At 38.2% G+C, this 72,089-nt stretch overlaps 3 protein-coding genes across 3 annotated transcripts; 1 reads left to right on the forward strand and 2 right to left on the reverse strand.

Annotated features, from left to right (window-relative positions):
- The first annotated feature begins 588 nt into the window (after positions 1-588).
- lingo3 (leucine rich repeat and Ig domain containing 3) lies at positions 589-41,422 on the forward strand. The gene is made up of 2 exons (XM_023339071.1): positions 589-821; positions 37,367-41,422. Exon 2 carries the CDS (start codon positions 37,428-37,430, stop codon positions 39,252-39,254), a length of 1,827 nt encoding a protein of 608 aa, XP_023194839.1. The 5' UTR covers positions 589-821; positions 37,367-37,427; the 3' UTR covers positions 39,255-41,422.
- Positions 41,423-51,813: 10,391 nt separating this feature from the next.
- Positions 51,814-61,127, reverse strand: LOC111609769. Its single transcript, XM_023340123.1, has 3 exons — positions 61,101-61,127; positions 60,932-60,995; positions 51,814-53,252 (listed from the first exon to the last, which is right to left on the reverse strand). Exon 3 carries the CDS (start codon positions 53,219-53,221, stop codon positions 52,484-52,486), a length of 738 nt encoding a protein of 245 aa, XP_023195891.1. The 5' UTR covers positions 53,222-53,252; positions 60,932-60,995; positions 61,101-61,127; the 3' UTR covers positions 51,814-52,483.
- Positions 61,128-63,195: 2,068 nt separating this feature from the next.
- LOC111609770 lies at positions 63,196-66,182 on the reverse strand. The gene is made up of 2 exons (XM_023340124.1): positions 65,834-66,182; positions 63,196-65,292 (listed from the first exon to the last, which is right to left on the reverse strand). Exon 2 carries the CDS (start codon positions 65,286-65,288, stop codon positions 64,224-64,226), a length of 1,065 nt encoding a protein of 354 aa, XP_023195892.1. The 5' UTR covers positions 65,289-65,292; positions 65,834-66,182; the 3' UTR covers positions 63,196-64,223.
- Between the last annotated feature and the right edge of the window lie 5,907 nt (positions 66,183-72,089).

Genomic DNA, 72,089 nt, shown 5'->3' on the forward strand with positions numbered 1-72,089 from the left:
TAGACTTCTAGGAGGGAGAGACATACCGGTTTATTTACTTGTTCCTCTTGGTCCCAGATGAGGGCATATCTATCCAATCTCTGCTACTTTCTCTTCCAGAACAGAACTCTGAGTGCATCCACCCACTGGAAAACTGAAGCTGTCTGAATTTTTTTTTTTTTTTTTAACATATGCCACACATTTCACATTTATCCCACAGGAAGCGAATGCAGCATAAAGCATTTCGAGAATCAGATCCAGAGAGAGAGAGAAGGAGAGAGAGGCAACAGCGCAGATGAGCCCCAATGAGCAACAGCCGGCTCCTCTTTCAAACGCAAAGCACCACGCTCCGCATCCCTCACACACATGACAGCCGCACACTCACGCACACGCACGCAAGCAGCCCGAGAACCCGAGCGGCATCAGCCCTCTCTGCCCGTCGCTGCCGGTGGCAGCCCTCTCCGCTTCTCCGCACCGCGAAGCCGTGAGAGGAGTTCCTGCTGCCCTCACAGGCAACAGAAGAGAGCCGCGGATCTCTGTTTGAGACGGCAGACAATTAACCAGCGAAGCGGGGGGGGGGGGGGAGAGCCGAGTGAGAAAGCGGGGGAAGGCGAGTGATTACGCTCCAGTCCAGCTACTGGCTCCTGCTGCTGCTGCTGGAGGAGGAGGAGGAAGAGGAGGAGGAGGAGGAAGAGGAAAAGGAAGAAGAGGAGGAGGCTGTGGGCTTGGAGAGACTGGAGCAGCTCCGGTATCCTGCACAGGCAGCCAGAACGGCCACAAGTGATCAGAGCATCTTCAGCCTTATAGATGAACAAGCAGCACGGTGCAGCTTCCAGTCCTGGGTGAGTCAACTTTCAATAAACACACACACACACACACACACCCCTCTCATCTGCGTACTCCATGTGCTGTCTGTAACTGTCTGCATCCATCTTCACAAAAACAGATTGTACACACGTGGTGTGTGTGTACGTCCTGCTTTTTCCCTCTGCCTTGCTGCTGATGAGCAGAAGATGCAACTTATGACACTATTTTATCCCTTCAGCTCCTTTCTGATTGTGCAGCATCCACCCCCCAGTGATCGATTTGCTCCTCAACTTAGACGGACATCAGCTCTCATTATCTGTTCTTTTCTATCGTCACCGCTGAGGCAGTGTGCTTGTGCATCCGTGCACAACTCATCTCCATCGGTATGTGCGTGCCTGTGCGAGTCCTCTGGTGATCAGGTTTCAATTAGGATTTAATGATGTAAACGGTGGGCAGGAAGGGCAAGGCGGCCCATGATCGATCCTGCAGCCGTATCAGTGTGACCAGATGACACATCTAGTCCCGTGTCCTCTCCGAGCCCATTTAAAGCTCGGCTCCCTCATCTTTTATTAGTGTGTGTGCTTATAGTTCTGAGTGCAGCAACTACAAATCAAGTGATTATTCCAAGGAGTGCAGTTGTCCTTCCCTCTAATGGCTTTGGAGTTCATCTCTCCCCCAGCTGTTCATTCAGCTGGGGGAGAGAGAGAGAAGATAAAGGCATCAAACAACTCCAACCTGTGGCCCTCAACTCCATAAATCAGCAGCTGTCCCCTTGTTTTCTCATAATTCCAGCTTTTCAGCTTTGATTTATTGATAGATGCACTGACCTCTTCCAAGGTTTCTGCACTGCAATGTCACTGCATGCTTTCTCTACTAACGTGGCTGGCATTCAATAAATAATGACATGAAGATCTGACACATTTTTTTCAAGAACTGACAAAACTGTCACAACTCACTGCACCCAACAAGCCCCCCTGCATTCTTGCGCGCCATGACAGAATAATTATTTTTGCTTGATCACCCAGGTGTTCATACTTTTTTTCCCCCGTATGCAGGTTTTGCAGAAAATTCAGCCGTTCTCTCTGAATTCATGAATATGATGTAGGTCTCATTCCAGGGTCATATGTGTTGGATTTTCTTGTAAGTAGCAGATTAGACGGCAACTGTTCACTCACTGGCTCATTTTGTCCCATTGGACAACTGTGGGTGAGATGAAATGACAGTTTAAAAGGCTTCTACTGCAAAAATACAGAACACCAAAAAAGCATAATAATAGTATACTGCTTCTTGACATCCAAAGAGTCACTTAGGACTTCCAAACTTCCTCCTCAAATCCCCTCGCTCATCCTCTGGCTATATAGGTCAGCCTTTCCAACAGAACACATGATGCTACATCTCTTCTCCACTCACATTCCAGCAATACTCCTGTCTAAAACTTTTTAAATTTATGCAAGTAAACAAGGTTTTCATCAGTCATTTATACTGCAGTGACCTCATTCTTATTCATTGTTTTGAGGCTTAAAGAATTTTTCCCAGTCAGCTTTGTTGCATTTTCCCTTCAACATCCAGTTTTTATGCCTCTAATCTGTCAAGGACAGAGTTATTATCGCATGCTGGGAATTTAAAAAAAATTGCAAGATATGAAAAACTCATTTTTGATAGCAATTCCTGTCACATTATGCGATAAAGATGCCAGACGTTGTGATTTGTTGCTGAAGAAGAGTCGTGCCAGACAAGTCGGACAGAAAATTCAATCCAAAAATGAATGAACATCCAGTTACAGGTGTTAATGCTCCTATTATAGGGCTCTGAAAAGACGGAGAGGAGGATGAGGAAGGCTGTGAAAGCATATATGCTAGGTCTTTTTATGAGTTATTTCAGATGTGTTGGACGTTGGATATCCTAGTACTGCTCTGATTCTCCCTCACCTTTTGCTGCACACTGCCGGTCAGGTGGACTTTCTCATATTTATATGAAAGATTAATTTGGGAATTTGCAAGTATGTGTAGTTGTGAAAAACATAAAGGTCTAAAAAGGTAAGGAACCCCAAAAACTATAGATGAGTGGCAAGCTTTTAATAAAATTTACTATTAGATTGTTATAAATTTGTATTTTAGAATTTTGAGTTAATAGCATGAGGTAATTTATTTTAAGGTTGTTCTTTTGATTCTTTTATGACAAAACATAATATGTCAAACAGCTTAATTAGAAAAATAAGACAAAGAAAACTCTTTCTGTATTACTTATTTAATCCATCCATGTACTATAAGGCGTCACAAAGATGGATATTTGTGACTGTTTTTGTTCAGTTTTCATTGTTGGTGTGTGATGCTGCTTAAATTATAATGTATGCAAACACACATGGTGTGGAACAGGTTGTAGCCAAATTTTCACTCACAATGGACAAAACTTATCTTTGGAATAATTTGTTATGTCTAATATTGCACATGGAGAACTTTATATGTTTACACGTTATATTTTACAAGAAACAAAATGTTAAAGGTCATAGCCTTTTATTGAAGATTTATGTGTGACTAGATTGACTCTTGGGTTCATATAGCACATTAAGAAAATGACCAACACTCAAAATATCAGACACATCGGCATTCATGCCTACAATAATATTGTCTTAAATTTAATATCTCATGTTCTGATGATCAAGTCACATAACTCAAAAAGCCTTACTTGATATGCAATCACAGTATCATCACAGCTACGTTCCTTACCAAAAATACTTGAACTTTGATAATCCTTTTTGACATATTGAGCACTAAAAGTGATGTTGTTTTACTAAAATTATAAAACAGCCACATGGGAAGCGTTTTCAGAGATTTTGTACCTCTTTTTTTTCATGCTTTTGTCTGACTGACTTGCTAAGTCTGTGGCTTTATCTTTGGTTCTGCACATTTCACACATTCACAAATCCTTCCCAAGCATCACTGCCATGGGATCTCTGCAGTTTTAAATCTGCAAGATAAAACAATATAAGATCATAATATTGAATAAAAATCTTTTCAGTGGGCTTCTTTTGCTTACATAATAATCAAATATATTGAGAAGGAACTGAACTGACCCGTGAATGACCAGGAAAACTGTAGGATTGTATGTGAGACTATTGGAAATTGAGTTACATCTTGGCTTAGCTTGACTGCAAAAACTTTCAGTATGACTTGGCAGACTCTGGAGTTGTGATCCACTGTTAGGCTGTGGATAAATATCTGCTGAAATATGCCAGTTACAATAGAGGAAAAAAATCAACTTTTGTTCTTTATCAGATGGAGTAAGGTGAGGTATTTAGATTAAGATATAACTCATATTTGTCCCCAAAACAATATGTAATCTCTAACTTTATCCTGTTTAGAAATCAAAACATATGTCTTTTCCAATTCTCAATATTTCTGAGTGTGGCCTTTTCCATATCTCTGGATGTGTTTCCCATAGCACTTGGCTCAGCTCATGGATTCCTATACCTACTTGTCAAGAGCAGTTATGATCCGACATCAAAAAGGGAAAAAAAAGGACTGAAGCGAAAGCAATTATGCAAAAGCTTTAATGGTACCCGAGGTGCCACTTAGCCTCCTTCTTTGACAGATTTATGCGTCAGTAATGAAATGTGCACCGACAGGTCTATGTGTCCCTTCAGAGAGCATTGTTGAATCGGGCCTGTTAGTTCTGTCCATTACGACGCCCACTCTTACCTTTCCATTTCGAGCCTTTCCGATGTGCATAAAGCTGTCATCTGTGCTCAGTAGTGACATTACCGCAGCTTAACACTGCCAATACCCAGACAACCTCATTGTTTTCAATTTCGCAGTATTTATGAAGGCAGTAAAGCAGAGATGCATCCTCTGTCAGCGAGACGGGAGCACCGCCGCTCTCCAGGGAAGAATAGCGCAGAGGACGAGGAATGAGGGATACAGTGGTGGAGTAGTGCTGGAGGGCTCGAATACCTGCAGGCAGGCTGGCATGTCATCTGTCGCTGTTAAGAAGTCCAACTGGAACAATGGTGGCCCTGTGAGTGTGCTGGCTGTCCTCCCACTCACTGGTGTAATGCTATTATAGATGGGGCTGCAACCTAAATGCAGAGCTTAGAGAGCATCTGGACCTTACATGTTTTTTTTTTTTTCTTCCAAAGATGATTGCTTTATTTGACATTTGCTGTGACAAATGTGGTTGGCTGACCCTGGATTCGCCAAGCGCTTTTATCAGACCAATTACAACAAATAAGCACCTTTCTACTCCACTTCACATTGTCATGAAATTTAACTTATCGTAGTGTGGGACATTTCCACATTTTTTACACACACTCATAAACTTTAATTAGATTTTTTGTTAGGGATTCTACGTAAAAGACAAAAAAACCCCAAATGTGAGTTGGAAGTAAAAGATACACGGCTGTAAACATTTTCCACAAATAATCATTTGGAAACTGTGTGCTCTGTGTTTTGTATGTTGCTGCTGAGTCAATAAATAATCTAATGCCATATTTTGCTGCAGGTGCATTTTGAAGCTTTGCTTGGACTTCTGTCAGCTATTCACATTAAAAAAACGGAAGCTTTTATTCTTCTTCTTAGATAACTTCAGTCAGGTTGGGTGAATAGTATCTGTGTATATTGTTTTCAAGATTTGTCACAGATTCTCGGTTGGAATAAGGTCTGAACTTTGTATGGACCATTTTAGCACACAGTTATGTTTTGGTTTGAAATTTTTGTTCGTAAATTTTGCTGTGTGTTTGTGATCATTGTCCTGCTGGAAGACGATTATCCACCCGATGCAAGCCCTTTAAGCAGCATTTAACATTCTTTAACCAGTTTTCCTTTCAGTACTGAGAAAATGTATCCAAACAGATACTGATACTGTCAAGACAGTATTTCATTTTACTGATTACTGGTCAAAAACTACTTTTCAATTAGTACTTTGGATCAAATATTGAAAATGATTCGATGAAGTTACTCATTTTTGTCAAATGATAATTTTGATTTAAAATTTTTCTGCACTATAGTCAATGGTACAGCATACCTGTGTAAATGTTCTCATTTAGTCAATAACAATCAGCATTTGCATTGCAGATACCAGAGTTGCTTCACTTTCCTTCCTTAAGAATGGAAACTTCATTGTCCCCGCGTGGCCAACTCTACCTTTAGACTGGCTTTTAATTAGTGACCTTAGTGAGTAATGCTTAAAGCACATCTCTAAGTGACATTTGGTCAGATTGGACCCATGTGTGTTTGGGCCTAATTGAGGCCAAATGTAAAAATTTCCTTTCGAGTTTCTGTTAAGCTGTCTCTCCGGTGAATAAAAAGCTGAAACTACAGATAAATTAATAAGGCAGAGTAGCAATAAAGTGCTGCATTCTGCAATTTCTCAGCACACTGCAGTGCTACTTATTTAAGTGACGTTAATTGAGATACAAGAAACTAGTTTTTATTGTAACAGCTGAAACAGAATTTGATCAAAGCAAAAACACAGAGCAGCATGGGACAGATGAAGCAATGAAACCGTCCACAGATGCTTGTGACCTAAATTTATATGAGCTTTCTGCACTACACCAAAGCCTTAAATCATTTCTTCCTGTTTCACTTTCATGAAGTCAAACTTTTTGTATCAATTTAAAATAATCTCAATCTGTATTTCTCCAGGCTGTGATATTTCAGAGCTTTTCTTTCATTTCATTTTGTTGCTTATTTTCAGTCTGGTACCTGACCAATTTCCACTTGTTTTTCCTAATAACTCTAATAAGCTGCGTATTAAAGTATCCTGAACTAAACTAACGGACAAGAACTAGATAAAATAGTCAACTTGTCAAAGAACCAACTTTTAATCCAATTTGTAAGTACAAAATGCTGTTGGCGTGCTAGGGGCCACTCCATTAGTTTCCAAACCATAACTACTACCTGCGTTTTTTGCGACCAGAAATATTCCCAAACCGACACATTTATTTTTCTTGTAAGCAATCAAAACATGTAGAAGCCAACTGTCAGCCAGCTGACTGGCAGTGTGCGGCAACACGTTGGGGAGGGGCAGCTCTGGGTTGCTCTGTGCTCATTACAGCGATAAGAAAACTTTAGTCACTCAGACTCACTTCCTGGCATCTCAGTTTAAACCGTAGAAATTTCCGGATGGGAAACTTGATCTGGATTGAAGCCATAACTTTTACAAGTTGTGTAGCTTATGAACAAAAATCTGTCACAAAGACACAACTTTTTCACACACTAAAAGAACAATCTATGCAAAAATGCCAAAAATAACACAGCTTTCCAATTAAGTCGTTTTTTTTTTTGCAGCAGCAGCAGCAGCAAGGTGCTGAAGAGCTGTTAGCAGGAAACATGGGATTCATCAAATGATCGTCTGAATACGACTCTAACTTCCCCTGTTAGGTCTTTGGTCTTTATTTTTCTTTATACAGACTTTAGGTGATCTTCATCAGCTGCTGTTCTGATTCACTTTTTTGAAAACCAGACACTTTTTTGTTTTGTTCTCTATTCTTGTAGTTACACATTGCACAGAAAGCTATTATGCTCAGTGACAGTAACTGGACAGGACAGAAATCGATAGAATATGTTTGAAAAAAACAAGTTTGGAAGAGCTTCCAAATAATCTGGAGACCACTTTAAAGGATTGCAAAGAATCCTGATTCCCTAGATGGAAATTGTAAAATAAATCATCTTGCCTTTTTTTCAGGCTGTACCGCTCCTTTTCTTTTGTGCTCAACTATTTATATTCCACCAGAATCACTCTGTAGAAATGGTTTGCAAAGCTCACCATTTCATTTACCTCTTAATTGAATAAAGGTTTGTGTGTTTAACCTCTGCACGCTCTAAAAGTGTCTGTCAACCTTTTAATATGTCAACGAGCAAAACAAGCTCATTTTGCCATGACGGGTCTCTGTGTGACTGCTGGATTGGCTAAAGAGCAGCAGAGCTCAGGCAGAGGAAGTGCTGGGGTGAGAAAACTGCTTTCATTTTTTTGTTGCTCTTCGGATGTTGCATATTTCATGTTTTTCAGGTCTCTGGATAAAAGGACGTGTGATGAGATAGTCGTAGTGTTACATAAGTTTAAAAAAAAAAAAAAAAAAAGGGAAGCGGAGCAAGCCGAGTGTAGGTGCAGGCGCTCTCAAGAGGAGTTCAGAGATCAGCGTTTGCAGTTTGCCGACTCTCAGCTTCCCAGGATATGATGGCAAAATAACCTGTAAAACCTTTAGCTTTGCACCAGCTTGAATTACAGATGAAGCAGCGCTAGACAGCACAGCTTTGCGAGTGTAAGGTCGCTAAAAGTTTGTAAATTTACGCCTGTGTTGATGCTTGAAACTGAGAGTGCCGTGTGCCTCAAAGATTGAGTTGGACCATGAGATAAAGAGCTGGGTATCTGGGAGTTTATACTCTTGTCAAGCTCTCCGCCTCGTTTATTTTTATGTATACTTACTGCTGCTGGCAGCGTAAAGTATGGAAAATGGACAGCTATAAAACAATATCCTTCAATACAGATCAACCACTTTCAGACTCCTGAAGAAAAGGCAGGCTGGGGTTCCTGCCAAGGCGCGGTTTAGAATGGTAGCATTTGAGGCTGCTGCTTAAAGAATAATGCAGTGATTTTCTATGTATAACAAGTGCATATCAATGAAATAATAAAAAAAATGTAGTTCAGTTAAATTAACATGGATGTGTAACACTACACATGATATTCCACATCTCTGTAAGCCTTATGTGGCTTCTCCAAATTAAAAAGGACCCAGACCTCGCAGTATAATTGGCCAAACTCACCTTCAAAACCAATACAACTAATGTTGCTTTTTTGCAATTTTTTGCTTCTTTTTTTGTAAATTGGGATTTAACAGGACAAAAGCAATACTTACAACAAACAGATTTCCTCGTTTTGGGTTTCATACGACTGGCAAATTTAAAGTACAACTATTAATGTTTTTACCTTCACTTACTCTTCGTTCGGCTGTTTAGGTATCCTGCACATCTGCAACAAACTTCCTAAGTTATATGTGAGAACAATAGACACGTTTCCAGAGAACATAGCAATGAAAAATATATGAAAGCATTTCATGCAAAGATTTCAATGTAAAGCACAAACTATTTACCATCCTATGACCAGCTGAACGCAGGTTGCATCACTTTGCCCCAATTGCTAAGAATGATTGCTAATCATGCCAGCTGGGTCCGTTCAAATCAATTAGCTTCGCTACGGCTCCATGTGAAACGTCCTTGTAGCCAATGCAGCCCCTATTTCACTTCTGCACATGTCACAAATTAAGTCCCCTGCTTCGTTTATGCGCTTTATAGAGTATCTGATGTATGTATGTGATATGTAGAGGTGTGTCACATAATTGAGCCAACTACAGCAGAATATCAATAAAAAAAACCAATGAAAGGGATAATTTCAGGAAGGAGTATGAAGAGATTTGTACCTGTTAAAGTTCTGTAGAGGATTATTGTCCTCATCTGCTCTTATTCCCATATTTCTTAGGAAACAGGCAGTAAGATTGGATGAAAATGCTTCAAAATTCAGATCTGTACTTAGTTCCTTGTCCAGTATATTGTTTAATGACGCAAACAAGTTAATCTGAAACTAAGCCTACAATAACAATTATTCTGGGAGCCCTGTACGCTGAAATCCTGTATTGAAAATTCATGTTTTTTTATAATCCTGTTTTTGTTATTATTTTAATTTTACAGTTGTGCATTAAGGGAATGCACATATGCCCATTATAACAAGAAGTCTTTATTTAACATTGTTACTACTACGTAAACAATTTAATTATTTTCTCAAGCTAGCAATTTTAACTGAAGAAAAATAAGCTGGAGACATTTGAAGCTTTTTTCAACTTCATAAATGAATATTTTTCAGATCATTGCAAGCCTTGTTCGGTTTCTCCAAATAATAATAAAAAAAACCTGTCAAAAGTAGCCGAAAGCTTTTAGAAAATATATGTAAATGCATCTTTTTTCCTTTGTCCCCCATTGATCCAGCATCGTTACTACACTGACGTTGTGCTATTGATCATTGTAAGTCCCTCAGTGGAGAAAATGTGGAAAGTAGCTTATTCACACTTTCTTTGCTTTGTGAAGATCGAGTGACAGATTCCAGAGACAATATCTGTTCATTCTTACAGGCGTATCAGTCTCTTCATCTGCTATGAAGCACATTTTGCAGGAGCTGAGCCACAAAGTCGTGACTTACTTCACCGTGTCGAGCCAGCTGTGTCCCCGCGTGCTGACTCGGGTTACACGCTCCTTTCATACAGCGCGCCCTGCACATCAGATAGCTTTGTAATCAGCTCTCTTCAATTATGCAACTATGAGCAAGATAAGATTAACACATGTGACAGTGTGTTACATGGGGTTTCATGCTGTAAGGCTGCTTCTAAGGACTGAGCAGCAAAGCACAAGCTCACAACTTTCCATTCTCCCAAACCAAGAAATCTTAAATCCTGTTTTTATCTAGTTTAATAATATTATTGTCTTTGCTGTCTTGAACCACCTGATAATCTTTTTGTTGGGGTCAAACACAATTAACACCATCACAGGGTATTAAGTACAGGATTAATTAATCTCTCTTCAAACGGTTCCTGTTGCTGACAACATCGAATGGCTCTTCGACTCTTCTGAACTCTGAACCACTCAGCCGGCCATTTATTCCTGAGCTGATGAGGCATTTAGACCAAGTCTTGCTCTTCAATCTATGTCTCTTTTGGTTTTCTAAAGCTCCCTCTCCTGTTTCCCGCCTCTGTTGTTTCTTGGTATTATTTTTGGATGTTTTCTCGCTCTGTTCTTCCATGATTTTGTTGTTGTATGTTTGTTAGTGTTGAAATTCTGTTGCTCCTGTCCCTTGGTCTGTTCTCTAGTTTGCTTCATTGATCTTGACTTGCTAATCTTGTTAGCTGCTTTATGTCCGTAATTATCTTAACAGTATAAATCTGCATCTGTATAAATACACCTGACTGTCTTTTGCTCTCTGTCCAGTCTTTCTTGTTCTCCTTTTTGTAACTTAAGCTTTCCCCAACATTGTTTTTGACTTTCTGTCCTACTTCAAGTTTAGTTTTTTTTTTTACTTAAGTAGCAAATGTCCTCTGCTTGTCTCCAGATTTAAGATTAAAGCCCCGTTTGTCTTTGAGTTCCCACATTAGTTCACAACCTTCACTGCTCCTTTCAGTAGGCTCTGTAGACACAGGTTGTTCCGGTTAACGCAATAAACTAAAGTACACTTTTATTCACTGAACATGAATCAGGTAATCAGTTGATCCCATCACTTTCTCAGAGTGGAGATCAGAGGAACAGGCAGATGAACTTGAGCTGCACTTTCCTTTTATCTTGGCTTCAGTTGACTCATCCATCTTGTCTTTTTATTCTTGTTTGGGTTTTTATTTCTGAGGTAGGTGATCAAGCTGAAGAAAAGTTAGATCCTATTTTGGAATACATTGGAGAAAACTGATAATACCCATTTCTGTCTTAAATTGAAAAGTCTGTTTTTAATCATCTGTAATTATTGTGTCACCAAACAGCAAAGTTCTACCAAATATGTGAAAAACACATTTTTAAACACAAGTTATCTACTGCAGCTTTACTGGCCCTTTTATCCACCTCAAGTCTACCATTAGCTGGTTGAGACTTTTTTGGGCCAAATGACATGTGAGGAAACTAATTCTGGACAGACTTCTAGAGTTTGAGTGGCATGACTGATGAAGTTTTAGCAGCTATGCTCCTGTGGGGTAGTTCAACCTTCACGAGTTAAACAAAGACTAGTTACGTGTAACAGAGTGAGACTTGCACAATCAATGCATGGCTCTCTCATATAAAGTTTACTGATTGCAGTGGCTTGGGATAAGGAGAGGGCTGACACTATTGGGAGTAAGAGAGGCAATGCTGGTCAAAAGTGGAGCAGAAATTTCAACATTTATTTGAGCATTACTCCCAGAGGGTTAGTGGTTTGAATTACAGTGTTTGTCACACTCAAGAGTGCCCTTTGATGATAATTTCTACATCTATGTATCTATTAAAATTTGACTTAAGTAGTATGAGAAGTTGCTGATCTCTCTGAGCTGAGAGTATCATCAGTATCCATCTCAATAAGTGTCAAAGTATTTCTTCTCTAAATCGGTGCAGAATGTCTAAGTGGCATGCGAAGCTGATGAAGAATTAATTTTGTTCTGGTTGCTCTGAAGAAAAGCAGCTCTAGAAATACTATTTCTTTCCCCCATCCTGTCAATTGAGAATGCGTCAAAGCTTGCAGGAACAACTCTCCCTGCTTCTGTTTCTGCCTGATTTGATCTGTTTAATCTGCAGCTGTATGTGTCCATGGGTAACCATGACAGATGGGAGTGATGAGATTGCTCATAACAGACTTCTTCCTCCCTCTCCTTCCTTTTTTCCGTCACGTCCTGCCGTCTTGCTCTTTGGGAGCATACGGATTTGGTTTGCCTGTCAGAACTGTTTGATCAGAAGTACTCTTCGCTTTGAACTGACTCACAGCTGTAGAGTCGTCCCTCCCTCTGCTGTTTGGACCAACGCTATGTAGAGGCTGCTCACAGAATAGCACGCAGCACTCAGTGTGCCGCTCTGGCTCCATTTTTACCCGTGGAGGAGGATTGCTCACTACTTCCGAGAAGTATGGGGTTACATTTGTTAGAATAGATCAGCTTTAGATGTGCGAGGCTATAAATATCGCCCCATGTCACTCTGCATATGCACATGTGTACACAATCATTTAATCCTCCTCCTGCTACGTATTCTTAGTTTGACAGGTGCGCCTTCTTGTCTGTGCTGTTTGCACACTTTGAGGTGAAGAGGACGAGCCGCTTCTGGACATCAGGGGGAGGTTATGAATATATAATGAGAGCCAGAAGAGTTTCAGGGAGATGGCATTCCATGAAGCTGCTTGTCACCACTGAGGGAAGATTTTTTTTCATCTTTTATTATTTCTTTTCTGCTGTCTTAGAAAAAAAAAACATTGATCAGGCATTCTTGGATCAATCCGCCTGTATGACAGCACACTGTCAGCTCACCTCATCTCTTAAGAAAGCCCCGCCTGCTTTCCTTTCTCTCTGGCCCTTAGACTTTTAAATAAACATGCATAGCAGCTCTCTTTCAAACAGTGTGCTCGTCATCCTTTCGTTTGCATTTGGGCTTTTGCTCTCGCCGTGAAACGCCTCATCAGAACCACTTTAAGGAGATTTCTCAGCTCTGTGAGCAACAAGGGGCGACGTGCACATGTCAGAGTAAACACTGTGAAAAGAGCCTGTAGATAATTTGTATGCCAGATTCTGTGGTTCTGCATCCATGGGTGAGGGTTCTTTCTTTTCTCTTTTTTTCTTTTACTTTTGGTGTTGCGCAGTCTTTCTCTATCCCGTTTCATCCCACTGAATCCAATGCCGAGCTTCTATGTGATGTCAGGACATATTTATGTTTAATACACAGACATGGCCCAGTTACTTGGTTGCTGAAACCAGAGACTTAAAAAAAAGGCCTCTTAACGAGACAGAGAAAAAAAAAAAATAACGCAGTGTTGTAATTCGCCTTGGGGAGTATTTTTGTGATGCCGTGGCTTGGTGATCCCCTTTATAGGAGCACTGATTGCTCATCTTCTCTGCTCTTTGGACATTTCTTCCTTTAGGCTGAGGCCTGTTTTTGTTTCTGTGTTTTGTTTTATTCCTATTTTCCCACCCTGAGGATTCGGGATGGCTCCATCAACAGCAAGGGAAACACGGACCACCCCCCTTCGTTTTGGTGGCTGTTCGTCGGTCTCCTCCCTTAAGAGGCCTTCAGGGAGAGCAGCTGAGTCTCTCTCCTCCTCCTCCTTTCATGCTCACTCTGCTACCGCTTCTTCTTCTACCTTCCCTCGTTCTCTATCGCAGAACTATATTAACTGCTGGTGACAGCGCGAGTCATTTGCCACCTTTGCAGTCCTCTGTAAAACACTTTTAGCTTTATTTTCACTCAGTACATCCACAAAGTTCAATGTAAATTATTGAGAAGTGGAACTTATTTATTCGGCACTTCACAAATCTAGAGTTTTATAGAAGAAAGCCAAGAAGAGTTATATTTGAAAAACAAATATAAAGAGTTGTGTTTGAATGGTGAAGAAGGTGTTTTGTTTCATCCACCCCAGGATAAAACATGGTGCTGTCAATACCACGCTGTACCTCAAGGAACGTTGCTTCTTAAAATAGATTTGAATGGAGCTAATTGAAGAGCATTCCTAAAAGTAAACTTATTAGATCATGGAAAGCACTTGGGAACGGTGCAGAGATTTACCTTCCAGCACAACAACCACGGCAAACAGGGACAAAGATAAAATTGAAGTGTAGAATAGTTCATATCAAGACATATCTTTGTGCTACTGTCAAAGTCCAGCCCTAAATCCAAATAAAAAATTGTGGAAAGAGTTAAAAATTGTTGTTCTCAGATGTTCTCCATTTCAGTTTATAGATTTGCAAAGCTGGTTGTGGCACACTCTGGCTGATTTGGAGCTGTAACAATGGCAAAAGTTTACATATTTATTTAATGTAATAAAATGATCTTCCTTATACTTTGGCATGTCAGAAATGTACAATAAAATACGCACATCTTCGGTTTCTAGGGGCATGAATACTTTTTCCAAGGCACTTTAATTTTCCCGCTGAAGCTAAGTTTTAACATTTCTCAGATTTTATTCAAGCATGTTTGCTGTTTTGCTGTTAACATGCGTGTGCTCTTTTAGGCTCTCATATTAGTCAGGGTTGTTGCAGCTGCAGCAGCGCTCTCGATGATAGAAACCCTCTTTACGCCTGAGAGATAAAAGTGTTGCTGTCAACCATCTCAGCCCATCCCAGATAACGCTCATGGTTACAGTCCATGTTCCTCTCTAGCGCCTAACTTTTGACAAATCCTTTTCTAAAGCTCTGCTTTCTTCATTGGCTCAGTTGAATAATCACTAGCCAGCTTCCCAAATTTATTTCACATCTTTTGCTTTGTCTTCATCTATCTTTAACTGCTATTTGTAATTAAATTTTCCATTCTTGTGTTGAATAAGGGCACTCTTGTTCTTGTCCCGTCTTATTTTTCTTCATTTTGTTGACTCCTCCGTATTTCATTAACATGGTCAGCACTTTCATCTTCCCCTCTCTTTCCCGCACCCTCTTCCTGTCTTCAAACGCTTGGTTTCTTGCCTTCTTCCAACACGAGACTTGTTGTTGTTGCATTAACGAATCCCTCGGAAGACGTGGCACAGATATGGATTCTTCTACTGTTCTCTGCTTCGGCTCGAAGCCATAAGCTGTATCTTGCTTCCCAGACAAAACATCCCGTTACTATGCAAGCAGCACAAATGAGGAATAAAAGGCGGAATGAATAAGTTTGGGAATTGCCAAATGAAAAGTTTTCTCCACAGATTTTGTGAAAACATCATTGCGAATGTGGTGTTTGAAGATTAATCAACAGTTAGTTGCTGTGAGACTCTTCCTGGGACTCCGTGCTGTTGGAGCGGCCGCTCCACTGCCAGCGCTGTTGCATGAGATCCTATAATTGCCTCCGAAATCTTCCTGTAATTAACACTGTCGGATAATTACAGCAGACTCCCAAACCACGCTGCTCTCACATTGTTAGGCTCAGCATGCATTTGTCTAAATTAGACTTTGGTGAGTTATTAACAAATAAAGATATTTTAAGCTGATTTAACTTTAGTGTCGTTGTTGCATTCGGCTGGTTTGGATTATTTTTTTAAATTTTTCAAAGAGCCGTTGTCATTGCATTCGCTGCGCTGTTTTGACTGCAGAGAGATTAAAGCCAAGAGGAGAAGAGACTGAAAGTGGACCGGGCAGTGGAGCAATTCCCAAAGGCATGTTCCCAGAGGCACATGCAGGATTAGAGGGTGGGACACTGAAGTAGGCCAGTCAAACAGGCTGAGCTGAAATATGGACAACAGACTGGAACGTTGACATAGCTGGATTGCCCAGTACATTTCATCACCATGTTATTATGCAGTAATCCTTGTCCAGCCACTATCCCGACTGGATTTGTGTCAGACAGGGATAATTACTAGTCAGGGACACTTGTGGATATTGCTATTTTCAACTTGACACACAAGGCTCTGATGTCAGACGTGCCCTATTTTTCTTTTTTTTTTTTTATCAGAGATTATAAGAGATTATGTTTTTTTTTGCAACCTTTCTTTAGTTTTTGTCACACCTCAATGTCTGAGAAATAATGTTGGAACATGAAGTCCTTTCCCTCATATATGTGGAATTAAATGTTATTCTTATGAAGGGAGATGCTCATCAAGCATCCTGGTCATGAACCACCTGAGCTGACTTCTTTCCGTGCAGATGAGCATCAGCGAGGCTCCTTACTCTTGTCTTTAAGGCTTGCCAGCCTCATTTGAGCCGCTTCTACTCTGGATCTTGTTCTCTCAGTCATGATCCAAATCTTCTTTGGATCTGAACACAAACTGACCAACGTGACGGATTTCAACTTTATGGTAAATGAGGACCTAGTACATTTATCCACATCATCCTCCATCCTGCCATTCCTTGTAAACAAGACACTTAGATACCAAAATTCCTCTTTTTTCAGGCAAAGACTGACCTCCAACCTGGTTGGATCAATTCACTCTTTTTCCAGTCCAGAACCACAGCCTCCGTCTTAACTAACCTCTTTCTGGTCCTCTTTTCATTTAATGATCTACATGTGAATGAGATCAAATGAACGGTCCCAACACTAAATGGGGGTTTGAGGTCATCCCACCAATTTTACACAACTGATCTACCACAGGAAGTAGTCACAGGCTTGTAACTATTCAGGTGTGAACCACTCCAGTGAAGGTAGTGACCTGAATACTCTAAAACTTTCATCTACATAAATGTTTCCAAACCAGACAGCCTCCTCTCCACAATCGCACTTTAAAATTCTCTCTATTAAATAAGTTACGTCATACATTTTTGTTTTATTTTTATGTTTTCAAATATCATGATACAGTAAAACCATAAGAGTGGCTAAACCATGAGAATCTTGGCAACTGACATATGTTGCATCTACTGTTGAAATAAATATATATAAAAAAGCTGGGAGCAACATATTCCCATATGTGAGGTTTTTTTGTTCTGAGAATCATTTGTCAGATACAAATTCTGGGGAAGAAAACTGAAGAATTAACTTTTTATTTGGCACAAAGTGACAGAAAATAGATAGAATATAAAAATGGAGGAACTCATTAGAACTTCTCAAACTTTCTAACTTTATCGAGGTTTAATTGGTTGTTCTAGATAGGAAGATGCAGTTTTTCTGCTCTTGCAGGTTTTACCATTTGATTATTCCAATGATTCCCCTCAGTGTTTCTTGAAGCTTATAAATTAGCCTTTCAAAAACAGGACTCGTTTTAAATGCTGATTTTGCTGATTTTATTCGGTGATGATGAGTCTCTCCTCCTGGAAACTAGTGGGAGTTTGAACAGGAAGTGACACGACATAAAAGAACAACACATCATCGCTGATTTCTTCTCTCTTAGTGGAAACGATGCAGTTCAGAGTCACTCGTGGGAGCAGAAAATTGAGAATGAGGAAGAGGTCAAAAATTCCTTCCAGCTTTTGGTTGCAGGGCAAAAAGCTGGGGAAACAGCCTGCTTCATGTTTCACATTTCTGCTCCATAATGCCTTATTACACTTTAGTAATTTTAGCCTGATGACACAAAATGCAATTAGCCTTTCCAAAGATACGCTCCAAGGGTTTGACAAAGCAGCACATGTTGCAGTGAATGCTTACAAGAACTCAGGAGGTATTATACTGCATCTGCATGTTTACTGCAAGCTGGGTTTCTATGATGGTGTGACTTTTTCCACTAGAAATTGATATTTTATTGGATTCAACATTTTAGGACACAATTCCAATACTACTTTAATAATCCTCTGTGGATTTAAAAGGAATATTTGGTCAATGTTCCTTAGTGTTGCCAACTTCTTGTTAAGGAAAATGTCATCGCCAACTATGCAGAATTGGTGAATTATGCATGTAATTGTAATAGAGGCGGAAGTAGAGGGGAATAATGTTATGAGAGTGACCAAAAAAAACATCTGAAACATTTTTAGCAAATTAACTTTCTTCATTCGATTCTTTGTAGGGGTGTGTGTGTGTGAGTAGGCGTGTGTGTGTGTGGGTGTGTGTGTGTGTGTGTGTTGCATCACCATGCTGACTTCCTCATACAGGTTTTGAACCTGAAAATGTGACCTAAATATTTTCATTGAATTTTGTTAGCTTAGTTTTCTTAAGTCTAGTTTGGCCCTTAACTTTAAGAAGCATACAGAAGTCACAATGACTGTTGTCTCCAAGTTGGGAAACAATGTTTTCTTATTTCGCTCAGCTCAAACACAAGCAGAAACAACTACCTCTGCTTCAAAATAACGACAAAATAACCCGACCTGTTGTTTATGTTTGAGGTTTTACGCTTAATGTGTTAACTAACTGGTGTAATTTAGAGTAGTTTTAATGGTTTAAATATTAAATATCAGTAGCTTTGCTAGTTTAGTTTATATTAATTTAGAGTAGCATAAACATAATATGTAAAATCTAGCGAACAAACACTTCAAGGAGAGTCACAAACAACACTTTGTCGTCACTGCCAGGTTTCAGCGAAAGATGTCAATTAGAAATTACAAAAAGAAACAGTGCAAATGATAAAAAAGGAATATTGCACTTATTCACTAAAGGTTGTTCCTGTTTTAAAGATTTAAATTCACTTCTTCACAGACTTGACTAATCATTTGCATTTCATGCTTGATGTCATTTGATGTAACTGATTTCAGTCTGATACGCATTAAAATTAAATGTCTGGCTCACCAGTTAATGTCCCAGATATGCCAATTAATAGTTGCTACCAAAGAAGAGAACTCGTGTTGAAAAATATGTTGTTTGACACTTGTTGCTGTTGCTAAATCCCTATTTGAAACCAAATTTTACCATTACAAATAAGTGGTGAAAGATGTCAAATCTTCTGATCCAGCTCTTAAGGGATCCAAAAGAATTGTTTTTATTTACTCCCATTTGGACTCAAAAACATGTTTGTAAGATAGGAACTGGGATGTCAGCAGCTAATCAGACAGAGGGGTGAGTATTTTACAACAAAAACCACCATACCAGTAAAACAGTTTTACACTATTGTTTTATTAAATGAAGTGATTCAACATATAAGGGTATTTTAATTTTTGACGAGTTTTGACGCTAATGCTCATATGACTTTGTAAACCTTTTCATGTAGATGTGGTTGGGGATTTGTTTTGCCATGTTTCTTCTAGTCTACGTTTCCTCCCTGGCTCTAGGGAAAAAGAGAGAGGGTGACCAGCTTTAGGTGACCAGCTTTTGCATGACCGGCCAAGGTCCTCGACAGCTACAGTCACCTCCCCAGTATACAGTGGTGGTGTCAGTAGACAAGCTGTGCGTGCCTCTGCATTAGGGCATTTCACTGAGTGCTCAAGGTGACGCCGCACAGTCTGTCCTGTATGTACCTGGTGAAGGATAAGGAATATGGTTTTGGTGTGTAATTCTTTTCCCGTTTCCATAAAGTACATTTTACTTTAAAGAGTCACTTTTTTGTCTATTTTTGTCAAGCAACCCAGAATAACATAAGTCTGTCTGTCTGTCAGTGTCAATCATCTTGAATTGCTGTTGCCGTCATCTAACAATGTCAGCTTCAAGCTGCTGAGGGGCTTCTGCAGAAAAAAAAGGTCCAAAGTGTGAGCTGGCTTTTCTGCTCCAGTTACTGTGAGGCAGTGGGTTTAATTTTGGATACGGTGAATACATCAATTTCTTTTGCAGTTTGTTGCAAATGTAGCTCTGAAAAGACATGACATTTTATTGGAGTGTGGTAAAAACAGTTTTTTAAGCTGGATTTAGAGTTATGAAAGTGACAAAGTGGATTTAACTCGTGTTTTCACTACAGGAAGGGATCAAATGAGCCTTAAGAATATGAAAAAGGTCTCTCAAAGTTCGAGAAAACAAAATAAAGAGATTTGTAACACATCTTTGAACACCCTCGGAGCCTGACAAAGCTTCTTTTATATCAACGCCCATAAAGCAGCAGAAAGACTAGTTTAGTGTCTTTTGGGGAAACTTCATTTAGTGGTGAAGGTGAGATTTTTTTAGGACTTACCAAAAACAAAACTAGAATATTCTCTTAAAAATATGAGGGTTTTAAAAAAAAACTTACTATGTAGAACCCAGTTGTTACTGGTGTATTACCACCTTATTGATCTGACCTGATTTATGAGAACACAAAGCCAGTAATAACCATTGTGAGAGGCACCAGAGTTATAAATCTTATGTTCTCAAGGGAGATTTAGTGGCTTTAAGAGAACAATTTAAGTTTAGGTCCTGATGAGAAAGAGCTCTTTGATTGCAACGCGGAGTAGTACAATAGGTAAACCTTATTTTAAATGTAAACTGGCATTGATTTCCTTTCATTTGGCTCTTCAGATCCTTTGTGGCTTTTTATTAGATTAGAACTACACTTCTCCTGTTTTAGTCCCGGCTGCATTTGGTTCAAATCCAAAGCCTACGAATTCAAAATTCTCAGAGCTAGAGCCTGTTGTATGCAACTCATTTGTGGAAAAATCAGGTCAGTCCCATCCAGCTGTCTGTTCATCCATCTATTCATCCATCAATCTGTCTGTCCATCTGTCCTTCATCTGTCCATTCCCCATATCTGATTGAAATTCATAAAATCTCTTTTCTTTGGTTGAAGCTATAGTATTTTTGGTGTGAGGTACAAACAAGAATCACCATCCTCAGACATTTGTACTCCAATATTTTACATGGTGCATACTGAGTCTTGTCAAACTAAGTCTCACTAGTTTTTCAATATTGACCATTCAAATTGTAGTTTACACAAATGTATGATTTACGTTTCTGTCAAGTGAACTCATAGAAGCAGTTCTTGCTTGTTTTTCCCTTTCTCCCATGTGTTCCCTTTCTGAGAAGTCTGTTGGATGATGTTCAGAAATTATAGCACCAACCCTAGAGCAGAGCCCACAATGCAGATTTGCAAACAATTCTCCTAGAAATGTGTACAAAATAGGAAGGGAGGAACAACAATAACAGGGACTTTCCATACAATGAAGCTATCTATCTGGTTACGTTAAGGATTCTCTAAATTGCATAATGTTCATTGGCATGTCCTCTTCTCAATGTTGCTTTCAAGGATGGCTCCATCTTCTTTGCCAAAGAAACTACAACACTCTTTAGCAACTTCCACACTGTTCTGTGTGACAATCCAGACATTTCCACACCCACAGAACCCTCTGCCATTGGTCCTCGACCATGCCAAGATTAAATAAACAAATAACAAATTTTCCAACACATGTTACACTTTAAAAGTTATCTGACTGGGCTGTTGGCAGATCAAACTCGACTGACCATAGCTGAGCCAGTTAATCCCCTTTCTTGGTGTCCAATAGTTCAATGTGAAACAATGTGAACTCCTCAGACTTAATCTGCCATGTCCATAAAAGTCTGCCCCGACTTATAACAAGCTCCATTCTCACCTCAGACCCTCAGTGGCGTTGCGGCTGATTCTGCCTGATTTCCTCTGTCCCTTTTTAAAGATGTCTCTTCTTGCCTTATTACACAGAATGTTCTCCCCCTCCTGGCTGTTGAGTGATGAATTATGAATAGATGTGAATTTACAGGCTCCGCAGGCCAGGCCTAAAGATTACTTTCAATTTGCACACTGCCTCGCTTGCTCCCGACTTGCCGACTTGCACCGCTAGTCAGACCTCTTTCTCAAGGGACCTCCATGACGGTTTTAGATTACCACCTGAAACTCTAACCCTGACAGTCATGTAAAAACGTTTAGGAAATGAGGCCTTCATGCACACTCTGTCTGCAACATTAATTTAATCCCCTGCTAAACATAGCAGATTTCTTACTTTGTATCTTGAATAAAAGGGCAACTGCGATGTATATGTGAGACCCGTCTTCTTGACTCATGCTAACTGTCTGTAATTGGACCACTTGATGAGCTTACAGCAGGCGGTGAAAGAGAAGTAGAAAAGACAGGATCCTTAATAAAGACATGGAAAGCCTGCGGGCTTCAAGGAGGATTAGTCAGGGTCAAGCAAATTCTTGCTTCCACATGATCTACCAAATATAAAAGAAAATAAAGAAGAAATAATTTTTCCTCTAAATACAAAATAGATTTGATATTTTACAGTGTTGTGCAGATCTCTATCTTCTCTTCAACAACTCAAGTTTTTGCTGTAAAGGGATTAAATTCATGTGCCGATTGCTGTTAGTGTGTCAGTATAGATGCCTGTAAGCTGGAACCCATACAGTAAATCATTTGTGTTTGCCTGCCTTAGTGTGAAAGGATCCAGAGTAAAATTAGTGGCAAAGATGCCTTGTCTTGCCTTATATGCTTCCTTCCTGTGTCTCCTCCATGGTGATGGCAGGCAATGTTGGAGTGACAAAAAAGCTGAGCCTGTTTGGTAAGGAAAAGAGCCAGGATTTGAAGTGATGACTGGTGACAAGGAAGACGAGTCATTCAGAGAGGAAATGCAGTATATGACCTCAGAGATACAGATAACACTCACTTCCAGCATTGGATATTTTACTGTAATTACAAACAACTCTAGTTGTGAACTGAGGGAAGAATTTACTTAAAATTGATGGCCACTGTTGACTCTCGCTACTAACAGCTCCCCATTCAAGCAGAAAAAAAATAGGTCCTATGTTGGATCAATGGGACGATTTTGGAAACTTAGCTTACTAAATAATGTCTTTTTTTGTCAATTTATTTCTGGAAGCAATGGATTGTGACTGCACAAATTACAACAGGCTGCTTTATCCGAGTTAGTGATAAAGTGGGAAACAAGAAATTGAGTTTAGAGCTCTTGTCCCAGCTTTCTGATGATCATATATGACCATGGTGTACATTGAGTAATCAAAGTAAAGGAGAAATTAGTTCAAGTTAAGGATCATTGTTAATTTATTCTACTAATTTGCAAAAAAAGAACAACAGAACAACACATGAAGGTAAAACTCAGACCAGGAGAATCACAGGTTCCCCGAAAGCTTCAAATTTTTATTTATCCAACAAGCCTATAGGTTGGATTGCAAAGTGCTAGGACGACATGTGATAAGCTGTAATGTTGGTGAATATATGGAGACTGTGTACATATAGACTGCATGCTGCAGTTACTAAAAAAATAAATTATGAAAAACCATTGTTTTCACCTCAGCAACACATTAAAAAACATGCTACACCCGGCCACATCTGCTGTTTTTGGCAATTAAAATACTTAATTGTAGTCGAATATATAGAATATATATTACTAGCATGGAGATTTTGGCAGCATGGCAATTATTCAGGTTTGTCATATTTATGGCAGCCCAAACAGTTCACTGAGATGTTGATTGTGCAGCCATGATAAGTTTGGAATGTATTTTCCATCTCAAGTCAGGCAGATAAAATGTAGTAAAAGTTGCAGGTCCAGAACGTATTATATTAGCATGCAGTGGCAAGCTTATTCTGTACAGCAGATATTTGTCAGCATGTTTTTTAGTTCTTCTGTCAGGTAATGCTGACAGTCTGAAGCTCCAGTTTTGAAAAAGAGCAGAAAATCCTACAGGTTTTTTCAATTTAGAGTCTCAATGCATTCTGGTGGGTTATGATGTTATTCCCAGATTAGGGCTTCCACTCCTAAGACAAATTAAACAAATCTTTATGCATAAAACACCATTTACAAAGGAGTAATTTCACATTATGTCTTCAGAATAATTTATCACACTTCACTTACTTCTTTGTGGGATAATTGCTCAAATAAGCCATTATTTGTATATTTCTCTGTAAGCAATAAAGCCAGATAATGAATTGTCGGTGCACAAATTACAACCAGCCTGCTTCGTCTGAGCTCACTGATAAAGTGGGAAACAAGTAATTGAGTTATTACTTATATTGGTCCCAGCTTTCTATTAGACCAGCATAATAGGAATGGAAGAGAGTGTTGTAAAGTGATATGTTGAGCAGGTGCCATGCATACTGAGCAATCAAAGCAGCGGAGATGGCTGTCAGCCATTTGCTCTGAAGACAGAGTCATAGAGTAATGGATGGAAGCATCTACTCAATTTTTTATTTGATCAGTATTCCCACAGACATGGAGCTCATTCAAACTGGTTTACTATTTTCCCTGCATGAGGAAAACAAAATCAAAGAAAACAAAGTCAAGGTTTCTAATTTTTTTTAATCAAACAGCTCTGGCTGATTCAAACAAGGACAGATGAAGCTTTTTTTGTTTTGTTTCACTAAGCGTGAACAGTTGCCCGCTCTCCCAGCGCCCCCAATTATGTCCTCAGTTTCCTTGTAGGATGTCACTTTCATCCCTGCTAAAGTTGTGTGTGTAGCCTGAAAGGGGGACTTGAGGTGGAAAACTGCTGGCTGAATGACAAACGCAGGGCATGGGGTCTCAGAGTGAGCAACTGGACATTTACTGGGACAGCTGCCATTAGTGGGCAGTCAGTCCTCATGGTAAGTTGGCTGAAAACACCGACGGGTCGCTGACAGTAGTGGTGGTTCTTCTGTGACATCCATCTTGTTCCAGAGCTGCAGGGGGCCAGCTAGTTTCATTTTTTTCTTTTTTTTATTACCAAAAGGACATGGCTTCCAATTAAAGGAATGACACTGACTTATTTTTTTATTTTTTATTTTTTTGAGAAATTGAAAAGCGGCACTAAAAATGAAGGAAGAGTTTGACATGTTAGGAAATGTGGTTATTTTTCTTGCTTGTTGGGTCAGAAATTTTTTATGTCAGTCCAACAAATATAAGACCAGAGCCAGAGGGCCAATTAGCCCTTTGTTGGATGCAGACTGTAACTGTTCTTCTGCAGCTTTTCAACCAGCATTTCTTCAGCTAATTGCCTGGAGTGTTATGTCTTGATTGGTCATGTGGCTTGGTGTAGGGAGGGAAGCAGTCATTTCCTCCTCTTTAAGCTAAAGTCAAACCAATTGTCTGCTAACTCTGTCCTAGAATTTGTACAAGCCTCATCAGGGTGGGGAAAATTAAACATTTTCCAGTCTTTTAGCAATAATTTCAATGCAAAAGATAAATTTTGGATTATCCTCACAAAATGAATTTGAAAAAAAATTATACTTATGGTAAAAACCCGGCACCATCAGCGATTACTATCTGGAGTTTCAGTCATCATTAGTCCATTCAGCGTGAGCTTTCAACCAGCCATGAAGCCATGAAATAAACAAGCAGAAGATAAATAAGTCTGCCACCCGTATAATCAGCCGAAACTAATGGAGCACGGTAATGAATCACTGTTACAGAACATTACTAATGAAAGTGTGCAAGGTTGTGTGTCGGAGCACTAACGCTGTTGATTGTTCAATAAGCCTCAAAAGAGTGTGCGGACGTGTTTGTAGGAGGACGCCTCACCCTCCATTACGGTGATGGCCTGTGGCCCCTCAGAGTGTGGCATCAGACTCGATGTTCTTTGGAGCCGCAGATCTCTTTGTATTAACTCAAACTGACTGCGCTCGGAGGGCTCAGATTGCGTGGGAGTGTTTTTGTATGAAGCTTGTTTTTTTTATTTATTTTACCTTTAGCTGTGAACATGCCTCAGTGCTAATACATAAAAACAAAAATCACCTCGTACCTTGTCAGAAAATTGAGTTTCAAAGTGAACAACAGGTCCACCTGCTTGCTTGTACTTGAATTTCACAAATAAAATCTCCAGAAATACAGGGGCTACAATAAACTTGATAAAGAAACTTTGACTATTTAATATGTAGATTTATAGTCAGCCATTTTCAGACTGCATTGTAAAAGAAAATACACCCACTTTTACTTGGAAAAATGTATAATTTATCACTTCGTAAAAGGTTTTATGTTCGTCTTCACGTCTTACACGCCTTCCAGTAAATGCAGCCTTGGGTGAAGAACTACTGCATGTAAAATACTCTATCTAGTTAAATATCTAACAAAATCAAAACTGCAGAAGTACTTTCAGGAGCACTTATAGTAGTCATTTTCTTCATAACTATCAGTCTCACCTTTGAATTTTGCCACATTCCTATTTTCAATGCTACCTGTCTTTGTGTCTAGTTATTGATCAGACTGCTTTAAAACCAGCCAAACAAATGTTGCACATAATAAATGTAGATAAAAAATTATTATTCAGCTGGACAAACCAATTTCCTCATTCTGTATACAGAAAATGTGTGAATGAGATCAGAAAACCCACAGATTCGGTTTAATTCTTTTCCAAGAGTTGTTGTAGATGCTGATTTCTGTGGACAGGAGCGCTGTCTTGTAGTGGTCTGTGCTGCAGTGGAGCTGAAGAAGCCTCTGGCTGAAGACACTCTGTTGCTGTATAACAGTCACATGAAGAGGATTCCCTCAAAGTTTGAATATTTGTGTTTTTATCCGCATTATTAGCGCTGAACCAGTATGCAGAGTTACATTTGTCACCATAGAATTGTTGTGTATAATATTGCCATCCCAAGGTTTGCCTAGATGCATTATTTTTTAGGATATATTTCAATTTCCATGCATACTAATTCTGCTTGTCAATAATCATTTTGCATTGTCGGATAGACTTTTACGAGGCCACTTGAATATTCACCAATTACATTTCACCTGTTATTTTGCAGACCTTTTTTTTATTTACATTTTTCTTTAGTAGCATGTACTTGTAAAAACCCTGTGGTGTATATAGAGAACGCCACATTATTTATTACTAATACTTCCTGAATATTGCAAACTTTTTGAACCCTTTGTCAGATCAATGCGCATCAATAGTTTCCTCTTTACCGCAGTACTGAATTCTCCAGATAGACAAAATGTTAAATTTACTATAAATTAACAATAGTGAGCACGTAGGTTCTATTAACACTATATTTCCATTGGAAATACCAAGTAGTTTTTTTTCTGAGTTGTTAAATCAATACAGGCTTTGAGTAATGCGCCGCTGTTCATTTTGATGTTGCACTGGTCTCTTTTTAAATCTTGGTATCGATTAGATAATATTTTTTATAATGTCCAGGAATCCAAAAACTTATAAATGAGGCAAGTGTGACTATTTATATTTTCACCAGATCAATATGTGTGTTTAACATTTGTATGGTATTTATCTGCAAAGCAGTCCTTTTCTGTTTTACTGTGTATTTGTTTCTGCCGATGTTTTGTTTTGAAAGGTCGTCCAGTTGTGAATTGTCTAAGTAACTGCTGTTTGTGTTTCTAGATGCTTTTTATCGTAAGATTTACACGTTTTGACGTGTAAATCTTTCTAAAAGTGTAGCCTTTTCCAATGTCAGACTAATGCCAAAAATAAGCAAATCTGCAGAAGCTCCCCATGTGACTTTTTAAATATATTGCACATGAGCCACGGGATAGGCCTCAAAACCTCCACATTATGTCGAAAAAACAACTCAGTATCTAATTAAAATTTTATCATTGGACATGAATTTTAATTACACCTCTGCAAACTGTTTGTAATTGTCAACATTAATCTCCAGCTTCCGAATAATAAGCTGACTGAAAACCTCATCAGTCGTAATAACAAGAAAAGAGATAAAGTTTGCAGCAGAGTTGAGTATGATGTTGTAGGTGGAATGCATTGTTTTTGTTGCTCAGTCTGTTTTTTTTGGCAATTACTGCTCCAGGTGAGGTCAGCCCAGCATGCCAGTGGGTCATGACCATGTAGCAAAACGTCGTCAATTATTTAGCTTCTGTTCATTGAAGCCTTTCTCCCATGAGCCCTGAAACAGTTTACTCTCATTAAAGATTCACAACACATGGCAAGGCACATTCTTAATCACCTCTACGTGCCCTTTGGTTTCCCTGCTTATCCTTTCCAAAGAACAAAACTGCAGTTCAGGAATCTCCCCTACTGCCTTTTTGTAACTTGCTGTAATGAACATCCAAACCCAACCGCTGCTTTATATCAGTCATCATGAGTTATTCTGAAAGTTTCCGATATATCTGTTGGGAATCTAAGAAATGATTGGACTGTTTTCATGTAATGCGAGTCATCCAAAATTTAATGGGTTTTTATGTGATAAATAATGGAAAAAAGGGCAAAATTGTGATATAATAGGAAACAAATGCATGTTTTTAAAAATGGTGCAGATACAGCTGTAAGCCTCTTGGGTTAGATCGATCAACTTTGTACATTAGGAGTTCCAAATTATTTCCTTATAGTTCTACCTCAGTCACATTGAATGGAGAATATCTGCAAACAACAATCTTCAAATTTTGCCACAGATTCATATTTAGATTTACGCCTGGCCTCATGCTAGCACATAAACATGGTTTGATCTGTGCCTCCCATTGCAGACCTGCGTTTATGTAGCTTCATATTCTGCTGGAAGGCAAATCTCATCTCCAGTTTTGTATTTCCTTAATGTTTCTTTTTTATTATTATTATTTTCGAACTGCCCTTTATTTAGCTCTACCATCCTCTAATCTATTTTAAGTGGTATCCCTGTTCATACAAAAAAACAAACAGGATCTTCACAGCATTGGGCTGCCACTACCATGTTTCACAGTAGGGATGATGTGCTCAGGAACAGAATTAGTTTTGTAGACAGTAGTCCAAAACGTCAAATTTTGTTCTTATCTGAACATAACACCCTCTTCACTGTGTTTTCTGTGTTCACATTATGACTTGTGGTTAACTAAGCAGGGTTTCTTACACATTTCTTTTAACAAAATACATTGTTTGTTGCTTTTTTATAAGGCCAGATTAGAAGAACGCTCTAGAACTTCTCCACAGATACCGTGGGTTGTTTTTGTTCTTCTCTGATTAATGTTTTCCTTACTCACTTTATCATGAGTTGAACAATGCTTCAAGAGATGTTCAAACAACAGGATATGTTATGACCAGCCATATATTCTAATATGAGTCTGAAAAGATGCATACAGTATGCCAATTTTTGTATCTGTTAAATTATTTTGCTTCAACTGACTAAGATTCATTGCGTTCTGTGGGTGTTTCACAGAAAATCCCAGCAAGATAAACTGAAGTTTGTAGTTGTGACATGATAAAATGTGGGGAAGTTGAAGGGGCACGACTGCATTTACAAGGCACTGTGCATACACATTCCCTGATTTAAACACTAATTCCTCTTTGCCACCAAGCAACACATTTATTCACATCTGCATAAAACATAGATGGTTATCACCCACAGCTTCTCCTTCCTCACTCAGCGACTGGCTGTCCTTGCCTATGGTGGGTGGCATGACCCTGCCAGAAACAACGATCCATCACTACACTGCAAGGTGGAAGGGACATTAAAGGGAACAAGCATCCCAGTCACTTTTAGCCCTGGGCTCTTTCTCTTATACAATGTGATTTTGAGTGTTTGTAATGTTCCCTGTGTATGTGTGTGTTTGAGCCGCCTGGAGCTTCGAGGTTTCCCTGTGGACACTGACAATGGCTTCCCTCAGTGTAAATGACTAATGTTTTTTCTCACTGAGGGACGCTTCAGTGGAGCGCACACATACACAACACACACACGCGCACACGCACACACACACACACACACACACACACACACACACACACACACACACACGCACACGCACACATGCCCACATAGAGACATGGAAGCTCTAGCACAAACAGAATCTGGTTTATGTAAAGTGTAATGAGTGGGCAGGGTAGAAATGAGTGAGTGCAGCCATTTGAGGAGCCTCTTTGGATGTTGTACTTCAGCCTGTGTGATTTTCCTGGCAACACCTACACACTCTACAACACACTAGCTGCTCATTTGTCAGTTGTTTCCAATACCTGCAGCATGATTGTCTCTCTGGTATATTCACTTCATGTTGTACTGTAGATTTAGACATGGATGGATCATGGGTGGATTTATTTTGTACTATTTTCACAATGGTTTCTTTCCCATAATAGCCAACAAGCATTTGTGCTATTATTTGTCCCTAGTGTATTTATTTTTCTTTAACTTATCTGTATATCTACATTTACCACCATAGTGCTTTAAATGCTGTGTTTATGGAGACTTATTTTAATAGAAACTTTTTGGATTGTTTTTTCTTTTACATCATTAACATTATATGTCTCATGAGCATCAGGTTGGCTGGACAACAGCTATTTTAAATTCACATATCACACAGTGTTGAGATGATGCCCATGAGCTAATTTTGCTGTCTAGTCAGTGAAACAAGTGATGCAGGAGTTTTTGTAAGAGTAAAGTAGCAGAACATGTGTCGGAGCCTCCTGCTGTGGCAGCCCACTCCACAGTCTAAATCAGGCTCTTCTGGTTAAATCTAACCCGCATTAAGCATTTTTAGCCCCCCTGCTCTACCTCCTTCTCTTGCTAAGTATCTGCGGCGTCTGGATGGTAATTGGGCTGCAGTCAAAGAGCACAACAGTTGCGAATCACCTACTTAACCATCTGTGCTTAAGAGATTGAAAAAGGACCCACGTTTGCTGTCGCAGCAGCAGTCAAAATCAGGGATGTTTACCACTTTACATGTTCAAACAGGTATTAAATTTTTAAAGATACCGTTAATTATGTAGGATAAACATTGTAAATGAATTCAATCTGGAAACAGCAGATGAAGTTAAATAACAATCTAGTTGAATTATTCAAAACAAGAAAGATAAACATACTATTGCTGCAAAAAAGTATGACATGGTATGGTACACATATCACATAGTCTAGGCCAAATTTATAGGAAAAACAGGTTGAATCTAATAGATAGCTACAAGTGGCGTTCCTTCTGCACAAAATATTAGATCATTGTGCAGTTTTGATCTTTGTACAGTAAAACAAGTAAGCCAAGCTAAAATTAGCTAGTTAGTCTTGCTATATCCCCAAATAGTCAGCTACCAGACAGCAGCCTCACACATGTGTAGCTTGTAACTTATAAAATTTACGAAACAAAGCTGCTTTTACAACATTGATGAGTGGTGCTTTTTTAATTTGAGTTTTTATCTGTTTCTGTTTCATCGTGACCATCTGTGGAGAAGTGCACAGCAACAAGTGGTGTAGGGGTAATACTCTGTTCCTCTGTGGTCCATGGAAATCCATCCATCTGTCTGTCCATCCATTATCTATTCAGGATCAAGGGACAGTTGTTGCCTATCTTGTGCAGTCACTGGGAAAGAGCCGAGGTAGACCCTGCACAGATCATCAATCTATCAATCTGCAACAATGTCGCAGAAGACAAACAATCATGCATTCAGATGATCAAAACAAAGTTCAGTTTAGTGAGAGTGTAGCATCTAGAGAAAATCCAAGCATCCACAGGGGCAAAATGCAAAGTCCATGAAAAAAGTCCCTGGTCAGGACTCCAATCCAGATCTTCTTGGTGCAAAGGAACTGTGCTAACAACCTTTGACATATAAACCGTGTTAAACTGAAAACACCTTTTGGGCCATGCTAATGGCTTTGTAAAGCTATAACATGAAGTTGGCATATGTTGGTGTAAGATCTCTCTTTTTAAAAATAATTTGTATATACTGTGATAATGATAAATAAAATATACATGTTGGGCATTTTAGACACTCCTGCAGACACAACACAATAAGGTGGTCACCAAAACAAAAGAATTTATTTTAAAAAAAATTAGGTACCTAATCTGTTCTCATAAGCAGAAAAATTGGCCCATAATGCTGCTTAAAATGAGACCTCTCAAATCAAACATGAAACAACAATGAGCCATGTGTTTGCATCATCGGCTCCAATATGTTGTGCATTCATGTGTTGTGTGACAGATCATGAAAGTAAAAGGCATCAACATTTTCATTACAAAAGCTTTTTTAATGAAATTTTAACAGCATCACATTCCCAGTTGTTTTTGTCAGCTCCAGAACATAAACTGTCCTCTGCTGATGCGATGCATTCAAACAGATGTGTACTAAATATTATAATGTGACTTTTAGGAGGCGGCGGTTTATTCATGCTCATTAACATTTAGAAAAAAGGCTAATATGCATTTGAGACATTCACTTGAATTTTAATAGCCCTTGCGACATTCATGCTTTTAAATGTCAGGCAGAAATGAAGTGTTTTCATGCTTTGTTTTGGTAAATAAATATTTCAGCCATAGTCCAGTGTGGCTCAGTTGGACAGAGGAAACATTTCTTTTGTAAGTATTTCAATGCTTCAGATAGAATTAGGTTTGTACAGCTTGACAAGAACCTGACAAGTGTAATCCACAGTCTCAAGCATTGCAAGTAAGGGCAGGACAGGAGGAGGACTTTATCTTTGATTTTCACTTGCAGTCTGTCTTTCACTTTGGATGCACTGAAGTCGGATTGTCTGCAACACACACAGAGAAACTCCAGCACCGTGTCCTGCAAATAGGCAATCTCTAGCAAAGGGTTTTCCACATTTAAAGCATTTACAAGTCACACATTACGCTCAAACTGTCGCACTTATTCTTTGATTTTCCATTAGAGCTATAAATGTATAAAGAACATTTGCTCTGAGGCTAAGTTGTTACAAAAAACACAATTCGTAGATTCTGTCCTCCATCGTCTAATTTTTCTACTTTTCCTGAAGCCATTTTGTTTCATTAAAATAGTATTTCCCATTTTTCTTTTTTACACTTTGGAAAACAAGAACATTCTTTACCATAAATATAGTGTTGAATTAAAATGTTAATATCTAAAAATTCAACAATTAAATTAAAAATTCCCCACAAATTTAATGGGATTCAATTTATCTTACAGTTAAATCTAGTTTATCTTACAATAAAGCCAACAGGTTTTCTATAAAAGCAAAGAAACAATATTTTTCTCAAAAACTCTTAAGACATAAATATTAAATTTGAACCTAATGTATTCAGTATTATATAAATAGTGTTGTAATTGTGATCTTCTCAACTCACTCACCAATAATGATGTCAGTGATTGTTTTGGGGGGATTTTTTTCTTTAAAAAAAAAGTTTTTGAGACCTTATGCTTCTTTTGTCATCCAGTTGCTTCTGGTTCTTTTTGCATGCAGTGCTCTATGAAATAGATTAAAAGTAAGTGGAAGAAGTAAAACTGTTTCAAGATATTTGGACATCTATAGACGAAGACTGCTTCAATACATTGTCAGAAAGTCTGATTGTTGAGAATCAAAGTGTAAAGAACTTTTCATCATTCAATATTTCATTTTTTTTTTTTTAGAAAGAAATAGCATCAATGGCAGAATGTAAAGTAAATCAGAAAAAATCCAAGTGTCCAATCATCTTTCTAACTATGAAGCATCTTCAGCACGGATCACTTCAGACACTAGAGGTGGGCAAATCCATCCTTATATTGATAATATCGATAACAATGCTGGTATTGATATTGAAAGATGCTCATGTAAAAAGATCGATACTCGAGCTCTTTCTCTCTCCTGCACTCACTGACTGCTGCACACCCGGATTCATCAACATCTGCTCTCGATCTGTAAGAGCAGCGCTGAGCTGTCACACTTCACGGAGCAGTGCACCTCCACCCTCTATTGTCTGTTGTTGTTGCACCGTCATGTGGCTCAGTGGTGCCAGCCAAACAGGGGAGAACATATTCTTTCTTTATTTATACTTTCTCTATTTCATTTTCATTGTTTTTATTTTGTTTAAAGCCAGAAGTGCACTGGAGGGAAGAAAATCTTTATTCTTTGCATTATTTTATTGTATTGTTCAACTTGAAAAACAGAATAAGTTTGAAACTGTTTACTGCACTTGTTGTGGTGTGTTAATTCTTCTGTATCGTGGTTTGTCAGCCCTCTAAAGTATTTTGTTGTCCCGTACAATGTTTGACGAAATTACATCCTAGGTCTTTTGGATCCTTTGGCTCTATGAAGCTTAAAAATGAAAAAGTATCGGTATTGGTATCGGTGATACTGGCCCTGCATTTACTCCGTATCGAATAGACAACAAAACTCCCAGTATCGTCCACCTCTATCAGACACTAAAGCTGTTCACAGAATATGGGCAAGAGGAGTAGCTGTTGCCTGGCAATAGAAAAAAGTAAAAGCTAACTTTCCAGTAGACTTCACTGGATGTGTGCATCTTGAATGCACCGATAATGCCTCCATGTTTGCTTTTTCTCTCTGTCGGTGACTGACAGTCACCATCTGTCTGATCGTGACAGTTTTGCGTCATGCAAAAAAGAACAGGATGTTAATGTTGCCACAAAGCCTACCAGGCAGAGATGCAGTGGCGGGCAGGAAATTAGATGCAGAAGTGAGAAATAAAAGGTATTGAATACCTCCATTACCAGGCAACATAGGAGCCAGGCGCAAATGAACATCATCTGTGCAGAGGATGAGTGATGATCCCGACATTCAGGAGAGGTCAGCAGACAGACGCAGAATCCCTGCAGAGGGATGCTGGACAGCTGCATCACAGATTGTTATGAAAAACAGAAGATTAAGAAGAGGTGTGTTTGAATCGTGACAAAGGCGGGATGGAAGGAAATGGAACATGTGGAAATGTGACAATTTTAAGCACCTACTTTTTTTCATCCAATGTCTGGCTTTGTTTCAGAGCAGAAACCTTCTTGCTTGGCATGAAGGTTTTGGCAGTCACACATCTTGTTGGATGAGTTTTTGCACACATTAATCTCATGCCAAGTAAATAATTTTTAGTGTTGTAGGTTTTACTTTATCAACTTTATCATCAATCAAAACACACTACAGCCGTCATAGTCATTCTTCTTTACAAAATTATTTTTTGTTTTACTTAGGAACTTCTGCAGTTTACATTAAGCCACATGTTTCGTTTTAGTTTTTTTTAGAATTCAGTATCTTACATCAGTACAGCCGAGATGAAAGCTGAATCCCTTTCCTCCAGTCGCATATCCCTCTGTCATTACATTGACGTTACAAACAGTAGCAGTTAAAATATTGAGCTGTGCATTGGGAATTAATGCAGAGAAGGTAATGCATTTACAACTGTCTACAACTGTCACAAGTGACACTTTTATGCAAACAAATGCAGGTTTGATCTTATCATGTATGTTTCTGCGTGTGAAGGGACTTGCAAGTTCTCTTAAGTTTTTCACAATTTTGTCACTTCACAGCCATTAAATTACCTTTGTGTGTTTTGGGGTTTTGGGTTAGAATAGGCTATACAAATGAATGAAGAAGATAGAAAGACATAATCTGTGTGTGTGTGTGTGTGTGTGCGTGTGTGTGTGTGTGTGTGTGTGTGTGTGTGTGTGTGTGTGTGTGTAATTGTTTAGCTATCCTAGTTAGGACCATCTCTGGCATATTTACTAACCTTCTGAAGACCAATGGGTCTTTTGGGAACCAAAGCAAAGCCCTAATACAGTGTTTGTTTAGGTGTTAATTAAGTTTTTGTTAAGGTTAGGTTTAGGAATTGACTAGTAGTTGTTAGGGTTAGGAAAAAAGTATTGGTTAGGCCTAAACATGGCTACTAATATGAATGGAAATCAGTACAAAGTCCTATAATGGATAGAAATACAAATGTTTGTGTGTGAGTTGCAAATATGTGGTAAAAGGTCAAAGATTTTTAGTATATTACACATGGATCTGTTTTCTTCCCACAGTGCACTTCTCATTTTAGAACAAACTGCTTTGATCAGGTCACATATTTTTAGGTTTTAATTTTTTTGAGTCTATAAAAATAGTAAGCATCTATTAGCTGAAAATAGGATCCTTTGGTTATAGTGAGTTCCAAGTTACAACATTATGAAAGACATTATTTAATCCTTTGCAAAGCAGTAAGCATGTATCAAGATTTTAAAGGCATTTTCCCAACATCTTCACATCATCTTAAAAAACACTGGTAAACATTTGTGCAAGATAAGAGAGAATTAAATATATAGTATATATGACTGTTTTTTGTTTGTTTGTTTTGCACCATCGCTGTCACACTTTGGTAGTACCAGGTTGGACCCCATCTGAACTTCCTAATTCTTAATGACAAAGATTCAACAAGTGAAAGTTGCAGCTAAAATTGAGATTCAGCTGCAACAGTTTTCCAGCTTGTCAAACTTTGGTGAGCCTGTGTGAACTCTAGCCTCAGTTTCTTTTTCTGATCTGTCAACGGTGACACCTGGTGAAGTTTTCTACTGTTGCCCTCAAGATTCAACGTGTACAAGATGTTTTCATCCTCATAACTCTCAGTCATGAATATTCTCTCTTTTCCTAATCCTTCTCTTTACACCTCAGAGATGGTTGTGCCTGAAAATCCCAGCAGATTACCTGCGTCTGAAATATTTAAACATGCTTCTATGACACCAACATCCATCCCATATTTGAAGTCACTTAAATCTCCTTTATTTATTTTTGATGCTCAGCTTGAACTTCAGATAGTCATTTTTACTTTGTGTAGAAGTCTAAATGCTTTGAGGTTGCTACCATGTGATTGATTAATTAGCTATCTGTGCCAATGATGAATTGAGTAGGTGTACATAGTAAAGTGACTCCAGTATCTGTTTAAAGGTTGGGTACTTAAAAGTGGACATCTTAATGTTTTTTTTTTTTATAAACCCCTCAGGAAACTAATTTTAAAGGTCTAAGAATGATATTTACAACAAAGCCCTTAATTACAAAGGGTTATAGATGTTTCTAATGGGAATCTCTAAGTAATGGTAAGTGGGAAAAGAAAAGAAAAACTTGAACCATTCTTTTGTGATGTATTACTTGGCCTTTTAATTTTCTGTGAATTAAGAACTAACGTGTCTGTGAGACACTATCAGATTCACCAGGCTGTTTGCCTATTATAATGTGCATCCGGGAGTAACTGTCCATGCTGTTATTTGGCATTTCATGCCGGGTTTATGGGAGATTACTACTTTGCTGTTGACATCTATCAGCAGACTGAGGCATTGGGTAGGAGAACCTCACACATTTGTGTGTCTTATAGGAAACCCATTGGTGGGCCATGCTTAGCAAGCTTGTCTTATGATAAGCCTTATGTCCTCAGAGACTCGTGCGGATGATGGGCTGGATTGAATTATTGTGTGTTGTGACCTTCTGCTGTGGTGAATGACTGTGTTGTGTTGTTCTTGGACACTTTCCTCCAAGTGTTTCCACTTTGTAGGCCTATGTTTTCTTCTGTGGAGCAATAAATCCGCTGGTTTCCCTTCTGTGTATTGATAAGTCGACAAAGTCCATTTGCTGGTCTGTTTGCTGTTTTAAAGTCAACAGTTGCCTTAGTTTATCATGTAATATCTAACACAATGCTTTATGAATTAAAGAGATCCACAATTTCCCTTTCTCAATATACAATTCAAGAGCCAGAGGGAAACATGGAAAGATGGATTACCTATTGTAATTCACATGTATAACTAACTCACAGCTGTGATGAAACTCAGTCTAGAGCTATTAAGAGTTATCTCTAGTTTAAAATCCTTGCAGCTTTCAACAGAATACAGTTAACCATTGTAAAGCAAGAACACCTATAGACAAATCCTATGGGGATTATTGCACTCTATCTTTAATTTGACCTCTTTTTCAGGTATATTTGAGTTTAAAATACATAACTTATGCCCTATTCACAATGTTTGATTGCTTAAAGGGAATTAAATTAAATGAATTTGATCTCACCATCTTTATTTTTGTCTTTTCCTTTTCTTCTTTACCTCTTTCCTACCTTCACATTTTCTATTTTTCCAACTTTTCCCTCTATCCCTTTGCTCAGGTGCCAGACCCAGTGATTGAAACTCACACAGGAGTCGGAGGAAGAAGCAGAAAGGAGGGCCATGGGGGTTGGCCTGGGCGTATGTTGGCTGCTGCCTTTCCTCTTCTTGCTGCTTATGATCACAGTGTCCTCCACCCAAAGTCAAGGATGTCCCCTGCGTTGTGACTGCATTGCGAAGCTGAAGACTGTGTCCTGTTTTGGTAAACGTCTGTCCTCCTTGCCGGAGGGAATCCCGCCTGACACCAAAGTTTTGGACCTAAGTGGGAATAAACTTCGCTGGATAGAACAGGATGATCTGCTTCCATATACACGCCTGGAGAAGCTGGAACTCAGTGATAACATGATCAGTGTCCTGGAGCCAAATGCGTTTTCAAGTCTTCAGAACTTGCAGTCACTTTCACTGAGGGGTAACCAGCTAAAACTGGTTCCCATGGGAGCTTTCTCGCGTCTCTCCAACCTCACCTCCTTAGATTTGAGTGGAAATAAGATTGTAATTCTTTTGGACTTCACTTTCCAAGACCTAAAAAGTCTTAAGAACCTGGAGGTTGGTGACAATGATCTGGTTTACATTTCTAACAAGGCTTTTCTGGGATTAGTAGGACTCAAGGAGCTGACAATTGAGAGATGCAACCTGACGTCGGTGTCCAGCCAATCGTTATCCTATCTGCACAACCTGGTGACTCTGCGACTCAGGTATCTTAGCATCTCCTCCTTAGACGACCAGAACTTTCGAAAACTTGGAAATCTTAGAGGTCTGGAGATTGATCATTGGCCCTTTTTGGAATATATCTCCCCTCATAGCCTTCAAGGCCTTAATTTGTCTTGGCTGTCCATTACTCACACCAACATCACCTCTGTGCCCACCTCTGCCCTTCGTAGTTTGGCTCACCTCACTAGCCTCAACCTCTCCTATAATCCAATCACTGTGTTAGAGTCCTGGGGTCTGCGGGATCTCATCAGACTGAAGGAGCTGCATCTGGTGAACACTAACCTGGCAGTAGTTCAACCTTATGCACTAGGTGGTCTGAGGCAAATCCGCCTTCTTAATCTTTCAACCAACAGCTTAGTGACCTTGGAAGAGGGAGCCTTTCAGTCAGTCAACACTCTTGAGACGCTGCGCTTGGATAGAAACCCTCTTGCCTGTGACTGCCGCCTCCTCTGGATCCTTCAGCGTAGGAAGACCCTTAATTTTGATGGTGCCTCCCCTGTGTGTATGACCCCTGTTGAAGTCCAAGGCCGGGCTCTTAGTGCTTTCACCGACTCAGCTCTTTTTGACCACTTTACTTGCCAGAAACCTAAAATTCGCAACAGGAAACTGCAGCAAATTTCAGCCCGCGAAGGGCAAGTAGTGTCGTTTATCTGCAGAGCAGAAGGTGAGCCAACGCCGGTGATATTCTGGATTTCTCCTCAGCGTCGACGCATAACCACAAAGAGCAGTGGGCGACTGACTGTGTTACCAGAGGGCACTCTAGAAATACGCTACGCCCAGGTAACTGATAGTGGAACCTACATCTGCATCGCTAGCAATGCTGGTGGAAATGACACCTACTTTGCTACGCTCACAGTCAGTGGGCTACCACTGGATGCAGCACTCATGGCCAACCGCACCTATTATGCTGGGGACCTTAACGACACAAATCTGAATGACACCAGGGTGTTCTTGAAGTTCACCCTTGACCTCAAGACCATTCTAATATCTACAGCTATGGGCTGTATCATGTTTCTGGGAGTGGTCTTGTTCTGCTTCATCCTGCTATTTGTGTGGAGTCGGGGTAGAGGACAGCACAAAAACAACTTCTCAGTTGAATATTCTTTCAGAAAAGTGGACGGACCAGCAGCCAGCGGAGGACAGGGGGGAGCACGAAAGTTCAACATGAAAATGATTTGATTCTGCAGAACCCCCAGTGGTTTTCACTGCTTCAGATACAAACTAAGACACAAATTAACAGAACAAATTAAATTTGTGCGAAACATTAAAACCAATAATCCACAGGACATTTTATTAGGACGAGGTTTTGTTCAGAAAGAAACTTGTGTATGCATGCAAAATGTCAAACTACAGTATGATGCTTTGATACATTTCTACTGCTCTTTGTTTTGTTCATATAATTGTGTATATAAGTTTAATTCCAGAGAAGGAAGTTTCAAAACTTTGAACAGACTGTTAAAAGACAAGCAACATAAGCCCACACCGTCCCACACGTCTTTAACCTTTACGAAGGTCATGCCAACACACCTCTTTCCTAAAGGAACTGTCATCCTCGCTTTTGAAGGACCACATACAGTATCTGCTCCATTTGGACTGACTCAAGCACTCCAACCTGATGAAGACATAATTAGATGGTGGTGCTCAGTAATTGCCAAGGACTTGCCAATATATATATTTAGATAATTCCAGCTATTTGGTGCATAATAAGAGCTCAATACAGTTAAAACGCCTTCGCTTATGCTGATTGTGATTTTACTAATGGATTTTTGAAAATAGATCAACTTAGTACCAGTTTCTACATCACTGCCAATTTGACCACAGAGCACCAGGCACAGCACTGGCCACATTTATGTGCACCAGGGTTAATAGATTGTAAAATGCCTAAAAATTAATTGATCTTTAGTTGCAGAAGCATGACCTCACACAGAGATCTTAGGAAAAATCCAATCTTTTTGTTGATATATATTTTTTTTTTGCATTGGAAAACAAAATGCCTTTAATCAAATTAATAAAATGTAGACTTTTTTAGGTAAGAAATTGTGTGTATGATCTACAGATTATTAGCATATAACGTTATCTTTTCCTATTGTGTAAATTTAACAAAGGAGGCCCATTTTATTACTCACTGATACACTGTATGGACAAGAACTCATGTTTATTTTACCATGAGGAGAAGCCTTAATTTAAATAAATAATCTCCCTGTTAGAGATCTGCAGCAAAGAGGGGCATTTCACCAAGTCTCTATAACATACCTTAGATGGTTGTTTGTGAGTTATATTAGCAAAAATATTAGCCTGCCATCACCAACAAAAATTTATAGAGTTTGTTGAGCTCTACTGGGACTTTAACAGGAACCAAGGGCTTTGTTAAGATGAGCCTAAGGTTGAGCTTTTTCATCACAAAAACACTTCAGGCAGGTTACCAATTGAAGAGGCAATAAGTGGTGGAAAAGCACTTTATACCTACAAAGACTGCATGGTTTCATGAACTCTTTGAAATGCCATAACATTTGAAATAAAAATATTTAACATACTGATCCAAACCATGTGGCTGAATCAACCCAGAAATGGCTTACCATAAAATCTACCTTCTTCAGTGATTTCTCTCTGTGTGCTCTGACCTTGTGAAATTTTATACATGGATTAGTGCTGCCCTGCTGGTAAAATATGAATACCTAGTAGTAGTAAATTAGTAAAAGGAGGAGTCCAATTTTGGTATCACCAAGGATTTTGTTAAAAACAATGATTTCCTTATATAAGATTTTCCCTTCCCCACTAATTTAGTGTTCTCAGATTATTATTTTTTTTTTCAAATTTTTCTGTGTGAGAATTAACTGCTGCAAGGAAAGGTAATTTTAAGGTTATTTATTCTTTACCAGGGTTGCCAAGAAACATGTGCGCTACTGTAAAACCTGTGCAGAAGAGAAAAGCTACTTCTACCTGTAACATCTGTTCACAGCGAACATCGGAGTCAACACACTTTTTTAAGGACCCAAGTGAACACGTGTACGAACGATGACAAATCATGAAGACACATTTTCTAGTTGCATTTTTCATTATTATTTTTGGTAAATCTGTACAAGAGTTTTACCCCTTTGGTCTAAAACGGAAAACTTTAAAAGCGAATGCATGTACAGACTTTGGTTCATACTTTAACACTTTGTATTTCTAAAACAAACAGCCGTCTGTGTTCTTTGATCACCAAAATTGTGTAGACAGAATATGATAAGTAAGATGTAATATATATTTTGTATTGCTGATATTGAAATTAATGTGACTGTTTATAGTACTGTTGAGTGATTAATCTGACTTTCCTGCTCTACTGTTATTAAACTGCTAAAGTATCATTTGGTAAACAGTGAACTTCAGTGCAGCTGTAAACACAACTCTAACTGTATCATGTTCGTCATGTAAATGTGGCTGCTCGCTGTCTTCAATCATAAAGGACATTCACTGTGCAGCAGGTTTCAGTTCAGTTGCCTATTTTTGGCTTTGAGAGTGTCGAGGTGGGGAGTTTTCACTGAGCAGAGGGTGGAGAGCCTCGATAGAGACATGCAGGGAAAATGTTAATGTATTAGAGACCTTGCACAGTGGTCATTAGGAGACTGAGGTGAGAAAAAAACTTTAGATATAATTAGAAGGCAGCAATACCGTGGGGCATTATACACCTGCACGCTGACTTATGTATGTCAGATGTATAAGGTATGGGAGAAATGAAAATGCATGTAGGAGAATTAAATACATTACATAAAAATCTAAACAAATAACTCAGGATTTAAGGTACAGTATTGTTCATCTACACTCTTCAAATGTCAAACAGGGTTCTGCTGCCCTCTGTTGACACCAAACAGGTAATGGTTTTTCCTTCAGCATCCTGCGGACTTTACTCCATCTTCTCAAGAACAAAAGAAAGAAAACTGGATGATGACTGACCAGAATCTAGGGGAAAATAATGTTCACTGGCTCAAAAAAGGTCACCTTTAAATTAATTTTGAAGTTTGAAACTGATAATTGTATCCAGTATATGACAAAAGATTTCAAATATATCAGTGCAGTATCAGTAGATTTCTTGCCCTTTTAATAAATTAGTCTAAAGCATCTGGCAGCAATGCAACATGTACTGTTGACATGATAAAGCACAATTTTTGGAGCATTAACTGCTTTAAAGTATGCCTGGTCTTGTCCTGTCACAATTTTGTATCTTAATCTCTGAATATGAGGGGCATAATGGTCACTGAGTTTACTGTGACACTTTTCATTCAAAGGTCCTATCTTGTTGGGGTAGGTTGAATTGTGAATTTCTACATATACCAGAACATTTTTTAACAATCAGACAGACTACCAGTCAGCTAACAATGTGTCTTTACTTGGCATTTTTACAGATTCTGACCCAAGCCATAAGAGAGGAGTGAGGACTCTGGAGGGATGATAAAAGGTCACTCTCTCTGTATGCTCCAACCTCAAGAAATGTTAAAAGAAAAATGCCATATTATGTTAACTAAAACTGCTGTTGTATGGTTTTCCCTCAGTGAATAAATGTACACAAATTAATAGGTGGACCTCCAAAACAATTAAATGCAAAAACACATTTTACATCTTAAAAACACTTTCAGGTGAAAGTGTTTTTAAGTGAAAAAGAAATATTACTTATAGCTATTCTTCAAAACTGTTTGAAGCAAACATGGAAATCAATTTATTAAACTACTATGGGAGTTTAATATATTGTGTGTTGATAAATAATGCAGACATATTTTATTTTCTTCATTAATTTTTTATTAATGTCTTTTCTAATTCAAGAATCTACCCTGTTGATCTGAACAACTATATAAGTGAAAACACGTCCAGACTGCGTGTCTTTGAGATAAAAAATCTGGTGAGCTATTTACACACATCATTCACCTCAATGGGTAATAAACTTGGGGCTTTTATGAAATGACCCAAACTGGTTTGAAGGACCCAGATTAAATAATTTTCTAATACCAGAATTAGGTTCACATGTTTAAAGTAATTGTTGTTTTTTCTTATCATACTTACTGAAGTGTATAGTATATATGCACACCTACAACTAATATTTGGTCAACTATCCCTAAAAAAATTACACTTTCACTTCATGCTTTTTGTAGTCATTCACAAAAGTTCTGGCATAATGTCTGGGTATTTCACCACTAATAGCAGAATTGGTATTATGAATTTTCATTGGCTGATTTTGTGGAAAAAATCAGAGATAAGGTCACAACCTTCCCACAAGCCTGACATTAATTCATCTTTATCAATGCTAAAATCCATCATGGCATGTAGACATTGTTGTCCTGCAAAATCTGTCTAATTTACAAATTATCTGGTGTTGATTGAGAGCAAGTTGGAACATTTGGAGGAATCCTCATTCTTTACTTTTTTTACCTTAATGTACATTACCAGGTACCATAAATAGACCCATAGCATGATGCTACCAATCGAATGATACAAATGAAGAATTTGACTCTTTCCACCAATTCTGATGGAAAACATAATGAGATATCCAGCCACTAAGAACTTGAGACACAATTCACTACTCAAGATTTAATTTTATGGAGTGTCTTGCATGAAGACTCTATATAAGGGTGGCCATGCTTTTATGGTCACTCTCTCACACCGGAGAGAGTCCATACAAGCATAAGGCCTAAATAACTTGAATTGCTTTGATATTATTACTAATAATATTGAAAACCCACACAATATGTTACAAAAAGACAAAAGGAAAACACAGGATGTTGTTTTTCTATACTTGACAGTAGTTATGAGCTCACATGTATAGTTTAGATTATTTGTGACGTATGGAAATCCACAACAAATTATTTTGTTTTCACCCAGTTCTTATTTTTGAAAGTCGGTGAATTTGTGCATTATACTGTATAACCATCATAACCTGGGGGGAAATGCATTCAGAAAGGCCCAAACATATTATGGTAATGACTAAGATTGAGGTAGTTCCACACAAGCAATTATTTTTTTCATCTCCTCATCTGTTAGTAAAGATATCACTATAAATATTTTATCAAGTTTCATCAGGTTTCTGTTTTCATGCAGAACGTGATGGATGTCTAAAGCTTCCAGCCCACAAACTAAATATTTTATTAATATGAAACGTGGCTGAAAAAACATAAAAAATTATTTATCCTTTCTTTCTATATTGCTAATTTCTCAGACCCTTGCCTATCAGCAAACATGACAAAATTGGCCTCTGCTGAATGAAGAATCTATTTTACCTTTGCATATGTAAAAACAGAAAACGGCCCAGACAAAATCCTTATCACATCTTTTTAAATACAAATGGATGCCATTTCAGTCCAAATAAAGACGCGTAACCTACTAAAAAGACTTTGAGTTGAGCCTGAGATGACCCTTCCTCCTCAAGGCACACGTAGTTCCAACTGAAGGGGAAAAAACCAAGTGTGTAACAGATTCAAACGCCTGTGCTGTGGGGGTCGGGCACTGACACTTTGGCCACTCTGTTGGTGTTTATTGCTCTGACACTCCCCACACTTAAGTCCACAAATAAGACAAAGAATGACTCATTGAGTGATATGTCCTCACCTCAGAGGAGTGTGTGTAAAGGGCTTTTGCACCTTTGATGTCACAAATATCATCCGACTTTTTGATGCACGTCTTGTGTGTTTGTGTTACAGTAATGAAATGTTCGCATTAGTATTTCGCACAGAGGAATAAAGAAATTAAAAGGCTCTATTTCTATGTTTTTACATATTGCGCATTACCTGCACATAAGTGGGAGCATCACAGTCAAGTTCTCTTGTAATGATTTACACCAGCAGATGCATCGGCAAAGATTGTGACTTATCGATTGGCTGGACTCATCACAAGAAAAAGAAAAATGATCATCAGGTGACTCAGAAATATAGAAATCCCTGTTATGACACTTTTACAATTCACCTTTTTACAGACAGGGGCAATGCATGAGTTGAGTCTTCATTTATTTCCCAAAAACAACAGTCATAGTTTGAAAGAAAAAAAGTACATAAATGTGTATCAGTGCATGGAAATCTAAGCATCTAAACCCTCAAAATGCTGTTGTTTGTAGTACTAAAACCAGCATGTGAATTATTCAACTGCATATTGGAGATTTTGTGTTTTCATGGGGAGGAAATCAAGGTGCAATCTCGTTCGAGACGGAAAATGTTCATTATGTTTTTATTTGATATCTTTGAGGCAACAAATTGTAATTAAGTAACTTCGGTGCATGTAAAACTCCCTCCTACGTTTGTATGTGTTAACTGCAGCCAGCTTGCAGAGGTGGGGGTCTTTGAAGAGAAATTAACGCCTTATGCACCAACATCTCAATCTGCACAGCAAGAAGATGTGTCACCAGCAAGGTTGTCTTTACTGGCATCCGTGTGAGACTACATCACTGATCAAATTAGTCCGCTGAATATGATCTAATGACCCCATCACACGACACGGATAAGAGTGGCAAAATGTGCAGCAGCTTTATTCTTGAGTGCCTCTGTCATTTGGTTGTAAGAGGAAATGATGTCAGATTGCACTTTAACACATAGATGCTGAACTTCTGCTTTACCAGAGCTATTTTTGGTGCAATGCTGGGAACATTGATTGGGTGAAAAAGATGATATAACGTGGTGCGTGCTCACGTACATGCGTGTATGTTTGTGTGTGTGCAGAGTTATTACACATATTGTGTTACCATGGTGTTGAAATGCGGTGGCCTAAATGGGTTTGTTGTGGTTAGCAGTTGCTGAAGAGAAAAAAAATAATAATCTACAGAGAACGTGCGAGCTTCATTTTGTCTTCTCGCGTTTAGTCGGATTAAGTTCAGATATGTTGTTTAGGCACACAAATTCAATTGAACTGTTGAATATTACAAGACTTGCGAAATAGTTATTATTTTAAGTATATCCTCTTTCAATTCTTGTTAACATTTTCAAGTCCTGCATTACATCAATTAAAACCTCATGGTACAATTGCTCAGGTTTGCCTTAGTTTCGTTTTGACTAAAAGGTAGCGGTGTCAGGATGACTAAAGTCTCATGTAATTTTTCTCTTTTATTTGTCGCTTCATCTGACAGATGGTTTGGTTCCATTTTCTCACCACTCCTAGTTAAAATGGTTAAAAGGGGAACATGATCTTCATTCATGCACACTGTCCTTTGAAAGTATCACATTTAAAGGTGAGGCAAAAAGAAATTATGAGGTAGCGGGAAAATATTTTAATATATATATATATATATATATATATATATATATATATATATATATATATATATATATGTTTACAAATAAAAATCTGAAAGGTGTGGCATCTATCTGGATTCAGCTAATACACCATAGAACCACCATTACTACAATTACAGCTGCAAGTCTAGCTGAAGCTCAGTCATGTACAAAGAGCATAGTGAACGTCAATTTTCAAATCTTGGTCAATCTACTGTTTTTATTTAAAAAATTATAACTCATTACCATCTGAATGCAAGAAAATAACAGAACTCAGTGCTTTAAACGGTGCATTCACACCAGTCCTGTTTCGTTCACTTTTCTCAGACTGTAGTACTTTTGAAAAGAAATGTGGTTTGCTTGGAGAGGTGTGAATGTGCAATCAACCTCTGGTCTGCCTAAAAACGTAGGTCTTGGTTTGGTTGGAGTAAACTCTGTTCGAATGCAGTATGTGAATACCAAGTGGATCGGAAACCGCTCCTAAAGCAGGACATGAACTACAGCACAAGGCATTCTGGGTAAAGACCAGTGTTGTATAGTAACGAAGTAAAAATACTTCACTACTTTACTTAAGTATATTTTGGAGTACTTCATACTTTCCTCGAGTATGAAAATTTTTGATGACTTTCACTTTTACTTCACTATATTTCCGAACTTAATTGCGTACTTTTACTCCGCTACATTTTCAATGTGTGGTTTAGTTACTCGTTACAAAAAAGCGAGAGAGAGAAACGCAAGTATTTTGACCCCACCTACTGATTAGCAAGTAGCAAGTAGGCTACCGAACAAAGTCGGTAGCCTGCTTGCCTGGGCTTGTTCATCACCACCAATAGGATACACCTGTTTCGCTTCTCCCATTAAACACAAAGCAAGTCTCGCAATCAGCAGCAGCCACATGGAGGAGGAGACGGAGACCACAACTACTGCAACTACGTCGGACACGGCTCCAGGGGAACCACCAGCTGGTGATGAGAGCCCATGGCCTTATTTAAACACAATATACTCTTTCGTGGGGGTTAAAGATTCGTCGTACCGCATGCAGTTTATGTTATTCCTGCCCGAAGATGTGGAAATTCTATCTTACAAAAACTCCCCGTCCAACTTGAAGAAACACATCGAGGTAACGTCTTATGAAATGGTTATAATCCTCCTGTTTCAGTAACTATAGCTTGGTCACTAGGCACTACTGTATTGTGAAACGTTGACCATAAATGAACTTTGTTTGGCATTGTTTCAGTTCCACACGTGGTGTATTTAGCTTAGGCCTAATGTTGACTGTAGCAGGCTACCTAGACTCCTCTGTTCAAGGGGGACAGAAACCATAGCGATAGCAATTTAGACTAAATTTAACGAATATAGGAAAGGCATGCAAGTTCAAAACCAGGTTTACAGATGCCAATAAGCTGCATTTCCCTCCCAATTCTTTTTTTCTTTTGCATAATGACCAGTTGTGTGCACCACCTACTGACTGTAGCATTGACTGATTCACTGATTTGTGAAGTAGAGTAATCGTAACAGATCTTTTTCTTCATGTTGGCCGCATTTTCTGTACTATTTATTTTTCTCATTTTCAGCACTGACCTTACTTGAAGGGAAAACTTAAGGCTTACAAAAACTTTGTATTTTCTGTCCTGGAGGGTATACTAAGAAGCTGGTTCAGTTGTAAAGCAGGTTAAGTTAACCTTGTGCTATAGGTAAAGCACCTAATTTTCTTAACTAAATGATGCCTGCAGGTATATCTATTAGCAGGTTTAATTTTGCCTGCACTTGGTTGTGTACATTACTTTAAGTGTATTTGACAAGTTTACCCAAATATAAAAAATGTCATTCAAACTGCATTTGCCTTGTTTTACTTTTTACTTGTACTTTTCATTACATTACTTGAGTACATCCATTTTTACAGTAATTTCCATACTTAAGTACAAGAAGTTTCAGATACTTTAAGACTTTTACTCAAGTAACATTTCAGTCAGTGACTTGGACTTTTACCAAAGTCATATTTTGAGAGGTACTTATACTTTTACTTGACTCTGAGATTTCAGTACTTTATACAACACTGGTAAAGACAACCAATACAACATAGTGTATGGATCTACTGTATGTTGCCAATATTTATTTTTTATACTTTGACATCGACCCATGTCATTTCTTATAATTTCTATGTTTGTTTTGTTTGTACTGTTGTATTATTTTAAACCTCTATCCCTTTTGAACTGTTTTAATCCTGGAAGTCAAAACAACAACAACAAAAAAAGATACACGGTTTGATATAAACTCTTGCATTGAAGCTCGTGATCTGATCAAATCGTTTGTGGCCTCCAATCAAATCAAATCTGACCAGCTCTCATGCCTGCTGAATAAACGTTTTCCCACTACTTCATGTGCCACTGCCATGTTGAACACAGTGTGTTTAAGGTATTCGTTTACTGTGACTGTACTTTGAATGAACTATTCTAACACATGAATAGGGTTTGGTGTAAATTAGCTCTCAAACCTTTATTGTCTCTAAATGGCTTATCTGAAGGATTAACCTGCTGTTAGCTCCATCTTCCCATCAATGGATGAAGAGAGGCTTCCCCACAGTTTGGTGCTCTCACTACCATTTTTTCACCATGGAGATGCTGAGTTCAGAGTATCCAACTACATGATATCACTTAGCATGCAAACCAAGAGGTTCAGTTTTGGGCTTCACTACCCGGAGCATCTTCTTCCAGATATTTGCTGTGTCCCCCCTGCGTGGCTTGGGCCAAACTGAGAACAGGACTTGGTTCTGATTTTTCTGTCTGCAACAATCTTTGTCATGCACCTCTTCCATGAAAGCCATTTTTGCGTAAACGGAAAGCAAAACGTCTAATCTTTCACATTATAAAACCATCAAAACACACGAAACTATAATTATGAGTTGTTTCCTGGACTATTCATTTTGTGCTGTGACTAATACAGTTGAAACCTGTTTCATCACTTGCTGTTATTAGAAATAGAGTGAATATAAAAGTAAGAGTCCACCTCTACCAGTTACAGTAAATGTGACTGAATTAGTCAACAGTTGTTTGCAACATTTAAACACATTTTGGGGTAACATTATTTTACGTTGTGTGCATTTATTAAGTATTTGCGAAATGTAGCAAGATGTGTTGGAGCTCATTTGTGCCACCTCATTTTTGGCTGATCAAGAAGTTGTGGGGTATGACTAAACTGAATTAATTATTATGGCTAAACTGAATTAATTATTATGACTAAACTGAATTAATTATTATGGCTAAACTGAATTAATTATACTATTTGAAAAGCAGAAGAAGGTTAAGTTAAATTGACTGTTTTGGAAGATGCTGCTTGATTAAGAGTTAAGTAGCTAGTTATATTTCAAAGCATGCCAATAGAAAGTTGAGTGGAAGGCAGAAAATAGGTGCACAGGCAGGAGAGAAAATAACGCCCTGAAGAGGATTGTGAAACAAAATCCAAGAGTTTAGGGGAGAATCACAACTTCTGGACTGTAGATGCACTAAGTACGTTAATACCTCAAACACAAGGCTCTTGGGCTCCGTTAAGCCACTGCTTAAGCAGAGACAACTTTAGAAGTGTTAATAATGGTAGTCTAACCTACCAAAGACCAAAACATTAAAACAGCAAAGGCGCTCTCCACTAGGTATCCTTTCTCTTGGCTGAATGCTTAAGTCGTCAGCAGCTCAGAAAGCAGCAGGTTGTTGGCTCTTACCCTGACACTGCTGATAGCAACGTTGTTACTGGCCAGGCAAGCAGTCGGTCCTGCTGACTCAATTATAAACAAAGACTCAGAGCCAACTGGAGGACACGAGCCTACTTTAGGAACGTGCTTTGCAGTATAAATTTGTTTTAAAATGTGGTCATAAATTCAGGTATGCTAATGATGTAACTATTACATCATTAGCTGTAATAGTTTTGATTGTTAAATATAATTTATAGGCCACTAAGTCATGGGATGTCTTTAATAGACTTAAATTGGACCCGTTTATGTGCCGTAAAAAAGCAAAAATGTCATCAAATTGTTTTTTCCTACCTGATTCTTAAAACTACAGTAGGTAACTTTTATAGAAACACAATCAATTTCTTAAAACAGTCACTTATGTTATGACAGAATAACATGAGAGAGGTAATCTGTGACAAAATTGAGTTCTTCTGCATCCTCCCTCTGGTTCTTCTCAGAAATTCCACCACTCCCAGTCAAAACCACCCAACCAGAACTGTGGGGAAAGGCTTTCCACTGTCAATCATGCTCATGTGTACGCTGCTCAATGTGCTAGTGGCGGAGAAACAACTTATCATTACAGGAAAGCTGTTTTCCAGCATGCTAACTGGGCTGGGCATTCAGGGCAGGCTCTGTGCTGTAGCACAGAGAAAGATGATGGGAGGGTGTGAAAAGTGCATACACAAGAGTGGTTGGCAGTGCTAAGAGCCTTCTCCTGGCTCTGACTGGTTGTTTCACCCTAAATGAAACACGTGGCAGCAGTTAAAGAACAGAATATCACTGAAACAGAAAATATTATGTGTAAAAGATTTAAGAAATACTGTAATAAATACAAAACACTTTACAGAAGTCTCACCTCTAATCAGATCTAATAATTTTTTTTATTGTTAATTGAATATTTTAGCATCTGCATTGACTAGATGCTGTTTTACCAGCCCCACTGCTGCTCTCTGATGGCAATGACTCAGGGTAGATGCGCAAAAATCTGGCTCTGCACAGTATAGTAAATTATATCAACAGCTTCATTCTTAACATTTATTTGTGTCACTGGGGGAAGTTTAAATGTTAAGCATAGACATGATTGGGTGATGCACTTAATGTGATAGTTTCTTGATTAATTGACATTACTATCTATATTGTTTTTCCATTTGTTACATAAATTTTCTTTCACAAAGTGATAAAGTCTGTTGTTTAAGAGCATTGAACCAAGTTTCACATTGTATCACTTTGCCTTTGTTGTAACTTATTTACTTTTGCCCATGTTTTATTAATAATTCACATTTATCAGTGGATCTGAGGCTCTGCATTGAAAATCTAATATTGTAGAGTTAGGAAATCATAAGAAGACTGTTTATTATTTGTAGGCACATCTGTAACACTCAAACACATATCTGCGCCACCATGGGAAATGATTATTTATTAAGCAAAGATATTTTTTGCGATGACTATGGACCACATTATAATCCTTATGTATTAAAGCGCATTTTACAATCATTATGATGTAAAAGTCGTTTTTTCCAAGAAACTGAGCTTTGTTTTAGTCAGCTGTAAGCCGTGTTCATCAAAAATAACAGAATAAACCTTTGAAATGTGTCACGAAACTACTTTATGTATTAGCTGCACTTTATTAATAGAATAATTAAAATAAATTACACCAGGTGATATTTATTGAAATGAATTTGTGTTCATAAAGAAAATCAGCAGAATTTGGACAGTTAACAAACGACGAGTGCATGTATTTCATAGTTTTATTAGTTTTACATCATTTATTTAAATCTTTACAGCACAAGATCATTAATGTTTGCATTTTAATACTTAAACATTCAAACACACTCTGGTGAAAGGGTTAAAAAAGAAGACTAAATGTGCCTACACAAGAAAACCAAAGTTGTCAGTCATCACATTTTATTGTCTACAACCAAGAACACACCGCTGTTGTCAGTTTTGATCAACCGTTAGGCAGCTAAGCTAACGCCACGTAGATAAGCTAACGCTGAAGCTATGTGGATAAATTTGGCCAGCTGATAGTTCCTTTAGATGGTTCACAGCTTATTTTATGCTGTGATGTGCAGTTATGTTATGTCTCAAACCACAACTATTTATAAAGACAGTTTTAAATCTAAAGCACGTACAGACTGCAAAGCTGAAGTAGTTAAAAATGCATGATGAGCATATCTTAACATTTACACGCTTTCGGGAGGCATTATGTAGTGTGAATTGACTTTTTCGTGAATATTGTGAGTCAGGAGAACATATTGGATCACACACTGCTGGATATGTTGAATCAGACGCTGCTGTTCCACCAAGGCTGCTGTTCTGTTTGCTTTTAAATAATGTTGAGGTATCAGCTTAGAGAAATTGGGCCGTTTTTTTTTTTTTAGGAACATTTCAAATGACAGAAATTTTAAATAAACCAGGTGACAAGTAGGTGCAACAGAAGTGAAATACTCCCTTGGTTCTTGTCAGTCGGAGATGTATTGTCTTAGTGGAGAACCTTTGTCTATCCTTGTGCTTGTTTTGTGACGTGGGACGGATCGGTACAGAACCCCTGGTACTTGCTGCTCCTCCTCTTCGTCAGAAGTGGCTCTGGTGGGATAGGGCTTCGGGAGAGGAGCCCCAGGACAGGCAGAGTAGGGTGGCAGCAGATTTCGAGGAAGAACAAGAGGTGCTAGGACACCAGATCCACTTGTGCCAGATCCGTTTAAGTAAGAATAGCCCCTCATTGTGTGAAGGGCATATGCAGGGATTAAAAATGGGTAAGAAGACTGGTGGTTGGCCACAGAGGAAGAGTCTCTGGTGCTCCAGTAGGGATTCCCTTGTAAGGATTGGTTATAGGTGCTGGGTTGGATGCTGCTGTGGGAATGGTGCTGCAGTTGGTTGCTTTGGCGACCTGTGTATGCCGTGGACTGAGACAGGCCAAAATGTAGCTTGATGGCCATCAATTCAGCACTAAGCCTGGTGTTTTCTTCTTTCAGAGCCATGAAATGCGACTCCAGTGCATAGTCATTTAACTTCCTCTTCTCCCGTGACCGTTTGGCTGCCTCATTGTTCTTGCGACGCTTCTCCCAATAGAGGGCATCCTTCTTTTCCTCGGGTATGAATTCCCTCTTGCGACGAGGTCCTTTGCGCACCAGATCACTTTCCACGTGGAAAACATTGCTGTCTTCACCTCTTTGGGAAGGAAAGGAAAGGGACTCCATGCTTAAGTTAAAAGAAACACAAAGAAGCGACCTAAAATGAAAGAGAAAAAAAAAGGAAAAATTACTTGCAGAGATGCACAGATTTGTCTCAAAGAATCCTAGAGAACTACGTGATAGAAATGTCAAAGTAAGCTGTCTAGTCAGTTTGTTCTCTGGGTAAGCCCCTACATCGGCCCTCCTCCCACAAACCGCACCCAATCTCCTGACAAAGTCTTTTCTGCAGAAAACAGTAACTTTACTTTTTAACTTATCAGACAAAATAGGAGCTGAAAAAAATGTATCTAATCAATGATGGTCTTGTGTCAGAAAAAATACTTTTCAAAAGGTAGATATACTTAAAGAGTGATAAACACATAATATGACAAATTAAGATATATACCTCAAATTTGAAATATTAATATGGCTGAATATGACAATGCTTTTGTGGTAAGTATCACATTTGTACTCACTGGCTTTTAATACAGTGAGAGATGAATTTGTTGAGTTTCTTTTATTTTAGTTTTTCTTTTATCTGTCTTATACTGTGTATTTTGTGTTAAGTTGGAGTTATTATTGCTCGTTGTTCTTAAATGTGCTATGTCAATAAATTTAATTTTATATCGAAGGGAATATGGTATTACTTTCCCTGGCATTAATAACCGACAGGCATGTTTCAACACTGACCACCCATGGCAGACAGAACTGTCTGACCAATATGATAACAATATTATCATCAAATTCCTGATAAGTTTGATAAGAACTTGATAAGAGGTTATAAAATACCTTCAGTGCCCTCTTACATTTTAACTTTGTGCACTTTAGTGCAAATGCTCATGCAAGCGACCAGCTGCTTGAACAATAATCTATGTACAGCAAAATTACTGAGTGTCAGAATGACCTCGTTGCGTTTAGGTACAGAATTATCTACCTGAAGTTGGAGTTGTCAAAATATCTTAGATTTAGAACTACCGCACGATAAACTACAGATGCGATCATGTGAAAAAGCTCTTCAGCTTTGCTGAAATCAAGATTATGAATCAGATTCAAACTTCAGCATCTGCAGCAATATTTTCCCACACCGTACACAACACAAATGTCTATCTCTTACTGACTAGTCACACAAATAAATAATAGAAAACAAAAAGATCAGTTCATTTGAATGCTGCAGTTAGTGGCGCGCCACCATGTTCATATTAAAAACCACCACTGTGACTCGTAATGTTATAACAGACATTGATAAAGAAAAAAATTATGATTTTTATAGACAAAACCTTAATAGGTTAAGAAAATAAATTCACAATAAAATTAGACGTGTACTGCGGTTTATCTTCTAATTCAATTAATTCCACAGAATCTCAATCTATAAAAACCTTTAAAACTGTGCATGCTTATTCTTAAAGTAGAACAGAGCTGACGTTTTTCAGCTCCTAACACCTACCACCACCACGGAGGTGCAGTGGCTGTACCTAAGCTCTGTCACTCAAAATCAACCTCTTCTGCTACCCTGACCCATTCTCACCTCCCACCTGTCTAGACCACTTGAAAAAATGTGACAGGAAACAGAAATTACTTCTTTCCTTACTTCTACTTTGCAAGTGTCAAAGGTTTATCGTAATTTGGGCTGCATCACTAGTGACCGACAGTAAAGTTGGAGTTATTCTAAAAAAGTAATTATGCATTTTAGGATTGTTGAAGCCAAGTCTTCAAACCTGAAACAAAACATTTGCGAGATGCAAAGGTTGCATCACGTGGTGAGATAATCATAAAAAGTTATATGGGATTAACATATTGTAAGATATGTTTATTACTCCACAGCATCAAGTGGTGAACAAAAGGGGCCTGGCAACAGAGGTTTTAGGAGTCCTGTATGAAATCTTGGTTTGCTCAAATTTATGAATAATGGACACAAAGTAGGATTGCCAAACAAGATACATACAATCCAGTTTCAGACAAAGTTTTCAGTAGCCACAAAGCTTTTGAGGAATCCAGAAAAGTGCATATGAAATAGTGTGATTGCTTATATTTATATGAACTGGGTTTGACCATAGGAGCAGACCCAGTTAAGATAATATCTAAGGTAAATCTGCACATTGTTTTGATTCTTACTTGATCTCTCTTTGTATTTCCATGGTCTTTCCCAAGGTTTTCTAGCCTGCTTTCTGCCTATCAATGGGATTTTAAAGGTTTCAGGTTGACCATAAGAAGAAAATATTACCAATTTCTGGCAAATTCTTGGTTATTAATATATATTCAAGTATGGCTTTGAGGGAAACCTTGCGAGATGAGTAGACAAGTTAAAACCACAGCGTTCACACTCCTCTGCATGCGATCACTAACAAATTTCTCCATTCAACACCATTACAGATGTACCTTTTAGCCTATGTGTTTTTCTCACACCTTTATACTTACAAAGTCATTTCAATCTAACATCATAGTCTCATTGTATGCTTGCAGCTAAATGTGACACCTCATGATGGAAGCTGTTACTCAGGATGTCACACATAAGTGCTTTCTTGGGAACAACGTATAGCAAAGTGCTACTTCAAATGGAAATGTAGTGTTTATTTTCAAACTACGTCTTTATTAAAATTATCTTAGTTTTGTTTTCTTGGCAGTTTTGCTCACCTTCTTCTTGTGAATTTGCATGCAAGTGTAACACAGTGGCAGATGCATCAAAGCCAGAGTTTAAAAGAGGCCCAGTGAAGCACCCTGTGTGTGGTGGCGAGAAAACACATCGGGTTAAAAATATTCAAACCTATGCCCAGCAACACTGCATACCCTGCATATGTGAGATATACTGCACACCTGCATATACACTACTGTGGGGCACTGACTGTTGTATATTTAAAAAGCAGCAACAGGAAAAGCGAGAACAATAATCACTCAGGGAGACACAGATGAAGAGAATATAAAAAAAAAGGGTTCCTGAGTGAAATCTCTCTTGAGGTCGAGCCTGCTCACCACCCCTGCTGCACCTGTTTCTTATTGACTAATTATAGCCAGCCTGCTTTTTAGTAAGGAACTTTCAAACTTCTTCTTTTGGTGTCTATCCGTTTTCATGCAATCTGCCATCTGTTGTTGTGTTGCTCTACGAGCTGCCAGTCATTGCTAAAATAACCTCTCATAGAGAAGCATTAGTCCTTCTGTTTGAAACGACTCTTCACCTAATTACACCCTGTTTGCGTTTGTTTTAAACCGTCATCGGTAAAATTCAAGTGAATAAATTCCCACTTGTGGGAATTAATCCACGCAGGTCAACCTCAATCGTTTGTTTTCTTTGTTTATGACGATCGCCGACAACGGCTAATAGCATTTATCCACAAATGTTGCATCTATGGATTATTTCCTTGGTTTGTAAAGTTTTCATATTTAAGATTTATTCAAGTCCCGAGTGGACAATTAATTTTTCAGCAAGTATGTGAATATTAAGACAAAGTTTTAAAAGTTAACAAGTAAAAAACAATCAACCATACCAAAAAGACATCAAATATAAATAGTACATAATCTGAAGAGCGCAGCAATGTATATCATTGTCGACTGACAGTTGCTACAAAAACATCAATGATATATGAAACGGAAATCAACCAGCAGTCAGGTATGAGTCCTCTATCTACCTTGTCCTACATTAAATAGAAATATTGCCGCAGGAACAAAGGAGTGCTTGTATATGTTGCTTTTCATGCAGAGAAGTCTGAGCCAGAAGCAGAAACTGGAACTCAGCATGTAAAGGGTGAGAGCTGTCAGCAAGATTGGCACTAGCTTTCCTGATGATCTATTAAACACTTTTGTAAATGTGCGTTGTTCAACTCCTAAGATATGTATTACTCTGCTAAGTGCATTTTTTTACCTAATACTAAGATCTCCAAATCAACAGAGGAGAGAAAATGTCGGCACAGATTCAATATATGATCTATAAAATAAGGTAAAAGGGGCCTGACACCGGAGCCTTGAGAAAACCTGTATGTAATCTTTGTTTTTCAGTTTCATTTTTCAGGCCTGTTTTTCAGTTTTCACAAAATATTCCAACAAACCAGTTCTTTTGTGTGTGTAAACACTTAATCCCACTTATTTTACATTCAGGGTTATCTTATACTTAGAACAAACAGCTTTCTATATAGTAACTTTTTATTTTTTTTTTCACAGCTCTTAAACGAATCAGTTTGTTGTTGTTATTACAGGATGACTAATTCTTTTTAAAATCTATTTTACAAACTAATGACCTAATATGCTAACTGTAAATTCTTAATTTGTTTTCTGAGTCCTAAAACACTGCAGCTTTCTTGATATTAACCATGAAAAGTTTCAGACATGTGCCTGCACACTCAAAGTTCATAAACAGACACAAACAACCTTATAGAAACCCACATTCACTATCACTATCTATTAAATGATGATGAAATGATGACTTAGTCGCTAAACGAAATTCTTCTCAAAAATCGCCAGACATGAAATTTGGAAAAATTAAACTGAATGACATACCTTACAAAGAGAAAGAATTAATTTAATAAAGTTTGATCTATTTTGTAGCAACACGTACAGCTTGTGCAAAGCAACCCAGATGAAGAGTATTGTGATTATGCCTATGGTGAAACCCAGAGAGTGTACCATCATGCCGTGGGATAAATATTCTGTAAAATTGGCAGGAAGGCTCGCTTATTTAAGTAGAAGCATCAAATACGGCAAACATAAAACGTTTGGCTTTAATTATGAAGATTCAAGTCACGTCAGTTTATTAACACTGGCTTAAAGTACAAGAAGAGTTTTGAATCTACTTTTAAAGACATTTAGACACGAGGCCTTTCACTGATCCACGGGGAATGCGCTCCGTTTCATCGGACCACAAAAGCCAGCTTCCCCTGACGACGGCAAACGGGTAAAACGAATAACCTGTGGACCTGAGTAATCTACATAAAATAAATAGTTAATATATATCTCTTACTACAAACTGCTGTTTATCTTAGGAAGTCTAAGTTTGATTTGGTCCTGTAGTTTTTGGTAACATGTGGATCAGCAGTGTTGTTCTTCAGACGTGACCATCTTAAGTGCAGCAGGGACAATTCCAGAGACAAGGGAACAATTAACAATCTCTAATATCTCAGGTGCTAAGAAGTTAAATGTAACTTTTAAAAAAACTTTTTTTTAACATTCAGACATAGCATTCACTTTTAAAGTTGTGAAGAAACTTGAAATTGACTGTGCACAACTCTGATGGCGCAGCGCTCGCCCCCTCCCTGGTCTTTCTTATTCCAGGCAGCTGTGGACGGCTATTTCCTGCTGGGTGGGTTTAGGTTCTCTTACAGTTACTGCTCTCCTAATCTTTATCTTCAGAAAGTATTTTATGACAGGGACTGTGGGCACAACGTAAGGGGAACACTGAATTTCAAAATATGTAGCATCCAAACAACTATGAAAAGATTTTGTATGAATGCAGCTGGGGTCAAACAATGGCGCGTACTCAATATGGAACTAAAACAATATCCTAACATCAACCAGTCTAAAAATAAATGCAAAGCTGTGTTACTCACATTGTGCAGGGAAGAAGGGAATTAACACAAATATGAGTTTTTTCCTTACTTTCTTTTGTGTTACTATTACCATTATTGGTAGCTTATTATTGTTATCTTACTAAGACTATAATCATTATTTTTTTCCCTCTCTGCTTTTCTAAACTTTATTTATTGGTATATTTATTGACTCTAGCACGGTATATTAAACGAGCACATTACATGGTTTTAATTACTAATTTTTGATCAATATTGAGTCGATAGGTAATATATTTCATTAAATTGAGATAAGGGGTAGTATTAAATAAGTGTTTCTTTCCTCCTGGTTGTTTTCAAAAGAAAAAATAGTGGTAAACAAATTATGCTATTCTTGGTTATGTATGCACATGTTTTCCCTGTCCTGTTGATTGCTTGTTTTCTTGTTTTTAAAAACCTGTTTGAAATGAACAAATAAAATTTATTTAATTTAACAAATTAGCACAAATACCTACTCCACGCATGCACACCCCCACACACACCCACACATGCCCACACCTGTCCATACTCAGGAATCCATGCAAATAATAAAAAAGGCTGAAGGTCATACGAACAGTTTCATATTTAACAAGTGCAACTTGTTTACTTCGATGCTAGATGCAAACCCTAAAACCAATCAAACAGTTATTATGCCATGTTGTAGTCAAGCAGATTTTCTATGAGGTATGCTCGATTATAGTGGCATGACGTGAAAAGAAAGCTTGAGGTAATTTTTTGATTGTTTCAGAAAAGGCGTAACTGCAAGTTGTGAAGCAGGTACAAAGTTCACTTTTGAATACATTCCGTATTTTTATCAGTAAATAAACACAAAAGCTTGTTTTCACTTTGACATGTGTTTTTCATACACTGGAAAAAGCTAAATAAAATTCAAAAGCATTCTGAAACATTGTAAAATAAAGAACACTTAAGGGGTTGAACACAAAATTTTTATGTTTACCAATCAGGAAGACAGGGAGTAGGTTTAACATTGGCTAAATTCAGCTTTATTGTCACAAAATAGATAGGAAATTAAGACCACGCATGTGGATATCAGTAAAAGTACTTTATGAATCACTGACAAACTGTAGGAGTTGAGATTTCCCATATTGAAAACTTTTTTTTTTTTATCTATAATGCCATCACGTTGAGACGAGCCTTTCTGTAGGGTCTTACATAACGGATGTGCAACTCAAGCACAAAAATATATTAACACATGTGAATGTTGCAGCTTCCTGCTTATTGCAATGCTGTAAATGCCATCTTGTCTAAGCCACTGATTTTCACCTCTTTCTCGTCATCTTTACTGCATTCCAGAGTTGAACGTTTAGACTTCATAAGGAAGTGCATTTGAAAACGTCGAAAAAGACTAATTTAATTTGGTGATCAGGAACCTGTACTTGTTTAATACACCTCAAACAGTGTCACTTTTTTTTAAATTGACTGCTCTACATGCAGCAGCGAGTTAATTAATCAAGAAATAAATGCACTATCAACTACACTGATGCAGTAATTAATACGCTATCAACAGCCATTTGTTAACTCCTTAATGAATCATTTATTCACACGGTACTGTATAGTAAATTAAATTATTATGCATTGAGATTGTTTTATACTTTTTATCACCACATGAAACAATGTAAAGGAAATTTTGCAGTCTGCGATTATGTTTAGTTCAAATTCAAACGACTGTCACTGAATGCATCATAAAGATCCACTCTGTACCGTTAATTTTTTTTTTTAATTATTAAATTCTTCTATGCACTTTTTGAGAAAGTTTGTAAAAAAACCCCAAAAAACAGGTTAAATAATTCAGAACTAAAAAAACGTCTCTGTATATTTACTTAAATACAAACACGTTGCTTATGCGTAATCTTTTTTTAAGCACAGAGACACTTCCTTTCTTGAAAGCCCTTGAATAATGAATAGTCACTTTTATGTAATATGTTATCATTAGAAAATCCATTTTATTTTGAAGATCCAATGTTATGAGTAACTTAACCCACTTAAATCCACTTTTGACTGAACACGAGAAAAGACATTTTCAATTCGCTGAGCTGACTTGGGTTTTCTCAGCTTGTGTCAATGTAGTGAGATGCAATCACCACAATTTAATGTTCACAAATACATAAAAACGTCTGATATTTAGTCACTAACACTTTAACCATTTCCTTCCCCAAATCTACGTCTTACATGAGCAGAACAGTGGCCTTACCTTCAGACTCCAAACTCCAGTGAACCCAAGCTGCTGGTGAACCCGTAGCAAAGTCGTGGTGTCGCTAAGCATAAAAGTGTAAGTTAGACCCCTAACTCTGCTGTGAGGCTGTATCAGGTGAAAATGCTCATGAGAACCTGAGGGGATATCGCAGCAACTTGCTTCTCACCTCTTTCTCTCTGCCTTTGTGTTGTTTTCCTGTATTTAAGTCTGACTGTCCACCTCTGTTGTCAATTGAAAGCGACTGACTCCCCCCTTGATCATAACCGTGTTGTGGTATCAGTGGCTTGCCAACACATGGGGTCTTCCCTCTGCAACACTGCTGCTGATTTTCAAATACATTTCATGTATTGTAAGATAAAACTGCATGAGTTCAATATTACGTTGCTCTTCAGATAAGCACATTGTCACATCGCTCTGTGAACTGCAGCATGTTAATTTAGTAGCTCTGTCGGACGACTTCACACTTCAGATTCTGACCTGACTCGTCTTTCTTTTAAAATAAAACCCTTTAGAGTTGTGTCAGATGCAGCAGCAGAAGAGACAGTATGGGGAACAAACCACGGGACTGACTTACTGAAGCACAATGGGGAGGAGAACAAACTTAAGCGACGCTTTTTATAATAGTTTTAAATATCTTGTTAGCCTCAGATTCACAGAAAATACAGAAGTCGTAGGGAGTTATCAGCGAAGATGTCAAAGATGACAGTACGTGTTTGCAAGTTTGCTTCTGCTTTTGGCAGCACATTTTGCTTGCTTTAGAGGCTCAGCTGTGACAAGAGGAAAACTCACTGCTAAAGCTAGAGGTTTAACACTTTGAACATGCAGTGCTCATTCTCTCCTTATATCTATGTATAGATAGTATTGCAGGTTTCACATGAAATTCAACTTGCCAATAATGTAAACAACCATTTGACATGGAGACTGTTCATTGTTTTGGTTGTTTCAGATTTAAGATTTAGGATGAAACGAAACGTGTAGACATGGAAGAACAACAATCTGTAAAATCTGTTCTCTTTTTCTCTTTCACGTAGACTGTGCACAGTGAAAATAATTAGGAAATAACTCAAACCAAAGAATAGCCATGATAGTGAATCTAAGTGAGGTATTAGAGTAGCTAAAAAAATAAATACTTTCATAAAACATATTTTTAAGTTTCAATTCTGTTGAAATTTATAGTTAGAGGGTTGAAACTTTATGGCTTGTACATAGATGATATGTGAGAAAATTACATTTATCAGACAATATTTTTCTAATTTCAAATGGAACAAGCTGCTTCAAGAAGTTTAGGAATTTAACTCAGATTATTCAAAGTAGTTTGGTCTAGAAATGTAAAAACCATGGTACTGAAAACTCAAGTGGTTTAATCATTAGCTATGCAACACTTCCATAAAAGTAATATTATCACAGGATGACTAGTTTGTCACTATTTGTGTTGTAGCGCCCTCTGCTGGAACTTGCGTCGCCATTTCATACCAAAGTTGGATTCGGCAGAAAGTGATCGATGATTAATGGGAAGAAATTGGTTTTGGGCCTTCCTTTTGTTGCCATATTTAATTTAGAAACTAATGAAATGCTTTGATGTTGTGCTGTGTTTTCAGAAAATGTATTAATTTTTTCCAAAAGAACAACAAAAAAAGCATGTTAGCAAAACGTAATTTAAGTTCATTTTATTAAGTATGCTACAGTATAAGTATAGCAAGTATGAAGTGTACTAGAAAATCTACTAATTTAATAATTCTTCCCACTAAATTGAGACATTTTTAAGTGTATAAAAAATGTATACTTTAAGTTTACTGCCATAAGATTTTTTTTTAAGTTTACCAAGTTAAACATTCAAGTACACTCGTCTTGTGTACTAGATTTATACTTGTGTTTCACAATGATTTGCATTCAGACACAATTAAAATAAATGTGTTCTTATTGAAACATAAGCCCTTATGAAAGGGACCAGAACTCGATCAATTAAGTCAAGTCAAATGTTTCCCTGTTTCTATGCATGTTTCAATTAAGATAACATTAAGATAATTCAATTATTACACATAATGTTTACTGTAAACCTTTAATCTCCAGCACATAAGACCTTAAACATGTAAATTTATAACAGGATGCCTCAAGCAAACCTAGCTTTGTGGTGAAAAACACATTCTGCCAAGCTGAACGTTATTACATCATGGATCAAGACATTTTAAATATCAGTAATTTGTGGAAGAAATGATTAAAAAGTTGCAAATAGTACAAATATAAATTTTAGTATTAAAGTACAAGGTAAGTCTTAGACTTCCGTGCTTTTAAGTAGCCAAGTATTCTTAAGTAAATAAAATATAATTTATGAAAGCAAACTTCAAGTAGACAACCTCGTTTTTGGTATAAATTAAGCTTACTTGTATAAGTACACTTGAATAAACTACTTCTTGCCAATGCCATACGACAGTGATCCAAACACAAAATCCAAACTTAATCAAGAGGAAGGAGAGTTTATTTCAAATTAGACTGATGTTCATATTAAAATTCAACATGATCATGTTAAAATTGGGAAGAAAAGACGTTACTTCCTTTTTTTCTTTTCATTTTTGTTTTAATTTTGTTTTTGTTTTTTTCATTGTTGTCACTTTTTTTCTCTCTCTCACTAGTTACTACAATATCTCAGTTTTTGATGGCTTAATTGCGTTTCCCTGCTTACATGAGGAAAGTTATTACCCAGGGGTGGAAGGTTTTATCGTTAAACTGCTGGGCTGAACGGTTGAGGGTTTGGTTTTCCAGTGAATCAAATCGTGCGGGGGAAACACGCTGTGGGGATGAAGGGGAACACCAACAAGCATCCAGTTTCGCTGGCGCAATATAGCGACGTTTGTTTTTTTTTTTCTCACCACAGGTAAAAGGGTAAATAGAATAAAATGAAATGTAAATAAATCAAATAACCCCTCTACAAGCAAATGAAGCGAGAATGTTTTTTTTTTTAATTCAACCAAAAAAGACCAGAATACCTCATATTTATTTTTTAATTAATGTTATAAATCGGTTGTGTGAAATTGATTAGCACCAGAACAGGAGCGCAACGGGTAACATAAATTGGTGAAACCTCAAAAAATCAGAGCTAATGTGTTTTATCTTAGAGAAACACTAAATCTTTAAATGTCCACCAAGTACAGTATCCCGTACAGGAATATGTGCACCGGAAACCGGAAAATATTCATGCCAGTTGTCTTTGTCACTTTTGAATCAGTTTTTTTTTTTTTTGTCAAGTTGTAGCTGCAGGTGTCCACTCTTACTGCAGCATCCTGAGTGTTTCTCATTGCTCCGTGTTGAGTCGGCTCATGAATCCCTTCTGGAGGTGGTCCTCCACGCCGACGCTCTGGCCCTGTCTCCCGTGTATGTGAACGGGCCTGCCGGGGTAGACGCTGGGTCTCTGCAGGTATGAGGAGCGCCACATCGCCGGGTGATTGAGATGGGGTATTACCCAGTTCTGGTGCTGATATGGGACGGTGGGGGCATGGTGGAGTGGGTCGAAAGGGGGCAGAAGCGATGCAAAGAGTGGCTGGGGAGGAGCGTCGGTAGAAATTGAGATGTCGTTGCTGCTGGGGGAGACCTGTCGCTGGGCATCGACGTCCCTCTCTGCTGGCCTGCAGACCCCCGCAGCTCCTCCATGGGAGACGACTCTGGCGCCTGGCAGAGGCAAGGGGCCTTGTGTGACAAAGTAATGATGACTTAGTGGGTTAAAAACGGGGCTAAAACAAGGAATCTTGCCCTCTAAGGAGTGCACTACTGTTTCTTGTTGCCTCAGACTAGAAACAGCAGCTGAGCTGCTGCCACCACTGCGCCAGAGTCCCGCCTGTAGAAAAGCAGGAGTGCGCGGAGATAAAGACAGAGTGGAAGCCAGCACGGATGTAGAGGATGCTCCACAGGAAGGGACAGCTTTGCCTTGTTCCAAACTCAGGTTAGTGTGGTACTGCAGGTTGAGGACCTGAGACCTCAGCTGGGCGTTCTCCTCACTCAGGGCCAGCAGCTGGCCCTCCATCAGCAGGTCATTGATCCTCCGCTTCTCCCGGGACCGCTTGGCCGCCTCGTTGTTCTTGCGCCTCTTATCCCAGTAGGTGGCATCTTTCTTATCGGCGGGGATCATCTCCCTCTTGCGGCGTCTGACGGGACTCAGGTGACTTCGACATGCTCGTAAACGCACCAGGCGTCGTGCCAGCAGCGAGGGCCGAGCCATGGGGACCAGCCCCGGGTCCGAACCGGACTCCAGGAATCGGCTGCTCTCCACCGAGGAGGAGGAAGAAGAAGAAGAAGAAGAGGAGGAGGAGGAGGAGGATGGCTGACAGGAGTCAGCCGACTCAGGGCTCTTCGTGGTTGACATGATGCTGATGGAGTTGAAGGAAAATAGTTATTCCCATGGATTGTAAACAACTGCACTTTCTAATAGAGGAATAAATGGTTCATAGATTATAATAAGCATTTTCAAACATTTCCTCTAGAATTACAATTTAAACAAAAAAACGATTGAAAAACACAAACACACGTAATCATTTTTTAAAATTATCATCATATATATATATATATATATATATATATATATATATATATATATATATATATATATATATATATATATATATATATATAGGTTAGGTTAGATTAAACTTTATAGGGAATTGTGTTTGCATCTGGCTGTTCTATAAGACCCTCATACTGTCCAGCTTGAGATATTTATTTTCAACTAGGACAGTGAACAATGCCAATGAATCTGACCATTTCCTTCGATTTATTTTTCAACAAAAGACAACAAATATATTTTTAAAAAAGACACCTAAAACAATATAATGGTCGTATTTAAACATTCAGACAAAATCATTAAGAAACACACCTGAGTCTGAATATCTGACGATTTTCAGAGACACTCACCTGAACCAGAGGATGGCACCTGGAGGATGATTTGGACCGATCGAGTTTCAAAGAGTCTGCAATACTTTCGCACACACACACACACACACACACACACACACACACACAGAGAGAGAGCGTCATACACCGTATAGTCCACTTTGATAAGAAACTTGACTTTTTTTAAACAAGTTTATGGGTGCTGCGTGAAGGCTCCGGAGAGAGTTGCGCCTGTAACTCTTCAGACTCGAGCGCAGCTGCGAAACACTCCGCTACTGCTGCAGCCGCTGCTGCTGCTGCGCAATTCAGCCTCCCTGTGCGAGGCCAGCCAATCACGTCGTGTCACCACGCTGCCTGTGTGCGTACTTTGCTGTGGGAGCCGATCAGGGAGGTTTATGGCTGTGGCCACGATTAAAGCAACAAGTGATGCTGAAATGAGTCTGGACGGATCGTTGTCCTAGTTATTGTTCTTGTAAAGTTGTTGGCCACCGATGGGTTTTTTTTTTCTTTGTCTTTTTCTTTTTTTTTTTGCATTTACTCGGTGTGCGTTAAACATTTATGAAATAATGTGGTTAATGCAAGTTATAGTTCACTTGAAGGAAATCTTTAATGTTCTCATGCACTTTATAGTCATTCTTCATTGCTGGTAAACCGAAACTTAAGGTTTTTATTTTTTTTGCATTTTATTTTAGATTGAATTCAGCGCCCAGCGCCCCTGCAAGGATAAGTATAGACGATGGATGGAGTTCAGAAAACAGAATGTAAAAAACTAAATCAAAATATTGATGCTATGTTGCAATGACAGATGGACAAGTCCGTATAATTTCACTTTGAATTAAACTAAGACAAGCAGCTTCTCTGATTGATTTATGTGAAAACCTAAAACAATATGCTGCATTTCTTGTTGTCGGTTACATCATCTGCAGCAGGGGTGCAGATGATGTAAACAAATAAAACAACAAGTAGCAAATAAAACTCATTTTCATTTTGGGCCATATCAAAAATGTGAATGTTCTTAAAGGGCCGGTTGTGCCAGAATATATTGATAAAAGCAATTAGACTGTTAAATATCAATTAATAGCGGTTCCTCCAGGATTTTGTGATTGTTTTAGTGTTTTTGCAATCAAACTGACAGATTTTGTGGTGCCAGTTTAGAAATGTTTGTAAGGAATTTTTATGATATGATGTTAAATGTGAGTTTTTATTACTGGCCGTATCAATTCCAGATTATAGTCTTACTATCAAGTAAGACTGAGGCAGCAGTCACTTAAACTCCATGTTTTTGACCAATTTTGAGGAAATTTGCAGTAAAGTTAGAAAAAATGTGGAGATTTGTTGATTTTGTGTGAATTTTGCAGATTTGTGCAAAACTGAAAGGACTTATTGATGTAATTTGGAGTGTGGATGGGCCACATAAAAAGCTACAGCGGGCCAGATTTGGCCCCCGGGCCTTGTGTTTGACGCATGTGATCTACGGCATGTAAACATGCAGCCATTCTTAATACTGACCTTTGCAAAATTGTTGAGTTTGAACAGATTGACATCTTGGCACTATTCAACAACAACTCGTAAAGTTCTTTAGTAAATAGATCAACATAAAATAGAGCATATTTTATACAAGAAACAAAAGACATAGACTGTCTTTTTTACTATTTTTCCTCAAGGAGTTTTTATAAAACAGTGACAAAGACAGATACTGTTGTGAAGATTAAAACAGGGTTAGGTAATAAAACAAAATCCCAAGCTTCGGACGGCTCATGGATCACTGTTTAATATGTTTAATGAAAAGTAATGCCAAGAATGACTTGCAGTTATAAAGGCAGTGAAAAGTTATTGTAACATCTTCCCTCATAGTGGGCTGAATGTAAGTGCATGCCAAAATTTTTCGGTTTTTATTTAGACATTTTTGAAAACCTTCCATCCATTTTTCTTAGACTTCACAGTTAGATATTGCTTTGTGTTTCTTAGCTCCAAATCAAATGTATTATAGACTGTGGGTGTCAAGCGGATGCTTTTCCATGCAACTTTCCATGGTTCCATGTCAAAATGTGAAGCAGTTGTTAGTAAGCATCGTGTTTTCGGTAGTGTAGGAGTTTATCACTAAACTATATGCACACTGGCAGTGATAGTTAGCTTTGCAGCAGTATGTTCCGGTTCTGTACTGTCTGCATTGCCACAAGATGCCCACGAGATGATTCTCGACCCATTGGTTTCAAGGTATTTCATCGTCTGGTACAGGATCCATAACTTCATCACTTGCATCCCTCATAACTTCTTATAATTTCTTGTGTAAAGTTACACTTTGCCAAAATAATAAGTTAAAGGACATGGCTGTTGTTTTTTTCTCTTTTTTTTTACGATTTAACGATTTTGACTGCTGTAAAACATATTTAAACTGAAGCCGTCCATCACCTCTGGCATAAAAACACCCTTTCCCCTCCATGTGGCATAACTGCAGTAAACAATGCCACTGAAATTGAAAACCACAGTGCATTGTCCCAGCTCCGTCTTGTGCAGTTTACACTGAATCTTGTGGTGTTAAGAGCGTGGGGGCTGTCCAGATCATGGGGGGAGGTGGTATAGGGTGTTGGAGATGGTTGGCTGGGGTGTTGTATCAGGTGTTTATAGAAAACTCCAGCAGATTTTTCAGTCTGACTCACTGTAACCACACAGGCCACATACAGCCTGGTTTCAACAGCTTGATTTCTTTTCTCTTTTGCTCAAAAAAGATATCCCTCAGATTTTTAAAGACACAGGCCCACAGCAGGCTTGATGAATTTTATATGTGATGAGTTTGTTCCCTCATAGAAGTGGAAAATTACAGAACAAGTGCTGAGAGTGTGTGACGACACTGCAGCAAGGCCAACACTGAGCGATGGAAATTTACCCCTGTTCTGTATGTAATGCTAGAGTGAACACAGAATAAAAAGTTATACTTTAACAATTATTCAGGAGTACTTTGCTGTGTTACTCAGTACTGAGCTGATCTATTTCAGGATGTCTAATTGACAATGTGAAAAAAAAGCTCAGAAATCTTTGTGGTGGTGGGTCTGCATGCAACACCCACATCCTGACTGAATGTTGCACTTGATTTCTTCATCTGGATTACTGATCACGAGCCATATATGTTTATATATATATATATATTTATAGACATACAGTGAATATATCACCAGTTATTTCCTACAGATTAATATACAATAGCTCGGTGTTAGCATAGAGACACTCGTACATCAAAAGTCTTTACACTAACTGAGGAATCTTTGGCAATATATATCCTGGTTTAATCAACGCTACTTATTTTTCATTGGTACGTTAAAGTTTGCAATTGCATGTAATGCTACTAATATGGTAAAATTACTCCATGATGGAGTAATTTGACGCAGTTAGAATTTCTAAGAGCCAATCAGTATCTAGAAAACTTGGAATAACGAAGAACTTCTCCAGCTCCTTTAAAGTCGACCTTTTTGAGTCTATTGTGACTTTTTGCTGAAGCAGTCCAGCATTCTACTCAGATTCAAAATCTTGCTCATAGGTAGACCACATGTTTTTTATTATTGACTTTCACCATTCCTTCCGTTTTGACTAATTTCCTGCCATTAAAACCATCCAAACCGTTTGTGGTTCCCCTTTGGTCCTGCTACACTGAAAAGATCAAACCTGTTGACGTGCTGTTGTGGGCTCCTCAAACGTCTGGGTAAACAAATGCCCAGAAACACAGAATGGGAACTTAAAGGCACTCTCCTTCACAACAGCATGAGAACCTGGTCCGCATTTGGCGAGACTTTTTCATGATTCTGCTGCTAAAGATCCCTCTCCAAACTAAACCTTTATTGGATTCACTGCTTCAGTATTTAAGCATTAATCCTAAAGAAAGAAAGAAAAATCTAAAGTCTAAGACAAAGCCAAGTGTTCTCCATCATAAAAACCAAATTCTCTGCATGCTGCTGACTTCACCATCCACTGGATGTCAACGGATGTTGAGTTAAAACATCAAGCTTACGTTAAGTAGAACAACTGCAACGGTAATTTGAAATATGAAAAATTAGAATACAATTAACCAATATTTGATCTTCAGATGTGGAAGAATTATAGTTGTTTTACTTTATAGTCTGGGTGTGTGTTGAGCCATACATTCCCTTAGTTCTCAGGGTTCTTGGGATTCTCTAAAATAATAGTTTCTAAGGAGACAATATTTACAACATATTTCTGAATACTATCACTGTGCCGTTACCAACTGACCCTGATCTGTGTTTGGACTGCTTTCATCCTGCTGAGAGCGTAAAAATATTGGCTTCATTCAGTTATTTGTCTTCAACCATTAGTGTAGATACCATTCCAGACATCCATTTCATGGCATTTTTTATTTAATTATACTCATGACTTTGATTTGACCGTTATGTGTGGCATAAGGTTAAAAACAAGAAATGATTTTTAGTTTTGTCATGTTATGCAGATTGAATTGAGTTTTTCTTTTGAGCAAGAATGGTGGGTTTAAGTCACTCACATCTCGATAGCTCGATCAAGCTTGTTTGTAAGATCGTCTGACCTTTTTCAGTGGTTTTTCTTTGGTAACTTGTCACAGTTAAGACATGTCTTATGTCATCAGTTAACCTAGATCTGTCTAGGCTGCTTGACATACATAAAGTGTCAAGCAGCCAGTCCATTTATCTGTTCATTAATATTCATATATTGGCTCTCTTAACATGTTTTGAACAATTTTTTTGTTTGTTTACAAGGATTGTTCAATTTTATCCTACTTTTGCCTACCAATCACTAAACAGCGCCTTCTGTACGCTCCAGGAAAACAATTGTTCTTAAAATGTTTTAAAGAAAAAAAACTAACAAATGAAAGAAAATCCTGGAAAATTAAAATAAAAAGTTGTTTTAGTTAGAAAAGGTAAAAACAACTTGCACATTTTCTAATTGTCCAAACACTTTTGAATTTAGTTTTTTTTATTTTGATTTTCCTTTTTTTAAACACAAACTAATTTGTGTGTTTTTTTGCTTGCATTGTTTCCTGCCATAAGTTTTGAACAGTCCAGTCAGACTCAGGATTTGGTATGAGCAGGTTCACCTAGGCTACAGTAGAAATGATTAGAACAAAAGATGCAGAAAAGAAATCTGGAATTGGTCAGTTTTTAGAATTTTATATATGAAAGCAACATATGTTAGTGCCAGCAGGTAGACAGCCCTCTTCAGCGTAGATGTTACTAGAAGCAAAAGCCATCCTCAGGGGCTTTTGAGAAAGACTCAAAATCTTTTTTCCCAAAATGTTTCCATTGAAAACCTGCAAAGTAGATGTTTCTGACTTCCTTCTACCCATTCACGAATCCCAAGTGGAGAAGGCAACATCCCACACAGCTGTGAGTTTTCAATAAAGCTGGAAGTGGAAGGCTGTGGGAAAAAATGTTTACGCTGTTCTTATTTCATCTGATGCTGTTGTTGTTATTTAAAACATTTTTTACAAAAATCATGATAGATCAAAGCTGTGGAAAGATTGATGATCGGAAAACATCCATTCTAAATCTATTGTTATCAAAATATCTTAGTTAATCATATTCCTCTCATTTTCAGATAGATTCCACACTTAGTCATAAACCTACAGCAGAGCCTCGAAACTGATTTCTTAATTCTAACCTGTTGATGTTCACCCACAAATTTCATTTAAAAAAACTCTACCCACAGGTGACTCATCAGTGGCGGTTAGTCAGATCACCTTGTTCCTGTAAACTTTGATGTTATGTTACCCCCACTCCGCACACATAAAAACTCCCACCATACCTATGATCTACTTTGTGCAAACGGCTCTCTGCTTTCATTTGTTTCATCTTAACCTACATGACATGACTGCGTTAGCCATGTCAGTGCAGCTTTCGTCCATGACCCCGTTGAAGAAGGTCATTCGAGTGATTGTTGAGGTTGACGTCTGCTGGAATGATTCTTTTTCCTTAACTTACAGCTGAGCTGCTAACCACTTTTTACAGGAAGCTCAGCCTCAGAGTAGGTGGAGGATGTTGCTTCTTTGCTCGCAACTGCAGTGAAAGTTTTGAATGGTGTGACATGACAAGCTAACAGTAGCAATATATGCAAACCCTGAGAAACTGAAGTATTGTGTAGCTTCCCACAGGCACCTCTCACACTCACCATATTGAAGAAATAGCGATTCTGAAGGTGAACCCTGAAGATCTGAACTGTGCCGCTGTAGCATGTGTGTAAAAATGTTTATATTTCACCCCAAATCCATCCTCATTATCAATGTATATTTGCTTTTCTT

The sequence above is a fragment of the Xiphophorus maculatus genome, chromosome 9 (genome assembly GCF_002775205.1).
Source record: "Xiphophorus maculatus strain JP 163 A chromosome 9, X_maculatus-5.0-male, whole genome shotgun sequence".
Classification (NCBI taxonomy): domain Eukaryota; kingdom Metazoa; phylum Chordata; class Actinopteri; order Cyprinodontiformes; family Poeciliidae; genus Xiphophorus; species Xiphophorus maculatus.

What these genes read in the sequence shown, in the direction of transcription:
- lingo3 (XM_023339071.1), top strand. Translation starts at nt 37,428, where the DNA reads ATGGGGGTTGGCCTGGGCGTATGTTGGCTGCTGCCTTTCCTCTTCTTG.
- LOC111609769 (XM_023340123.1), bottom strand. Translation starts at nt 53,221, where the DNA reads ATGGAGTCCCTTTCCTTTCCTTCCCAAAGAGGTGAAGACAGCAATGTT.
- LOC111609770 (XM_023340124.1), bottom strand. Translation starts at nt 65,288, where the DNA reads ATGTCAACCACGAAGAGCCCTGAGTCGGCTGACTCCTGTCAGCCATCC.